General features: G+C 38.6%; 2 protein-coding genes, 2 long non-coding RNA genes and 1 pseudogene across 6 annotated transcripts in view; 2 read left to right on the top strand and 3 right to left on the bottom strand.

Annotated features, from left to right (window-relative positions):
- The window catches only part of LOC126584177 (uncharacterized), a 4,889-nt gene extending 3,433 nt beyond the window's left edge, over nt 1-1,456 (bottom strand). Inside the window, exon 1 of the mRNA XM_050248644.1 lies at nt 65-1,456. Coding sequence (XP_050104601.1) covers nt 65-1,456 — 1,392 coding nt within the window. The remainder of the gene's footprint in view (nt 1-64) is intronic.
- A 7,127-nt stretch (nt 1,457-8,583) lies between these two features.
- On the bottom strand, nt 8,584-13,518 carry LOC126585729 (uncharacterized). The gene is made up of 2 exons (XR_007610632.1): nt 13,291-13,518; nt 8,584-8,650 (listed from the first exon to the last, which is right to left on the bottom strand). It is a non-coding gene; the product is annotated as an uncharacterized LOC126585729 (long non-coding RNA).
- An 8,028-nt stretch (nt 13,519-21,546) lies between these two features.
- On the top strand, nt 21,547-43,272 carry LOC126585725 (2-oxoglutarate-dependent dioxygenase 19-like). 3 transcript variants are annotated; one of them, XM_050250219.1, is made up of 3 exons: nt 21,554-21,682; nt 41,804-42,022; nt 42,234-43,272. In XM_050250219.1, exons 1-3 carry the CDS (start codon nt 21,641-21,643, stop codon nt 43,050-43,052), a joined length of 1,080 nt encoding a protein of 359 aa, XP_050106176.1. In that variant the 5' UTR covers nt 21,554-21,640; the 3' UTR covers nt 43,053-43,272. The 3 variants fall into 3 exon arrangements, with proteins under 3 accessions (XP_050106178.1, XP_050106177.1, XP_050106176.1); XM_050250221.1 differs by lacking the exons at nt 41,804-42,022; nt 42,234-43,272 and adding an exon at nt 22,150-23,156 and having other exon boundaries at nt 21,547-21,901; XM_050250220.1 differs by lacking the exon at nt 41,804-42,022 and having other exon boundaries at nt 21,550-21,901.
- A 4,625-nt stretch (nt 43,273-47,897) lies between these two features.
- LOC126585727 (uncharacterized) lies at nt 47,898-50,200 on the bottom strand (annotated as a pseudogene).
- Nucleotides 50,201-55,939: 5,739 nt separating this feature from the next.
- LOC126585728 (uncharacterized) lies at nt 55,940-62,989 on the top strand. The gene is made up of 5 exons (XR_007610631.1): nt 55,940-56,062; nt 56,202-56,312; nt 56,571-56,655; nt 62,298-62,402; nt 62,624-62,989. It is a non-coding gene; the product is annotated as an uncharacterized LOC126585728 (long non-coding RNA).
- The last annotated feature ends 9,055 nt before the right edge of the window (nt 62,990-72,044 follow it).

Below are 72,044 nucleotides of genomic sequence, written 5' to 3'. Positions count from 1 at the left end.
GTTTTCCACTGAAATGTGCCCGAGCCCATCTATGATACCCAATTTCTTGAAGATATTTTCCTACTTTTCCATCTTTGATTGCCCAAATATCAGTCATAACACTATTAAACTCTGACACAAGGTATGTTTTTGCCGCAGTGTAATATAACTTAAACATCGTTTCATCATCACCAAATTTATTCCTCATGTTGCCAGCTACATGATACATACAAGCTCCATGATATGCCTCTGGAAACACAGTTTGTACAGCTTTACCAATACTTCCATGTCGATCAGATACAAACACCAAGTCTGCTACCTCTCCAATGGCACTTCTCAATTTTGTAAGAAACCATGTCCATGAAGCGTCATTTTCTGAGTCACCCACACCAAATGCTAAAGGATATATTTGATTTTGTCCATCATGGCATACAACAACAAATAAGGTGCCAAGATATTTACCCTTTAGAAAAGTTCCATCAACTGCTACCACAGGCCTTATAGAACCACGAAATCCCCTTATAGAGGCTCCCATTGCCATGAAAAAGTATAAAAAGTGATTATTGTCATCCGTTTCTATATGTGTTATTGTCCCAGGGTTTTTACTTTCTAACATGGCACAATAGGTAGGAAGTGCGGCAAAAGATTCCTCTGGCGACCCTCGGATCATGTCAAATGCGTGCTCTCTTGCTCTCCAAGCTTTCTCGTAGCTCATATTAACCCCAACTTGTGCTCGCATATCCTCAATGATGTCTTTAGGTCTATATACATGTGATGCCCCCTCATACTTTGACTTTATAAATTGGCCAACAACAGAACTACTTGCTTGCCGATGATCACGCTGAACAACATCTAATGAACAAGAATGATTAGTTTCAAATTTTCTTACTTCAAAAAATTCTGACACTTGTAACTTGGTTGCACGAAGTCGCGACTTGCAATTATCATCCACACATCTAATTTCCAAACGATCCTTAGTTGATCTTTCCACTTTAAATTCATAATTCTTCCTCATTGCAATCATAGCTAATTGTTTTTGCAACTCTTTCTTACTCGAGTACAATTGTCCGACCATAATATCTCCATCTATATTCAAGTCTGCAATATTATCATAGTCTTGTATGCTCTTACGCTTGTTACGACGAGACGACGATAGATTGAAATTGACATCGTTCGACTGCACATTATCGAAATGGGTACTGTCATGATAGTCATCAGTAAACTCAAAACTCACATCTATTGAAGCCTCACTAATCTGGGCATTGTCTTGAAGAACTTGACTTGGTTGTTCATCACCCAAAATGTCATCATTCTCTTGAATTCCCACTGTTGGTGATGGGGAACTGCATGCAATTGGGTGTTCATCTTCAGGTTCATTTAGAGGATATGTTGTAACATATAACGGAATCTTGTTCGGTTTTGCAGAAAGACTTTCACATACCCAACTAGTCACATCGTCGTTGTCTACAATCTCCATCATAGTTTGTATCCCTAAGTTGCTAATGCATTGATAATGTACTGAGATTCTAAATTCACTTGGACTAACATGAAGACGTTTATATATACCTTGTATAAGATCTGGATGAGTAACTTCGGTTGACACTACCATTGCTTTCGCTTGACCATCTGTGTATTGGCTATCAACCCTCCTCCATCCGTAATGGACCACGGTCACAAATTGAGTCATTTTCTGAAGGAAAAAAAAAATTAATTAGCGCATCTAACTAACCTGTAAATATATCAAAATTAGGAAAAAGTTATAGAAAAAATTAATTAGCACATATTAACTAACCTGGGTTTTGGGTTTAGGGTTTTGGTGGTGAAAAATGGACACCTCCTTGCAGCAAACCCCAAAACCTTAAAATTCAACGCCAAGCAAAAGCTCCTGATTTTCCAATGCTTTACCAAAGCTTTACCGATGCTTCCATGGACACCTCTCTTCTCGTGATTTTCTTCCTGTTTTTCTGTCGCTGTTTTTTTTTTTTTTTTTTTGTCAAAATCTCTTCCTGTTTTTCATTCTTGGTTGACTGATGTTGATTAGGTTTTGTTTTTGTTGTGAAAAACCCTAATATTAAGGGTATATTAGTACTTTTACATCAAGTTTTGGTTAGAATTATCATAAAATTAAAATGGTGGCTATAATTCTATATGAGGTCTAAAATATGGTTACTATTCCAAATTTCCCTATATTATTTGGTACTCACATTGTCAATTTGTTTTATAGATTTAAATGACTAAACGATCTCTGATTCAGATGATTTTTTATAAGAATGATCTTCAAATGAAGATTCAAAAAGTGAATGATTCAAATTATGAAATTTATATGTCGAATATACGTTATTTGAAAGAAGTAGGATATGTGCATTCCCCATGGGGAACGCAAGTCTTATCCCATCCACGTTTACTAGGAAAAAAAAAAGTATTGGTAGACCACATTTAGCACATCATATTTGTACACATTTTTGAAAAAGATAGAAAGGAAAATACCTAACGAACTTTTTTTTGAATTACAAGGCAATATCGTGATTAAGTTAAAGTTTGTGTGCGGTAGTAGTATCGTAATTCAGTTGAATATTGGTGGTACTGACAACTATTTCTTCATATGCGAAAATTTATAAAGAAACAATTGTCAATGCACCGGAATAGAATCCTCTTTGTGGGGATTCGGATGATCAATTAATTGTGTCTATTCATTATACATCATGCAGTTAGAAATCACTTTAAACTTTTAATTTAAAATTGAATATAAATAATACCTAACGAAAACTAATCACACAATGTACGATGAACAAACAAGATTGATTGATCCCTAGATTTCCGCAAAAATCATTGTCCAGTGCCACCAAACTTCAACTTAGTTATGATACTACCATCACTTTTTTGTTTTTGTCCTTATTATTAATAAAGTCCATTTATATATTAAAAAAAATTAATGAAAAGAGTTTCACAAAACAAATGTTAATGAAAACACTTAATTATTTCTAAATATTCATTCAAGGGTTAAAAAGGAAATTTCAAAATTTGTTAGTTGGGGAATAGATATCCGTTGGGTATTTACCCAAAAATGAAGCAACACCACCATCAGATATTTTACATAAATTAAAATAAAACCACTAAAATATATGGTACCCTAATCAGTCTGTCCTTTGCTTTTGGATCTACATTGGGATGTCCTTTAGTTATGGACCTTATGGTGTTATGTACTAGAGAAGTCACCTCGAGTCTTCCTCCAGCGCCCTTATTACCCTAGAAAAAAGGGGGGAAAAAATCTGTGGGTGGTAAAGCAGATTAGAAGACTAATTAAGTTTGCAGATAAATGTTTAATAATTGTTTAAATATTAACTAATTTTTAAGCAATTAGCCACATGGTCAAGGCCATTCCGGGCAAATGACCTAGTGATGGAAGTTTGACACATTCATCGGTCAGACAGTATTGCTTTCCGATCTTCTGTTTATATATATATATATATATTATTTATCATAACTTATCATATCAAATGGTATACTATTATAAAAATCTCTGACTAGGCACTGCCTAGGCACTAGGCGGCTGACCACTACTCGAATAATCTTTAGGCATTGAATATTAAGAAATGACGCATAGATCTGCTTTGGCATCTGCCTAGGCACCGGGCTAGATCACGACTCTCACCTAGACAGAAAATAGATAACTTTCAATTTTTATTTTATTTTTATTTTTCAATAAATTGTAAGAGACTTATTGAATACTTGGATAAACATTCATCATATGCTTGTTCTCCATGTTTTCAATATGTTCTAATACTTTATAATTTATGTTATTTTATTTTGTAATTTATTTATCACAATACAATTATGTATTTTTTTAAGTATAAATAGACACTTGTGTATACGAGCTATAATAAATTTACTTAATCCGTCTAGTTCGCCTAAGCCCCCACCTAAGTGCCTAGGCACCAGGTCTTAGTCCATCGCTGACTAGCATCTAGCGTCTCTTAAAATCTTGATAAATATGTGCTCTCTAGTATTTTTCTAGTTGTATAGGTCATTTGTCATATTTCCTAATGTCATATAAATACATACTATTTCTTGTTCGTGACATAGCATAGCTTATTGTTATGGTTACGGAAGAGAATTTAGTTGTTAATTGGAGCCAAGAAATGAAGAATATACATTGAGATGGAGTAGAAAAAGGAAAAGTTCTTAAACTCATTAAAAATGTTAATTTATCTTTTAAAATATATCAAATACAAATCACATGACTTAAATTAACGAAAAAATAAATAGAATAATTTGAATCAATAATAAAAATGAATTTGATAATTTTTAATGAATTTAAAAACTGAATTTTCACGTGTAAGAATTCATGGACCAAATTAGCAAATCTCTATATTTTTTTTTGCAATATATGGTGGCCTTTTCAGCAGTCAATGATAGGGTGCGGTTGCGCTACGCTGGCTAACAAAAAGTTCTAATTCCAATGACAGCTTCAATGCATGGAGTTAGGGAAACATTCGTTTTTTTTTTCTTCTTTTTTTTGGTTTTTATACTACCATACTCAAGCATTTGTTACATGTGGAGAGTGGCAGAAATTTGACCCAACATGATTGAGAAGCTGTATATTGTTGACTTGTTCACAGTAGCATGCTACACCGTTTCAACTTCTTCCTCGTTACTTACATGTGTCATTATTACACTGGAATACAAAAGTCATCTCTAACCGAGAGCTGGCCAGAGGGCTTCGTTTTAACCTTTTAACCCTGTAAGATATTAATATTTTAATGAATAGTACAAGGTCATATTTGCATTTGTCTCCAACCGAGAGCCAAATGGCCATATGGCTCGTTTTAGCCATGTCACAAAAAACAGTCTCCAACCGAGGGCTAAAGAGTCATAGAGCCAAACATAATTTATTATTTAAATTTAAAAACTACAACAACTTAAATTCAAATCCAACAACAACTTAAATTTAAAAACTACAACTTATATTTAAAAACTACAAAGGTAACTGGCCCAAAAAACCAAAAAAATTAGAACTTAAATTTAATGAATGGTTTAGGTATTTATAGGAAAAAAAATAGAATTTTTCCGTGGGGCCCACGATCCCTCTAGCCTAACCCTCAATTGGAGATGGTTTTCGGGCTATTTTCGGCCTTCTGACCTTCTGGACCCTTTGGTTGGAGATGGCCTAATATTAAAAAGTTCCTAGAACTAGAAACCTGACGCCATCATGAGTAATTCTACTGTTATTAAATATTCGTACCATCATCTTTCCTTAATATTTTGCCAGACTAAACTTTTTACAACAAAATTAAAAAGACTCTCTCTCGAAAACCCTAGTCGCCTACCACTTCCCCCCCCTCGCCGCCGGTCTCTGGCTATGGCTGGAGGCCGGTGGCAGGCCATCTTTTCCTCTTCCTAGCTCTCCCTTCCCCGCTCTTCCCCATCCTAACCTTCCCTCTTCGCCTTTTTTTTCGAAATTTTTCCACATTTCTCTCCACCCTCTTCCCTTGTTTCCCCCTTCCCCAATGTCTTAACCTCTCACCTTACCCCGTGCGTCCTTTCCCCCGACCCCTTTCCCTTTCCGGTTTATCCTTTCCTTTCCCTGCGCCAACCCCGCTGCCCATTTTTTCTTCATTCCCTGTTTTCTCCTCCACCTTTTGCACGCCTGTCCCGTGATTTCGGGTCTCCTTCCCAAATTTGGGTTACCCTTCTCAAGGTTCTCTTGATTTGGGTATGATGGGGTTTCCAGATCTGGTTGTGGCTCCCTTCGGCTTATGCGGTTTGGTTTTCAGTGTGTGGATGCCGGCATCCCACTGGCCGGATGCATCAGATGTTGGTCCCTTCTCGATTTATTTCCCTTCGGTTCTCCTTGGGTGAGGTTTATGTAATTTTAGTTTTATTTAGTTTTCATAGATTAGTCCTGGTCTTCCTAGGAAAATTGCTCTCTAGGGTTCGAAGGTCTCCTTAGGTTCTCCAAAAGAGCGCCTAGCCGAAGATTGATTATGGCGTTTAGCGTCGAGTTTCCTCCAATTTGTTGGAGACATTTCAGTTGGTGGTTCAGGCTGGTTTTGCAGCGTGTGGAAAGGACTATAGAAGCCATGGTCGCATGCTTTGCCGCACGATTGACGCTCACAGCACAACAATGGTTATGCGCTACATGTTTGGTGGGTGGAAGATTCCCCTGATTTGCTCAGGATATCTTGTAATTTGATTATGCATTGACATTTGGGGATAGGTCTTTTCGTAGTGCGGGACGCTCTTTTTCCTTAGACCAGATTGAAAGCTCCAACAAAGTTTTATCGAGGCTCAATATGCACACTATTCTCAGTTTGTTGTCGGTTTGTACTTGTATTGCTTTGTTTGCAATGAATATCAAATATTGTATTTCTCTCCAAAAAAAATATTCGTACCATCATTGGTACCATTTCACTAATAAAATTAGGCCTCACTGTCATATATAGGTCTCATCTCTGTTAGAGAGATGATACAAATAATGGTGCAAATATATGGTTAAAGTCGACGTCATTAATATAGTATATCAAAATTCCAATAGTATGACGGTTTCACACTCGAAGAAATACAATGAAACATCTTATTGACCTTAAGACCAAATTTTTATTTTGTCAACGACAAATTTTGTTAGGTTAGATGTTAAATTAGCCACCGACAAAGTTCGAATCTACACCGTCATGCAAGAGTTCAACTCTTTTCCACTACTATGGTAAATCAAATTATTTTTATTATTATAAAGACGTTGTACTTAATAGAGATGTAATTACTTAAATTATTTATTGACTTAGTCACTTTTAATGGAAAATCTTTGGATAAAAAATAGGGAGTTTTAACGAAAAGCCCACGATACTGTTCACTTTAACGAAAAACCACATTTTTACACTAAAAAGGCAAACCTGGTACTATTCACTTTACCATTTATTTTGTCCTTATCATTAAAACTCAAAGTTTTTAAGCCATTTTCATTAGTTTTCCTTAAAAAATATTACATCAATAGTGGAGCATATTAGTTTTTTTTTTTAATTAATACTATTAAGGCGAGGTGAAGAATAAAAATTTGTGTGGAGCTTAACTTGCCTCTGCTGATTGGCAGTGCCAGACATATCATAGCTTGCCATGCGTTAGCTTTAAATATAATTTTTATATTTAAAGCTTTATAAGTAAAACCAAAAACAAAAATAAATAAAATCAAAAAAGGAAATTTTTGAACAGTGAAACTTAATTTATAAAAAAAAAAGGGATTGCCTCAAGGCTAAAACTCCCAAATCAAAATGTAACCTGAACCAATATATTATAATTTGGATTGCCTAAATTGCAATGCATGAATGTCCAGCTCCATGAAAATATTTTTACGAATCTGCTGTCACTAAAGATCATCTTTTTATCAGCAAAACAATTTATTAGAAATCTAAAGGATCATGCCCCAGCAGAGAGAACAGTCAAAACACCCGGATAGAAGAAGCTCTAAACTAGCTAACATAATATCTTCTAAAACATTACTACATAAATCATTGTTATTCTTATCTAGAGTGTCGCAGAGAGATTTAGTACATATTCTAACAAAGAATGATGCAAAGAGATTACGTTTGATAGACTACATTTGTGCCACCTTTCTAATAAAAGGAACACACACTAATATAAGTAGGTCGAGTGATGTTAGAACATGTCCACATGTCCATCTATTTTAGGAGGTCAAGGGCAAGCGCAGTGAAATTACCCTTACTGTTCTCTTTAAGCAATAATTACATTACTGTTCTCTCTAAACAATAATTACATTTGTGCAAGTGCACTCGTTTGAGAAGAGGAAGGGCAAGGGTGATTACTATTCATAAATATATTTTCATTTTGTATGCCTTGTAAGTGTGTACTTAGCAAGTTTGTTTTTTGTTTTTTAAAATAAAACTCCATGTTTAACTCCGATAATTTAATTTTAAATACAAAGCAAAACATAGCATTACAAACAAGCATAATAATTAGAGATAAAAAGTGAAGGAAAAAGGTGTTTGAACTTTGTGAGTTTGCTTAAATGTGTTGTTAAACAAAATTTTGTGTTTTTGTTTTGGAATTTTTTGGAATTCGTTGGATTGTTTTACCTTTAGATTAATCATGGTTGTTGATTTGCAAGACATGGCACAGCCTATAATTTTCAATTTTTTTAATGTTGGAAATCCAACGGTCTAGACAAGAAGACTGTTGGAAATCTAACGGCTAAAGGCAAGGCTTTTGCCTCATTGGGTTGCGCGTGGTGGATCTATGCTGACATTAGCTTCAATTGCCTGTAGGCGCGTTCATGCTTGAACAGGTAGGGCAGCCCAATGGGCTGTCGTAGACTTGTAAACGGGTCGAGTTTTTAAGCTAATAGGTCATCCGAACCCAACCCGTTAAGCCTAATAAGTCACTCATTTCATCCGTTAACAATTTTTTTTTGCTTTTTTTTTGTTTTTGCTTTTTTTTTTTACATTTTGCATTCCAATACAAATTACACATCATTTACCCAAAATTACAAACATTAACTAACAGTCTAACATATATATATATATATATATATATATATATCTTTATACCATATTTAGGGCCTCGTATTTAGATCTCGTACAAATACTCGGGAGACTTAAATGTAATTATGTGATAAAGGAAGGGGCAAATATGTAATAAGTGAGGAGTCCTTACCCCTCACCTTCACAATTAGGGGATGCCATTTCTGAGGCCAATTCCTAGGCCCTCTCACTCTCAGAGCTCTCTCTCCCTCAGATAAATACATAATCAGTGTGGACGTAGCCCAAACCTTGGGGTGAATCACGATACATCTTGTGTTATTTACCTTTCATGCAGATTCACAGTTGGATTTAAGTTGTTTCAAGACCTCCGGTTTTGTGCATCAACATTTGGCGTCGTCTATGAGAATCGACACAAAAAGCTATGTCGGTTTTCTTTCATTTTTTTCATCCCCACCATGAATCTGCAGAAACCAAGAACCCAAATCTTTTCCAGTAAAAGCTTCACAGACTCTGCAGTTAAAAAAAAAACCTTCCAAAAACCCATTTTTTCTTTCTCTCGAATCTTCCGCAATCTTCCTCTCCATTATACATTTGAGATCATTTCCATAGCCTATGCTGACTTAGTGACTCGTGGGCCAACAAAAAACCCACATTGACGGTATACGTGAATCTGCAAGAATGGGGCTTCTTTCAAGTGATCAACCATGGTGTGCCAGAGAGCCTGATGAAACAAATGATCGATGCGTGCCAAAGATTTTTTGAGCTACCAGAGAAGGAGAAGGAGTTCCATACAAAGAACCTGTTGGACCCAATCAAGTGCGGCACCAACTTCAACATCGCAATTGAAAAAGTTCGTCTTTGGAGGGATTATCTCAAGGTCATCTCACACCCCAAATTCAACTCACTCTACAAACCTGCTAGGTACAGTGAAGTTTCATTAGAGTTCAGCAAAAGAACCCGTGCAGGGCCCAGCAAAAGTCCCCTGACTTTCAAAGGGAACCCAGCAGCGGTTTACTTGCTGGAGGAAGAGAGAGACGACCAGTGGTTACAGGCCGGGGCCGCCGAGTTCAATCTCTCCGAGACATGTTACTTAACTCGGCTCACCGAGTCTGACTCAACTCCTCAGTTCGGTCGGAGATGATTCACTCATTCCAATGAGATAAGCAGCAACCGTATAAGCAAAAGCTAGAGGAGCAACAGCAGGGGAAGCACACCATCTCCCATGATTTTCTGGGCATGAAGCCTGGAGATTCTCCTATGGTTTTAGCTATTAAAACCTCCACCAATTATAGGTTCTGTAAGCCTTCTCCCTCCAACGAACAGATCACATATGGAATCTGGATTCAGGGTTAGCTCCCACGAGGTGAACTTTGCTTTGGGGGTAAAAGCTTTGGGAGTAAAGGCTATACTGTTAGAGGAACCTTGAGAAACCCTGATGACTCAAAGAATGCTCATTTGGGAGAGCTTGAAGGAGCTGCAGAGAGACTTTGTGCAGAGCTGATCTCCTTGATTATGAGAGCCTCAAAGAAGCCATTAACGGCTATGATGGAGTTTTTCACACATCACCTATCACGGATGATCTAGAAAAAAGCGTTGGAGCATCTGGAACTAGTGCGCTAACTATGAGATTCGAAATAAAAAAAATTAAAAAAAAGAGCCAGTGTGTCGATATCGAGATACAAAGACATGTGTTTCACTCAATAGCTGCATTTCTCGATTCTGTTGCTGGGGTTACGCGGCATCGTCCACTTGTGAAGGTTCAAAATGGCTTCAATCAGGACCAGAATCACGTTCTTCAGCTGTCTCCGACGCACATCGTTATTACTTTGTCAGTCTGGCGCACGATAAGATTCTTTCTTTTTCTTTATTATTTTTGCCTCACCATTATTACTTCCCTAGCCAGCTGAGAAAGTAAAAGCCATTAGCAATCTAAGGGCTGGTTTGGTATTGCTGTGCTTTGAAAAAAAGCTGCTGTGAGAATAAGCGGCTGTGAAATAAAGCAGCAAAGTGTTTGGTAAACTTTTTTGTAAAAGTGCTTTTGGAAAAAAAAGCAGTCTGATAGTGGGTCTTTTCATTAAAGGAGCACTGTAGCTCCGTGTGCTTTGAAAAAAAGCCAGTTTTCCAAAGCTGCAAATAGCAGCTTCAGCTTTTTCCTTTGATTTCAACTTATTCTCACAGCAGCTTCCAAAATAAGCCCTTTTTTTTCAATTTACCAAACACCTAAAACCCTTACAGCTTTTTTTCATGGGTGCTTTTTTTTTAAGCACCTCACTCCCAAACCAGGTCTAAGTCTCCACTGATGTTGTCGGCAAAAGCAGAAAGGAAAAAGAGACACTTCACATGATTTCCTTATCTGCCATCTGTAAAAGGGAAAAGAGAAAGTAAAAGCAAAAGCAAAGCAGAAAAAACAAAAGCAAAAACAGAAAGCAAACGGGAGGCACATGGGGACACTGCAAAAGCAAGGAATAAACACCCCACCAGAATGATGTGATTTACTTTTCTGGTTTTTGTATGAAGTAATTTATTTTTCTGATCTTTCGGAGACATCTGTATAAACCCCATCAAAGGGTAATTAAAAAAAACAAAAACGGCAAAGCCTAAAATAAATGGGCTGCAATATTATGTGGAGGGCGAAAGCCCATATGCCCAAAAGAGCCAGGCCCTCTATTATCACCAACCAGGTGATCAAAAGTACGCCCTGTACTCCAAAATTATTCGGCAACCTGCTGTTATTACCACCAACCAGGTGATGAAATGTACAACTCGTACTCTAATATCATTTGGCAACTAGCCATTCATGCCACCAACTAGGTGATGAAATGTACAACCTGTACTCTAATATCATCTGGCAACTAGCCATTCATGCCATCAAAAGTACGCCCAGTACTCCAAATTATACATGAGCATTACTCATGTCATTCATACATAAACATTCATGAGCATCACTCATGACAATCATACATAAACATTCATGAGCATCACTCATGTTAACATTCATGAGCATCACTCATGACAACATCCATGAGCATCACTCATGTCAATCAACATAAACATTCATGAGCATCACTCATGACAACATCCATGAGCATCACTCATGTCAATCAACATAAATATTCATGAGCATCACTCATGTCAATCAGCTTCAAAAGCTTCATTTACAGAGCTCTAGCTTCAAAAGCTTCATTTACATATTTCTAGCTTTAAAAGCTTCATTTACAAAAGCTCCAGCTTCGAAAGCTTCATTTACAGAGCTCTAGCTTCAAAGCTTCACTTGCAAAACTTCACCTACAAAGCTTCAGTGCAGGGTATACAAATACCACATCCGAACAACCACCACTTCGGCTCATACATGGATTCAATTTGAAGTCTCCAGCCAACAGACTCTATTGACCGAAGACTTAGGGGACTACATTATGTACCATATATTGGGCCTCAACTGGGCCTCATAAAAAAAATACTTGGGGGACTTAGCCCATCACTTATGTATTGAGGAGCAAGCCCTTATTCTATAAAAGGGACTCCCTCACCAGCATTAGAGAGCATTAACTCTAGCCCATCATTTATTTATTGAGGAGCGAGCCCTTATTTTATAAAAGGGACTCCCTCACCATCAATAAAGAGTATCGCCGCCAGCTGAGCAACCGCTTCGCCGCGTGCATCAACTCTAGCACATTATCCATGTATTGAGGAACGAGCCCTTATTCTATAAAAGAGACTCTCTCACCACCATTAGAGAGCATCAACTCTAGCCCATCATTTATGTATTGAGAAACGAGCCCTTATTTTATAAAATGGACTCCATCACCATCATTAGAGAGCATCGCCGTCAGCTGAGCAACCGCCTAGCCACGAGCATCAACTCTAGCACATTATTCATGTATTGAGGAGCGAGCCCTTATTTTATAAAAGGGACTCCCTCACCATCATTAGAGAGCATCGCCGCCAGCTGAGCAACCGCTTCGCCGCATGCATCAACTCTAGCACATTATCCATGTATTGAGGAGTGAGCCTTTATTCTATAAAAGGGACTCCCTCACCACCATTAAAGAGCATCAACTCTAGCCCATCATTTATGTATTGAGAAACGAGCCCTTATTTTATAAAAGGGACTCCCTCACCATCATTAAAGAGCATCACCGCCTGCTGAGCAAACGCCTAGCCGCGAGCATCAACTCTAGCACATTATTCATGTATTAAGGAGCGAGCCCTTATTTTATAAAAGGGACTCCCTCACCATCATTAGAGAGCATCGCCGCCAGCTGAGTTACCGCATCGTCGCGAGCATCAACTCTAGCACATTATTCATGTATTGAGGAGCGAGCCATTATTTTATAAAAGGGACTCCCTCACCATCATTAAAGAGCATCGCCGCCAGCTGAGCAACCGCCTCGCCGTGAGCATCAACTCTTAGCTCATCACTTATATATTGAGAAACGAGCCTTTATTCTATAAAAGGGACTCCTTCACCTTCAACGCCACAAGTCGAGCCAACCAAAGCAACATAAGCCACAAGCCGAGCAGCCGAGCAGCATGTGTTACTTCTAGTTGAGCATCATTTCAGATTGAGCACCGCCTCATATCGAGCATCAGTTCAATACAACATCTAGTTACTTCGGCCCACACATGGACTGAATTTCAAGTCTCTAACCAAAAGACTCTCTTGACTGAAGACTTGGAGGACTACTGTTTATACCATATTTAGGGCCTCATATTTAGATCTCGTACAAATACTCGGGGGACTTAAATGTAATTATGTGATAAAGGAAGGGGCAAATATTTAATAAGTGAGGAGTCCTTATTCTATAAAAGGACCCCTCACCCTCACAATTAGGGGAGGCCATTTCTGAGGCCAATTCCTAGGCCCTCTCACCCCCTCTCAAAGCTCTCACTCTCAGAGCTCTCTCTCCTTCAGATAAATACATAATCAGTGTGGACGTAGCCCAAACCTTAGGGTGAACCACAATACATCTTGTGTTATTTACATTTCATGCAGATTCACGGTCAGATTTACGTTGTTCCAAGACCTTCGGTTTTGTGCATCAACAATATATATATATATATCTGAAGAGGCGGCTTCTTCGTCGAAAGGCTTGGCCGCCGCCTGCTTCTCCTCCTCAATCGCCATCGAGCCCATAGTAGAACTAGAAACAGATAGATGGAAGAATATCGTATGTATGTGTGTGTGTGTGTGTATGAATCGAGTGTGTGCGGGATGGAGAAGTGGGAAGATCTCTCTCTATCTAACTTGCAAAGAAAGAGAATAAAAACACAATCACACACAGAAAGCACCATTTGCACAACAAAAACACAATCGCAATTGAAATCATCAAACACAAATTAACTAATTCCAAATTAATTCGAAGCTCAAGCAAAAACTGAGAAAAATAGATGAAAAATATAATCTGTAGAAACAAAAAGTAATCGCCATGGAAGAAGAGGTGTAAGGGAATTGGAACTTACCGGAGAAAGGGTGGCAGAACTCAGTGAAACCTTCATTTTTTAGGAAGAAGATGAGGGAGAGAACATCAGCCCCGGAGAGGAACATACAATCTGGTTTTGAATGTGAGAAAACAGACAGAGAGCTAGGTTTTCTATTACAACTATAAAATTACACAAAAGTCCTCCCTAATGGGTGTTAACAGGTTGACCCAAAATGACCCGTTATTTAACGGGTGACTAACGGGTTGACCTGTTAACAACCCAACCCATTAAGCACCCATCCAAATACTAGTTTTGACCGGTCGAGTCGGGTTAACGGGTTAGGTTCAAAATGCCAGCCCTAGGCTGCTGCTTTTGCTCCAATTGTCTGTACGCATAAGGTCAAGCTTGAACAAGCTGGGCTGCTACACTTGCTTTAATTGTCTCAATGGTTTTGAACCAGTGGAGATCAAGGGCGAACCGACTTAGGGGCAAAGGAGGTTAGCTGATCCTCCAAACTCCATTGAATTTTCATGGATGACTTGGGTGCTGTCATTTTGAAGGTTGGAGTTGCCCTTCATATATTTCTTCTAACTACTTGATAAAATGCCTTAAAGAGGAGATTGGACTACTCGGCTGCAGGGCATGCTTAGATTTAGGCATAGCACATGGGGTGTTTTGCGCGTAGCAGTTGTGCTATTTGCCACACCTTTCAACTCCTATTATTAGTATTTTATACTTCTTTATAATTATAGTTGGTCAAAAGTTTTGGTTTATAGTCTAGTCCTAATATTGTTTACCTCTGACTTGTTTGTTGGTTGTGATTACAATTGTGGGATGAAAATAAGAATGAAGTAAAAGACTATCAAAAAATACAAAGTAAATGAAATGGTAATCTCAAAGAATGAACAAAGCATCTCATTCTTGAACAAACATATTAACGAGATGCAATGATATCAATCAATTTGTTAATGTGTTCAAGATAAGTGTGTTCCTTAATTAAGCATTCATATGAGAGCAGCCTTGGAACATGTTGTCACCCATGCAATTGAGGCCTTAACAGGTGTGCAATATGCCTCTGCAAATGACTTCAAGTCTTCTAAGACTTGATGAAATGGTAATTTGCATGCTATTTTTGTCTAAAAAATTTTGTGCGCTGCGTGCTCTCTTTTTACTAACCCCTTCTCTTGATCCCCCACCCCATCCCGCTTCCCCTCCCCCTCCCTCCTCCCACTAGATTTGCCACTAGTGAAGATGATTTTTTTTGAGTTGGAGGCAAGTCAACCACACACGTGACTGGAATTTAATGTACAAGTGGAGTACCATTCCATATTCCGGTTATACTGAAAAAATCTCTTTGTGAAGTTGCTTTTTCTATGGGCGTATTTGCGGTCATTTTGTCTGATTCGCGCCTTTTCAGTCAACCCACATAAAGACTTAAAGCAGAAGTTAAAAGTTAATGTTGGAATAATTAGGTCTAATTGCTATATTAAATCACATAATTATATATCAAAATTAATGCATGCACATGAGTAACCAATGCTAAATGAACATGACATAATGAATTAGAAAAACCTAGAAAATACGGTCGAGGCAAGTGTTGGACATTTTATCCTTAAGACAAGTTTACGCCCCACTACAGTGCTCATGGTTGATCGGCACATGTCTCCTAAGATACAACGACCACGTCCTTGTAATAGTAGCACTCCAAATCACAAGGCTCCATGAACCACGATTGTGTTGAAAACTCTCATATGGACTCAATGAAACTCTCTAATATTTAGTGCACTCTATGTATGATTATGGAAACAATGAAAAGTTATTTTGTGACTATAGGGGGCTTCCCTATTTATAGAATGTGAGATACCTCTTTGGAAAATATGTGACTATTCATGAAGAGTCAAAAGTTGCAACTATTCATTTGAGTAGACACATATTTCTACCAAAAGGTTCCACTTCTAATTTCCATTCAATTAATAAATTTAATATTAAATTTTCCAACCGTTAAAAGGTCGGATGACGTTGCTACTTAGAGAAATGGGTGCAAATGATGTCACTTTGACTTGTGTGGGTTACATTCTGGAAGGGATAATTCCTTTGAACGAAAGGTAAAAGTCAGATTTCCGTTTCTTTTTTTTTTTTTTTTTTTGGGTGAACAAGTCAAAGTCAAATTTACGTTTAATTTATACAAATTTTTAGTATTTTCATGTGTTTATCAAACCATGAAAGCCTACTCTCCAAAATATTATTTTAAGATATTGTGGAAAATGAAATTTCAAGAATCTAGTTGATTTACGTACACATTAACATTCAAAAGGTTTTAGGCATATACATGGTTCACCAAACAAAAGAGAGGTTTCATATAGATATGGATTGCATCATTCTCATTCTAAGTTTAATGTTCGAGAAAGAAAAATATGTAAAAGCTCTTGTGCCATGACAAATGATGTGTACATGCTAAATCAATATATGATTATCTCTGCCACATGAGATGATATGCTAAATGCAATATAAAAGTATAATCTTCTTAGCATTACTCAAAATAAAAACAAAATGGAGAATCACAGCATAGTTGGAATTTGGATATATGTCACATTCTTGAAAACCAAGCCCACCAACATGTATTAATGATTGACTATTGAATATCAAAGTTGATTGGATGTTGTTATTAGCATCTCGAAAAATTTGTTGTCCAATCTAAACTTTTATTTATTTAGAAAAAATATATATACTTACGAGCAGTGGCGAAGCCAGGAATTTTCAAGGGGAGGGGCCAAATTTAAAAGCGTTAGTAGATTCTGAAGAAAAAAAATAGACAATGAAATTCTTTTAGATAGTAAACAATAGTAATGTTGTTCATAATTTATCGATACAAACAAGTTGTAATTGTTATCGGCAAGGTTTCATGTCATGATGTCACATAATAAGCTCATTATCAATAAATGCAAGATCATCTTTCAATATAAACAACCAAACTCTTACACAATTGTTGTACATCTCTCTCTATGTAAACATTTCTTTCAATAAAAACAAAAACATTTCTCACATAAAATGAACACTAATACCTTTCCCCACAAAACTTTTTGTATATATGAAACAAGTTCTGAAGTCATTATTTCTCAAGAATTAAAAGAAAATAAGATAAAATAATTTTAAATACTAGAAATAATAACAAGAATTAAAAAAGAACAATAACAAACATCAATCTTTTGTTTTTTTTTTTTTGAGTACATCGATATTTTTACAGTAAAGGGAATGAGAGTTCTGCTAAGCCACACGATGAACAACCTAATGGAGGGGGAGTTCGGCTAAGCCTCATGATGGATAATCTAATTTGGTATCGAATTCTCCATGTACAAGATTCGAATATAAAACTTTTCACTTTCAAGTGAAAATGAATATCACCAGACCGTAGTACCGAGTGACAACCTTTTGTTTTTCTTAAGTCTAAAAGTTTAAACAAATGAGAGAGAGGGAAGATAATTTTAATTATGCAAAGGTACTGCAGTTGGAAAAGAAACCACATCAATAGAATTAAAAAGTAAAAATGAAAATAAAGGAGCCAAACTGCACCGTTTCATTAAAGGAATATTGAGTTTTATAACCAAAGCATATAATAATGTAAACGACGCCGTTGGGTTCTAAACAAAATAGGATCGTCGTCTTCCCTTGATATCAAAGCCCAGAAGCGCAGCTCGGTGCATCAGGTTCAAAAAATTGGTCAGAATTCTCACTCTCAGTGGCGATTTTCGACGACGTCGTTTTGGCCTGGGTGTTTTGAAAAGAAAAATTGAATGCAGCTCTGCTGCGCGCAGAGCAGATGCAGACAGAGACAACATCGGAGGAGATGAAGAGCAGCAGTAAGAGGGGAGGGGCTGGCCAGCGCTCCAGCCTTGTTTTTCCGGCGAGGGGAGTGGCAGCCGCCACTCCTCGCCCTCACATGGCTTCGCCACTGCTTACGAGTAGTGGATTGCCTTTTATAGCATCCAAATGAAGGGCTCTATATAGGGCCGGAAACATGGTGCATATAGCCCAATTTAGCACTCCAACGAATATTTGGGGCTCTAAAAAAGAATTTCTCCCAATGAGGGACTATATACCTTTCGGGTTCTATATGGAGCTATATATTTATTTATGTAGTAATTTGATTACGCGGTAAATTTATTTTTGTCTTAACTTTTCTTAAGTTGATTTGATTTTTGGAGTGTTGTCTTTAATTTTTATTTATGAACTTTTCAACCTAAAAAAAAAATATTTTTTTGATAAAGTTAGATTTCATCACTTATGCACCGTTGCAGGTTTTCTTATCTCAATCTCATCCGTTAGTTTATTTCTCTGATTGGAACATTCTTCAAAATCAAACAAGACAAGATTTTATTTCATAACAACCATTGGTTGGATTATCTTATCACACTTTAGTTATCTTATTCGTTTATGTTTTCGGTTTAGGTCTCTAAACTACCGATGTTAAATTTCATCACTTTTTTTTTAAAATTTTTTATGAACCATTGATTGGATTATCTTATCACAAAGCTGACAAGATCCTCTCCAGATCTTTTTTGTGAGGATCTCGAGGATCTGTGAATCATGTCCGTTCATCGTAGATCGTGTGGTCAATTTTGGTTAGGTATTGTTTGTGTTCAATTTTAAATAAAAAAAATTAAAATGATTTCTAACTGCATGATGAACAAACATGATTCACGAATTCCCAGAATCATCACAAAGAGGATCCGGATTCATCACAAAGCACAACATTTTTTTTAATCAATAACACATACAAAAATAGCCATTGTTTGTTTATGTTTTTCAATCAAACAAACAGTTGAAAAATATACCCTTAATTATAAAGGGTTGAAAAATAAACCTTTAAAATGGTGTTTTGGAATAAAAAAATGGAGCCTACCAATTTCTAAACTAAAAAAAAAATTAAAAAAAAAATAAACAAACCAAGACTACGCCCTCAATTTGATGTGGGTCTCCCTGCTTTTTGAAACTAGATGCAGTATAATTTTTTGTTGTTCAAGGAAGATATTAGTCCATGTGGTAGATGTAGACCCATTTTCCTGATCATTGGGATGAAATTTCTTACTAATGCTAAATTTATAGTAGCCCTAAAAGAAAAGGAGAATAAAGCCTTCATTAGAGATGCTCTTAATAGTTAGGTCTTCCTCCTCAACCAATTTCATCCAAAGTTTAAACTTTTCCCTTTAATATGAATATTGTAAAATATTATTTGTAACAAAAAAACCTTATAAAAAGTACACAACAATTTTTAAAGTGTTAATAATTGCACCCAATTAACGAGGTTTAATAAAACGAAATTCCAATGTTAGGCTTGGCACATAAAGAATCTGTTACCTACTGGTGGGTAATTTAGATTTGGAATTGTAGATGCGTCCAGATGACGATGCGCGATTGTGTTTGCTAGTGTGTTTGTTAGTTTGAACCATATTTCGTTTCATATTCTTTTACTTGGCTGTGGTGACCGGCTTGTTGTGAGACGAATTATTCACGTCGTCGGGGGAACACATTGGTTGGTTAATGGGTGGGGCACATGAAGATGTAGTGCTACCTTCAGTGGCTTATCTGACGTAGCCAAAGTCTCAAACTGGACGCGACACTGGATTTCCTTAAACCCCATGCCAAATGCTTTCCTACATTTTTCTAATTTTCTCATCAACTATACATTCATGCATCCACTCTTCCCATCTCTCCTTCATCTTTAGGAATATAAAACAAAATGAAGCATATTTTCACTATTTTATTAGTTTAACTACTTACAACATGTAAATTTACTTAGTATGTTCACTATTTAACGGTCAAATTTTGTAGTAGTATTATATAACATATCCATAGGCAGTTCCCTATTGTCAAATTTTGGTTTTCCTATGTTCTAGTGGGACTCTGATTATTGCATAGAAATATGCTGGGGAGCTAATATTTTGGAGACCACATTTATATCATCCTTATAATAGAAGTGCAGCCTACTACATATGGTGGACTCTACTTCTATTACAAAGAGGGTGATGCTAAGAAGACCACAATTTGTAGATTGAGTAATGCTAAAGAGACCATATATATAAAAAGGGTAAATTGTCGGTTTACCCCCTGAACTTTCACCTCACTTTCGATTTCCCCCCTGAACTTTTCTATTGGAAAATTAAGGACTCAAACTAATTTTTTTTAGCCAATTTGCCCCCTACCGTTAGTTTTTCATATATTCCATCCATATTTCCGTTAAGTGAGACCATGTGCATAACATGTGAGGATAGTTAAGTCATTTCAATTTAAAAATGATTAAAAACTGAAAATAAATAATAATAATAATTTTCCCTCTATTTTTTCCCGCTAATTCCTATCCTCAATTTTAATTTTCCCTCTCATTCCTATGCATGTAAAATAACATATGGTGTTATTGTCTTCATAAGTAGCTAAGTTAATCTTTTTTTTGAAGCATGTACTACCATTTTTATTTTCTCTAACAAATTAATAATTTGACAAATGCTCATGGTGTTATTGTCTCCAAAGCAGTGCATTAATATAAGAAACATGTCCATAAAAAAGACTAGGGTTTCTTATATTAATGCACTGCTTTGGAGACAATAGCACCATTAGCATTTGTCAAATTATTAATTTGTTAGAGAAAATAAAAATGGTAGACAATAACACCATATGTCATTTCTCATGCATAGGAATGAGAGGGAAAAATAAAATCGAGGATAGGAATTAGCGGGAAAAAAATAGAGGGAAAGTTTTGCTTTTTTTATTATTTTCAGATTTTTAATCATTTTAAGAGTGAAATAACTTAACTACCCTCACATGTTGTGCACATAGTCTCACTTAACAGAAATATGGATGGAATATATGAAAAACTAACGGTAGGGGGCAAATTGGCTAAAAAAATTAGTTTGAGTCCTTAATTTTCCAATGGAAAAGTTCAGGGGGGAAATCGAAAGTGAGGTGAAAGTTCAGGGGGTAAACCGACAGTTTACTCTATATAAAAATGATGTGCTTGTCAATGTCAATGATTATTCTAGGGGTTTGCTATCCACACACCCTTGTTAATTTCTATCCGTTGATTTTCTTCAATTCATCCGATCCGACGGCCGAAAATTAAAAGGGTGTATGAGAAGTAAAATGGGGTGTGTGATATCACACCCCTTATTCTATTACTTTAGTGTTTGATTAATGAACTTATTTTTATTGTTGACATATCATATCATTTACAAATATGGTCTAAAATATCCCTATGACATTTTTCTTTGTAGACCACAATAAACCATCTCTTGAATAGATATAAGGTCCTTAATACAAGTGTGTCTCATCTCTATTAGAGAAATAATTTAAATGTAGTTACATGGTCTTTAAAGAATTAATATTTCGCATATACATGGAGGTTAACAACAAACTAATATATATTTTATTGTTGCAGGACAACAAATCGCATATACATGGAGGTTAACAACAAACTAATATATATTTTATTGTTGCAGGACAACAAATTTGAAACTTAGGTCATCGTTGGCCAACTTATTCAAAAACCTCCACCTTATGGGGGTAAGACAGTAGGAGTACTTGCGTTGTGAATACTTCTCACGAGTAGAGTCGGTCATATATTATCCTGCCATCCTTCTCTATAAATACCAACTCCCTTTTCCATATTTCTCCACACCACTCAAACAATTAACTTTCCTTCTGGACATACAAATTAAAGACCAGAATTTTCAGCTTCTTTCAGTCTCCCTCCACCAATGGCAGCTACAGTGACTTCAGTGAATGCATCTGAACCCAAGGTAGCAAGCATCAAAACCTTAGCCGACTCAGATGCTCTCACTTCTGTACCTTCCGAGTACGCCTACATCATGGATCCCAACGATAAGGGAGATGCAAACGACCCTGAACACTCAATCCCCATCATTGACTTTGCTCTTCTCACCTCTGCCTCCCCAGATGAACGGGCACAAATGATCCAGAAGCTAGGAAAAGCTTGCCAAGAATGGGGCTTCTTTCAGGTATATTCATACTTACTATTAATATGTATGCTTGAACACGTGTAAAATTAACTAATAAAATAGTAGTTTCATAACTATTTCGTATCAACTTTTTATTTAAAAAATATATATAAATTGGAAATTGAAATAGTTACAAGCTTTCAGATTTTAACTTAAAAAATGAAAATTGAAAAGCAAACAAACGAAATGGTTATTGCTAATAATAATGAAACATGGATTAATATTTTCATGTGCTTGATGTCTTTTAGGTGATGAACCATGGTGTACCAGAGAGCCTGATGAAACAAATGATCGACGCGTGCCAAAGATTTTTTGAGCTACCGGAGGAGGAGAAGAAGGAGTTCCATACAAAGAACCTGTTGGACCCAATCAAGTGCGGCACCAGCTTCAACGTCGCAATTGACAAAGTTCGTCTCTGGAGGGATTATCTCAAGGTCATCGCACACCCCAAATTCAACTCACTCTACAAACCTGCTGGGTACAGTGAAGTTTCATTGGAGTTCAGTAAAAGAACCCGTGCAGTGGCAACCGAAATATTGAATGGAATATCGGAGAGTTTGGGACTGGAGGCCGATTACATTACCAAGGCCATGAACTGGGATCGGGGCTGCCAAATTCTTGCAGCGAACTACTACCCGGCTTGCCCACAGCCCGACCTGGCAATCGGTATTCCTCCTCATACAGATCATGGACTGGTGACGCTCCTGATTCAAAATGATATGTGTGGCCTTGAAGTCAAGCACAATGATCAGTGGGTCTTGGTGAATGCCGCCCCGGGTGCTTTTATTGTTAACATTGGTGATCAAATGCAAATTCTAACAAACGACAAGTACAAGAGCATATGGCATCGAGCAACTGTGAACAACACAGCTACTAGGATATCGATCGCCGTACCACATGGACCGGCACTCGACACGCCCGCTGTACCGATCCCGGAGTTGCTAGAAAAGGAAGGTGAAAAAGCGAAGTACATTGGAATGACGTATGAGAAATTCATGGAACTTCAGGCAAGCCCCGCTGCCTACATGATGCCTTGCTTGGATCACCTGCGGGTCAAGGACAATTGAAGAAAATGCATGGCGGCCGGCTTACCAGCGTTTATCTGTTTTCTTTCTGTAGAATAAAATAATATATCCTCATGTAAGAGCTTTGATTCTCTATCAGAGCAGCTTGTAGAGTTGTTGTCCAACGTTTCTTTGCACACATATCATCACAGTAATATTAATGTGTAAAACAGTGGTGCCTTCTCATCACACATCGAACTCGTTGAGAGAGAATGAGACTAAGGAGAGAGACTCGATGACAAAAAATGAGAGAAAGTGGGAGACAAAAAGCAAAGTCAAAACTAGAGAGGGGGATGACTGAAGTGAGACAGAAATGAGAGGGGAATAAGATATAAAAGTGGGACGTGGGTCCCAAGTGTAACACGCAACAAGACAAAATAAAACAAAACAAAAATTACTATCTATTTATAACATTTCTCGAGGCCTAGCAATTTTTGACATGATACGAAATCAACAAGTTTTCAAGTTGACACGATAACGAATCGAGTCGTTATCAGGTAACCCGATAAACATCTGTTAAAATAACGAGTCGGTACATACGTGGGTAACCCGTTACATAATAGGAAAAATATTAATTTAAAAATTTTATACCACTAGAAAGAAATATTATGCTTAACAAAAAGAGGATTTAATCCTAAACTGAATTGAAAGTTAATATATATATATATATATATATATATATATATATATATTGAGTTTGAACGAAACACTCTCGGCATTGTTCACTTTAACGAAAAATGACAATTTTACTCTAAAAAGTCACCCATGGTACTACTCACTTACAGCACCTTTTTGTCCTTTTGATAAAAATTCAAAGTTTTCAAACCATTTTCATTAGTTTTCCTATATATATATATATTTAAAAAATTAAATTTAGAAAATTGATGACCCTTGAATCGGCTGAGATTAAATCTCAACTATCCAATGTTTTTCTCAGCCCTAAATCAGACTCCTTTCTTATTCTCGAATGCTGGAATTGAAGCAGCGACTCTCTCTTTTTCGAACTAAACTCTCGAATCTTAGTCTCAAACCTCAACTCCACCTAGCTACGAGTCCACAACCATCCTCTCTAGTCTCCCTCCACTACACCACTCTCACCACTTACGACCTAGTAACCCACCACTAGTTGATCTACTACTTTTGTCTCTGATTCTCTCTCTGGATCGAGCAAAACTCGAGCCCTAATCGAGGTAATTGTTGATTATTTCAAATTACTTTCAAAAGATAGGGTTTTTGTAATACCTCGTATTTAAAAAAAATGGTTATATATATGTGTGTGTGTGTGGATAATTATTTTTACGTAAGGATTTTATTATATTTATTTTATGAAAGAACCTACTTTCGATATGTAAAATAGTTTCAATGTAAAATCCTTTTTGCTACAAATTATTTCAAAAACTAGCTAGTATTATTTCATGTTCATATGTAATTAGAGATAGTTTTAGTTTGAATTGGAGAAGGGAATTATGATGAGTTTGGCTTAATATTTTTACCAAATAAGAGGGAGTTGGCAAGTTTGTAATCATTAGGAATCTAAGAGTTAAATGTTTGGTGATGATTCATCCCCTCCAAAATTGGAGAGGTGGGATTCATAATCCTTAGACTTTGAACGTGGCTTTTGAGTATTTGTCCACATGCATGGGAATGATTGCTTCCAATTACAAGATGTCCAAGTGTTGCAAAACAAAGTGAAACGTGTCCTTAAGGCTTAATGGAGGATTCCATTTCTTCATCCATAAAAGCAGAGGGAGGAGAGAAACGGGGGGAGAACAACACATGTCATCATCAACAACACACGGGGAAAAAGAAACGAAACCTCATCTTCTTCATAGACCACTCTTCCCACCATCCTTTTCTTTTACCTTATGTAAAGGCTATAGGCCATTTTCATTGTAATTTGCAAATCTTTCTTACATAGTGAAAACACAAATTCATAAGCAACAATGGACGTAGCCAAATTGGTGAACCACTTTGTGCATTCACAAAATCAGTGAGGACTTTGGTACAACAGAAAGTGTTAAGTTTGTGACTTTCGCTAGATTGCTTCGGTCACTAGTGTGGATAAGTATGTAAATGGATAGGGATAGGGAAGCAAACATAAGATGTACGTGGTTCACCTAGATTGGCTACGTCCAAGAATAGAGGAGTTCTCATTAATTGTGAAGGGTTTACACAAGTACATAGGCTTAAGCTCTCCTTTAGTGAGTACTAGTGAATGATTTATTACAAATGACATTAGACAATATTGTGGGAGAATGATCTCCTTTTATAGAAGAAAGTTTCTAGCTTTGTTCTAACATTGACACGTGTCGTGTTGTGATTGGCTTCCGATGTTAACACGTGTCGCGCTATAATTGGCTTCTGATGTGGTGTCGCGTTGTGATTGGCCTTCTGGTTGGAGGGAAACCCTTCTGGGTCCTTGACGGTATAACGTTGACCGGTGCTCGGTAGTTTCAGGATTGGTCAAGTATGGTACAAACAATGCTCCCCTAAGTTCCCGAGTGAGGGAAGCTCCTCGGTTGGGGACTTGCAAGATCCAAGCCGCTGAGTAATCACGAAACTTCTAAATACCGAAGTGTGGTATCGTCTTCACTTGCCTTATCTGTCTCATAGGTAGATGTGGCATCTTCTCTGGAAGTACTCTTCCTTCATCCAGGGTTGGTATCTTTAACCGATGGAGATGCATAAGGTAATGTATCAATTTCACTTGAAGCTTACTTGTAGTTTCAGGCTTGGTCAAGCACAATACAAACCATGTAGTAGGAGTCCCCCAAGTCGTCGAGCTAGGAGATCTGCCAAAAGAGGTGACAGACAAGGTAAGCAATCAGAGCTCCAAGCAATCAGTCACAGATCAGAAGTTTGATTTCGAGTTCCGATTGATTGTTCTCATTCTCCCTATCTTGCAGGCAGCATGAAGGATAAAGAGAAGAAAAAGGAGAAGAGATGATATGAGATACTTTTGTTTTTTGAAGAAGTAACTTTCCACAAGTTTATTCTTGAACTGGGCTAAAGGGTTTTCTAGTTTCCTCCAAAGTATAAGGCCGACTCAAAACAAGTCCATCAAATCAAGAGTTCGTTTGACCTTGATGATATGGGATACTTTTGTTGTTGACAAAGTAGTGGATGTGGTATGGCGAGGCTTTGCTCTTTGGCGACGTTGCTAGCAAAAGGTTGTTGAAGTTTCATGAGCTCTTCAGATAGGGCAGCGATGCCGAGCTTGGATCTTTTACATCGCGGAAGTGGTGCGCAACCTTTGCATTTGAATGGTCCTTCAGAACACTACTTCTCAGTGACTCATTCATGTTTGGCAGCTTCAGTGTAAGGAGCCAATATCGTATCAACCGTTCTGAAGTATTTACCAAAAGGATTCGTGACCTTGACAATAGTGGAGGATGAGTACTCAAGAGCAATACCAGGTGAGCAACCAGGTAAAGGTTCCGGGCAATCAGTTCCAGATCGGAAGTTTGATTTCAGTTTCCGACTGATTACTTTCTTTCTCCTTGTCTTACAGGTAAGAGCAAGGGCAAAGGAAAAGACAAGGAAAAAGCATGATATGGGATACTCTTGCTTTTAACCTTGATGATATGAGATACTCTTGCTCTGATGTGGCTTGTTTGCAGAGGTATTATCAGGAGAAATGAAGCTGAGTATTTTGAGAGGCTTCGTTGGGAGTGCCCTATCAGATATGAGGAATGGTTGAGCATTTTTGCAGGTCTGCCTGTCTGTGGAGGGTGGAGGTAGACATATATAGAAGTTTCCCCAACAACAAGTAGTAATGTTATTCCTTTACCCTTCTTGGTCATAGCAATGTAGTAGGAGCTGTAAGCTTCACGTGTTTTAACTTTGTTAGAGCACTTTGAAAAAGTGGTCTGTGCTATCTAGAAAGCTAATGTTGCGTCTGAAGATTGCAGACAAATTTTATCCAAGGAAATCTGGCCCTCGAAGTTTGGAGAGCGGCGCCTCTTCGACTTTCGAACAAGCAATCCTATTGGGGATCTGGCTCTGGAGATTCAGAGAGCGTTGCCTTTTCGCTTTTTGAACAAGCAATCCTATTGGGGATCTCGCTCTCGAGATTTAGAAAGTGGTGCCCCTTCGATTTTAAGAAAGCGATCCTGGTAAGGGTCTGGCTTTCTAGATTCGGATAGCGGTGCCTCTTTGATTTTTGAGAAAGTAATCTTGGTGGTAAGAGCTGATGTTGCGTGTGGGGATTGTCGACATATTTTACTCATGAAAATCTGCTTCTCGAAATCTGAAGAGTGGTGCCTCTTCGATTTTTGAACAAACGACCATGCTGCCCTTTCTTTTATAGGGGCACAAATTGTGTGCAAGAAGTATGTTCAGAGAGTTATTGCTTGTAAGAATTTTCCCCTTATTTTCGTACTTCAGAGATTTATTGGACCTCATTTCTCCTTCATCATTTCTGAAAATGTCTGGCCCATCCGATCATTGTTTTGACTTGAACTTTGGTGTAGAGGCAACCATGCCTCCTCAAGACAACATATGGCGCCCATCATTCTTATCCCCTATTGGTCATCTTACTGTTGGGGACTCTGTGATGAAGAATGATATGACCGCTGCAGTGGTGGCCAGTAACCTTCTCACTTCCAAAGATAACAGACTACTTTCCAAACGGTCTAATGAGTTGGCTGTTAAGGATTATCTGACTCTTAGTGTTCAGTGTGCAGGTTCTGTGTCTAATATGGCCCAACGCCTATTTGCTCAAACCTGCCAAGTTGAATCATTGGCGACTGAAGTGATAAGTCTCAAATAGGAGATTATAAGGCTCAAGCATGAGAATAAACAGTTGCACAGGCTCGCACATGACTATGCTACAAACATGAAGAGGAAGCTTGACCAGATGCAGGAATCTGATGGTCAGATTTTACTTGATCGTCAGAGGTTTGTGGGTTTTTTCTAAAGGCATTTATTGCTTTCGTCTTCTGGGGCTGTATTGCGTAATGAAGCTTCAAATGATCAACCTCTGATGCCTTCTCCTTCTGGGGTTCTGTCCTGTACGGAGGCTCCGAATGATCACCCTTTGGTGCCTTCTTTTTCTAGGGCTCTGCTGACTGCTGAGACTTCTCCTGAGCAACCTTTGTGAATGCTCCCTCTTATTTGTTTATTTTGACTCATGTATATGTACATATGTGTAACTTATCGGAGATATCAATAAATAAGTTTTGCTTCATTTCAACGTATTGTGTTAAAAACACCATAGTCTTCTTCACTAAGTTTTTTGAATTTTTTCTTTTGTTGAAGCTTGTATATTGAAGCTTTGTGAGTGAAACATGTATGTTGAGGTAGTGCTCCCTTAATTTCCCGAGTGAGGAAAACTTCTTGGTTGGAGACTTGAAAAATCCAAGTCATTGAGTGGTCGTGAGACTTCCGAGTATCAAGGTGCAGTAGCATCTGGTAGGAGTCCCCCAAGTCTTCGGTCGAGGGAGTTGATGAATGAGGCATTTCCTTTCTAAGTGGTAGCCCAAAACTCCTCCTTCATATATATCTGTTATGAAAGTTGTTAGGCCCAAAGAAAATGAGGCCTAGGCATTTTTTATTTTTTTTTTGAAATTTTCAAATTTTCGTATTTTTGAATTTTCAAATTTTCGAATTTCCGAATTTTTCGAATTTCTGAAAAAAAAAAATATATATATATATATATATATATATTTAAGCTTTGTTGGATACTATGAATTGATTTTGCTTCACACTATCTTGATCAAGAGTGTGAAGCTTTTATAGGTGAAGCTTTTGTGTTGAAGCTTTGTAGGTGAAGCTTTTGTGGGTGAAGCTTTTATGGGTGAAGCTTTTGTAGGTGAAGCTTTTGTAGGTGAAGCTTTGTGTTGAAGCTTTTGTAGGTGAAGCTTTGTGTTGAAGCTTTTGTAGGTGAAGCTTTGGAGTTGAACCTTTATAGGTGAAGCTTTAGAGTTGAAGCTTTTGTAGGTGAAGCTTTGGAGTTGAAGCTTTTGTTGGGTACCATGAATTGATCTTGCTTCACACTATCTTGATCAAGATAGTGTGAAGCTTTTGAGAATTTGTAGTTGCCCCCCATTTGTTGAAGCTTTTGTTGGTGAAGCTTTTGTGTTGAAGCTTTGTAGGTGAAGCTTTGTTGGGTACCATGAATTGATTTTGCTTCACACTATCTTGATCAAGATAGTGTGAAGCTTTTGAGAATTTTTAGTTGTCCTCCATTGATGAAGCTTTGTTGAATTTCCCAATTTTTTTTTTTTTTTGGGAAAACTAGAAATTTGTTGAATTTCCTAATTTCTTTTTTTTTGGGGGGGGGGGAACTAGAAATTTGAAAATGTGGGAGAGATAACATATACAAATTTTGCTTCCGCACTGTTGAGTAAGAGATTGTGATGCAAGCCACACCTTATAGTAGTCGAAGGTTTGGATGAACCATATAAATTGAATTTGCTTCGAACAGTCTTGATCAAGAGTGTGTGAAGCTTTCTACGAGTTGTAGTTGCCCTTCATTGATGAAGTTTTTGTTGACACCATAAATTGGTTTTGCTTCACACTGTCTTGATCAAGAGTGTGTGAAGCTTTTGAGAATTGTGGTTGAACTCCTTTGATGAAGCTCTTGTTGGCACCATAAATTGGTTTTGCTTCACATTGTCTTGATCAAGAGTGTGTGAAGCTTTCTACGAGTTGTAGTGTTTGCATTGTTACAGAGGAGAAATGTCTGAAGCAGATGCAAGAGGGTTGAATAGCTTGATCTTTGTATGCCATGCACTGAAGTTGTTGTTGGCTTGCAATAAGACTTTGTTGGTGACTATAACTCTTGTTGGGCATAAGTGCTCCCCTATTTGAGTTGTCAAGCTTGAGGGTTTTTGATTATTTGTGAATGCTAGGAGTTCACATGTACAAGTTGTACCACTCGTCTTTTGGTAGGTGGAATGAATGGTGAGTTGCTTTCATCACTTGGTTGGTGGTATGAAGGTGAGTTCTTTCATCACCTTTCATCACATTTCATCACCTGGTTGGTGGCACGAAGATGAGTTCCTTCTTCACCTGGTTGGTGGCATGAATGGCAAGTTGCCAAATGATATTAGAGTACGGGTTGTACATTTCATCACTTGGTTGGTGGCATGAAGATGAGTTCTTTCTTCACCTGGTTGGTGGCATGAGTGGCAAGTTGCCAAATGATATTAGAGTATGGGTTGTACATTTCATCACTTGGTTAGTGGCATGAAGGAAAGTACGGGTTGTACATTTCATCACCTGGTTGGTGGCATGAAGGAGAGTACGGGTTGTACATTACATCACTTGGTTGGTGGCATGAAGATGAGTTCATTATTCACATTTCATCACCTGGTTGGTGAGAATAAGGGCAAGGTGTCGAGGCACATTGTAGCAAGTGTCAAATGACATAAAGTATGTTGAACCCTTTCGAAGCACAGTTGGCTTATGTATGAATGTGTTGAAATGTATGATTGAATGAATATATTGTGAAGCTATTCGTTTATTTATATAGTCTTGTTGACATATATTTAGACTTTGTTTCATGTTGGAAGCATTCATGTTGAAGCTTTGAACCCGAGTGTTTCATTGCTAGGAATGTAAGAGGATTAAGACCGAGTTGTCTAAATCACCTCTTTATTGAATTCATGCCAAATAGTCTTCATTACATAGAATGTCGAACGGTTGAAGCTTAACACTTGTACAATGTGAGTTTACTTGTAATAGTACTTCAAGTGATCAGTGTTCCATGGATGGCCAAGGGTCTTGCCATCGGAGCTTCTAAACTTGTAGGAGCCAGGGCGACTGATGCCAACAACTTCAAACGGTCCATCCCAGTTTGGACTAAGTGTTCCTTCACTTGGGACTCTGTCACAGAATAATCTTTTCTTCAATACCCAATCCCCCACTTTGAAAGAGCAAAGTTTAACCCTTGAGTCATAGTAGTTGGAGATGCACTGCTTGTAGGCGACATTCCTCAAGTGAGCCTGGTTTCTGTGTTCCTCGACTAGATCTAAGTTGAGGGTAAGTTGTTTGTCATTTTCACTGTGCACGTAGTTTTGAACTCGAAACATTGCATGTTCAAGCTCAACTAGAACAACTGCCTCTGTACCAAAGACAAGTGAGAATGGGGTTTCTCTTGCTGATGTCCGATACGAAGTGCGGTATGACCAAAGAACTTGGGGTACAAATTCTGGCCAACAACCTTTAGCCTTATCTAAGCTGGTTTTCAAAGTTCGCTTGATTATTTTGTTGATAACTTCGACTTGTCCATTAGACTAGGGATGAGCTGGGGAGGCAAAACATAAGTTGATGTTGAACTTAGAGCAGAACATCCTGAACATATTGTTGTTGAACTGTCGCCCATTGTCAGTGACTATCGCATTGGGAATGCCGAATCTGCAAAGGATGTTCTTCCATACAAAGTCTTCTATTTTTACCTCAATAATGATTGCCAAGGGTTCGCTGATCATAGGAGTGAGCGGCTCGAGAGGGGAGTGAGGAATAATTGTGTAGCGTTGACACTTATCACATGAGCGAGATATTCTGATGGCATCTTGGTGGAATGTTGGCCAATAATGTCCTTGGCGAAAAGCCTTGTGTGCTAGGGATCGAGAACCAGCATGATCTCCGCAGACTCCTTCATGTATTTCCCGAAGTACAATTTCCGCCTCTGCGGGCATAAGGCATCTTAGGTATGGTAGGTTAAAACCCCATTTGTAGAGTTTGTCATTAATGATCAAGTAACGGGTAGCCTTGTATCGAATCTGCCTAGCTTGGACTTTATCGTTTGGGAGGGTACCATGCAAGGAATTTATAAATCGGGGTAATCCAACTATCCCCCTGTTGTAAGTTGCACACTTCCGCGGCCATGATGCTTGGTGCTGCCAACAATTTGACCTGAATTTTTCTCCCAATTTTGTCTTCCACTGCTGAAGCGAGGCGAGCCAAAACGTCTGCATGACTGTTTGCCACTTGAGGAATTTGGGTGATCTGGTAGTGGAAGTGTTTGAGCAACAATTGTGTTTGAGCAACAATTGTGTTTGTGCCAGATATGCTGCCATGGAGCTATCCTTAGCGTCAAAGTTATTGGTGACCTGTTTAACCACCAATTGGGAGTCACTGAAGATATCAATTCATTTAACCCCAAGGTGTTTGACCAAAGGTAAGCCTGCTAGAAGGGCTTCATATTTGGCCTCATTATTCGATGCCTTGAATTTGAAACGAAGAGCATACTCCATTGCCACTTTGTCAAGGGTCATAAGGACTAGTCCTGTTTCACAACCTTGCTGGTTAGACGAGCCATTAACGTATAGACTCCATGCTGGGGCTGTTGGTTCTATTTTCTAAGCTTCCGAGGGTAATGAAACCACTTCTTTAGGCGTAGAAACAATGTCAACAGGATATGTGAAGTCGGCGATGAAGTCTGCCATTGTTTGGTCATTCTCAGCTGGCTTTAGTTGGTAAGAGATGTCAAACTCACCCAATGTTATTGCCCATTTGATCATTCTCCCTGAAGTGTCAGGACTTTGGAGTATCTGTTGAAGATGATGATTGGTAAGCACGATGATGGAGTGTACTTGGAAGTAAGAGCGAAGTTTGCGAGCAGACATGACCAATGCTAGAGCCAATTTCTCAATGTTAGAGTATCGTGTCTCCGCATCTTGTAAGGCCTTGTTAGCGTAGTAGACAGGCTGTTCGACATTACCATAATTTAGAATGAAAACAGAACTTACTGCTGAAACCGATACCGATAGATAGATAATGAGAGTGTCACCAACCTCAGGTTTGGAGAGCAGAGGGGCTTTACTCATGTAGTCCTGGAGGTTCTTGAATGCCTCGGCATATTCATCAGTCCATGTAATGTACTTCTTACTTCCCTTAAGTGATTTGAAGAAAGGAGTATATCTGTCTGTGGCCTTAGAGATGAACCTAGTTAAGGCTGCCACATTGCCAATAAGGCTCTGGATGTCTTTTGAAGTTACTGGTTCCTCCATGTCGAGGATTGCTTTGATCTTCTCGGGATTAGCCTCAATGCCTCATTGGCTTATCATGAAGCCTAAGAATTTGCCAGAGCTTACGCCGAAGGCACATTTGTTGGGGTTCAACCTCATTCGATACCTCTTCAGAATGGTGAAAGTTTGGTGATGTGTTGGTCAGCATGTTTGCTCTTGAATAGCATATCATTAACATAAACTTCCATGTTCTTCCCAATATGTTCGACGAACATTGAATTGACTAGTCTCTGATAAGTCGCTCCTGCATTTGCTACCCATGTTGGGTAGTTGACTTCGCGGATGAAGCCTATGCCTTTGAGTTTTTCAACTTCTGCCTTCATTGCTTCGTATTGTTCAGCGTCATAAGATCTTCGCTTCTATCTCACCGGCTTGGTCTTGGGGTCAATACTCAAGCGATGACATATGATATCGGAAGAGATGCCTGGCATGTCCTCATATGACCAGGTGAAGACCTTAGTGTTCTCTTGCAAAAAAGATATCAATGCCAACCAAATGGGTGGTGACAAAGTGGTGTCAATCTTCACCATGCGATCTGGATAATCTTTTGAGATAAAAACCTTCTCCAACTCTTCAGCAGGTTGTGCTTGCTGAGTGAAAGAGTCGTCTCGAGCATCGTCGGGTTGACTGTTGTCATTGTGAAGATCCAAGTTGGCTTCGTCCGGGCTGGTCTTTGTGACTTAGTCATGTATAAAAAGGGTTTCCTTGGGCACAGAAAAGTGTTGTTGCTTGACCGAAATGTTATAACATGATCGTGCACTAAGTTGATCTCCTCTGATGTAACCATTGCCATACGTGGTTGGAAATTTCATCAACATATATGTGGATACCATGGCCTTGAGATCATTGATACATGTGTGTCCAAAGATGACATTGTATGCCGTTGGGCAATCAACCACCAGGAAGTTAGTGGTATGGTAGCTGTGTAAGGGCCTGTACCAATGGTGAAAGGTAAGTGTATGCTCCCTAAAGGTTGCACGATATCACCGGAGAAGCTTATCAGAGGAGAAATCGAGCGATCAAGCAAGTGTTCAGCTACATTAAGTGCCCTGAAAGCTTCAGCAAACATGATATTAACCGAAGCCCCTATGTCTACCAGGATTTGTTATACTTCAAAGTTGGCTATGTGAGCTTCCACGATCAGTGGGTCGTTGTGAGGGTAGATGATACCTCTTTCTTCTTCAGGGTAGAAACATATTAGATCCCAATTAGGCTTTTGATACTAGCCTCCCCTAATGTCTTCCACATGAAACACTTGGTGGCCAGACCTTAAAGCTCGTTCGCTATTTTTCATAGCACTGTTGGAAGATTTAGATATGGGTGTGTCGCCACTTATGGAATATATCACATTCACCTAGCGTTGGTTACGGTTACCCCTTGGAGGATGAAGGTGGAATTGATTAATTTTTCCTTCACGTGTCAAAGCTTCAATATGATCACGAAAGGCTAGGCTTAGGTTGGTTCCAATTAGGTATCTCAGCTTGTCGTTCGGCTTTCAACTTGTTTACTTCCTTAAGGAGTTATAGGACAAGAGGGTCCTGAGTGGAGTCATGTACCACTGGAACTTTCTTTCGTAAATCTCCATCTCCTCGTTGAAGTAGGAATGTTCGATCAAGAGCATGTGACTTTTCCCTTGACTCGCCGTACTGACTTCCAAGGTATGTCTGTCGAAACATCTCTGAGTCCTCTATACCTTCGTGTTTCTCTAAGACTTGTTGCCCCTTCCCCAAATTGGTAGTCGGCCTAGGACATGGGAAGGGACCGAGTCTTTCAGAAACCCTTGGGTCATTGATCTTTGAGCTTACATGGATGGGATTGTCTCGACGTTGCTTTATGAAGTATCGACAGTCGCGAAAGACAACTTTCGATCCTTCCACTCCTCCTGCTTCAGGGTCGAAGCAGCTGGGTTGAGAGAAGTCTCATGTTGGTCACCATTTCGATGAGCCTCAACAGGAATACCTATGTTGAGGGCAAATGACCTTCTGTGTTGGGGGGCACCCAGTTGATGGTTGACTTCCACAAGGGTGAAGAGCTCGTGTGTTTTAGTATATCTAGCCTCATTGAGCAACTCGAAAACCTTCTCATACTGCTCTTGGAGGATCTCATTCTTCATCGTTATCTTGTTGTTCTGAGCCCCCAGCTCATCAACTTTAGCCTGAAAAGCAAACTTCTTTTGTTCATTCTTTCATTGCTTCGCACCAGGTGCAAGAGGGGTGTCATTCTGTGTGCTGTGACTTCCTTCGCTCCCCATGTTGGAAAGGGATGCCTAGTCAAAAGAAAGTGTACGAATGGTGGAAACCAGCTTAACAAAGCTGAAGAGAGTGAGAATAAGTGTCATTCCCACAGACGGCGCCAAATGTTGATGCACAAAATCAGTAAGGACTTTGGTACAACAAAAAGTGTTAAGTTTGTGACCTTCACTACATTACTCCGATTACTAGTGAGGATCAGTATGTAAATGGATAAGGATAGGGAAGCAAACACAAGATTACGTGGTTCACCCAGATTGGCTACGTCCACAGAGTAGAGAAGTTCTCATTAATTGTGAAGGGTTTACACAAGTACATAGGTTCAAGCTCTCCTTTAGTGAGTACTAGTGAATGAATTAATACAAATGACATTAGGCAATATTGTGGGATAATGATCTCCTTTTATAGAAGAGAGTTTCTAGTTTTGTTCTAACATTGACACGTGTCGTGTTGTGATTGGCTTCCGATGTTGACACGTGTCACGCTATGATTGGCTTCTGATGTCAACACGTGTCGTGCTGTGATTGGCTTCCTGGTTGGAGGAAAACTCTTCTGGGTCCTTGACGGTATAACGTTGACCGGTGCTCGGTAGTTTCGGGATTGGTTAAGTATGGTACAAACACACTTAAATCTTCGTGTTCCTTTGTCTAATTGCAATAAATTTGAGTTGAACAAACCATTTAAACATTGAGTTATTAAATAGACACATAATGGAAAAGGAGGATCGACAAAATGAGGAAATGGTAACATATTGCTTATCATTTATATTAAAGATTATTGTTTTGTTATTAATATTATGATTATACTACTCTTGTTACTAATCACTTTGATTTATGTTGAAGCTTACAGACTTGTTAGATAAAATGTGAGTATTGATATCTATGTGCACATGACATATACATATGCATTGCAAAGCAAGAAAATGAGTTATGTTGTGTCAAGTGCTCACTTGTGTAAAATGTTTGAGTTGTGAGGATATTCAAGGGCTGAAGTTTGCCTTGAATATAAAATAATGAACTTGTATATGTCAGGCGTAGGGTGCAGGGCTTGAGTATACAAATTGGTTGATTATAAAATAATGAAATCTTGTATATGTCAGGCGTCAGGGGAAGTGCTTGTTTAATAAAGTGGAAACCGAGAATTTAATTAGAAAAAATTGGGTTTAAGGGATGAACATGAGTTAACTCATATTCTAAGGTATTTGGAGCCAAGTGGTATAAGCATGGTATGGGACGTGCATGCTTGGATGTCTTAGGTATGTGTTGACGTAATTAGAAGGGAGTGAGTACATTCATGCATCTCACTTGCATATATTTTATGCATTTGAAAGAATTGTTACAATTTAATTATTATTTGGTTGGTACTTTTTATTGTGAATTAAATGGTGCAATATAGTTATTCCGTTGCGTATTCAATAAATTTAAGTAGTAAACTCAAGCATTTAGTATGCAAAAGTTGTTAACTAGTGTTATAGGATGTATTGTGTAATCAACTCCAAATAATTTTATTTTAATTTTCCCACCATATCTTGGTTGTAGAATTTATTTCTATAGCTAAGATATGGCTCACACCCTAGCTAGTGAATAGTCTTTATTCGCGGGTCGGGGCATGACAGTTTTGCTGTGAATTAATTTTCAAATTAGATTGGTTTAGTTTCTTCAATTTGGGGTTTTTCGTTTCGAATTAGTTTTCGAAGTAATATTTTATGTGGCAATGTGGTATGTCAAATTTAGAAGAAAAAAAAAATCTTAACAGGTCATAACGGGTCGAGTCATTTTACTTGCTAGGTAAAATGACCCGACTTGTTAAGAACCTATTAAGATAATGGGTGTGATACGACACGACTCGACCTGATCCGTTAAGATAACAGGTGTTACATGAAAATGCCACGAACACGGTAAACATGACCCGTTTGCCAATACCTACATTTCTCTGATAGATGTTGGGTCCGCCAACACATGTGGATCCTATCTATATTACTAATCACAAATGTATTTTTTTATATTTTGTATGCCATGTGAGTATGTACTTAACAAATTCGTTCTTTAAAAGTAAAATTCCCTATTTAACTTAGATAATTTAGTTTTAAATACAAAGTAAAGCATAACATTACAAACAAGCATAATTAATTAAGGGTAAATTAAAATTTACCATCTCAAGTTTGAGGTCTATTGCAATCTCATACAACATCTTAAAAAAAATTCACTTTCATACCTCATGTACTATTTTATTTCAATATTATATATCCGTTACATTTTCCATCCATTGGTCCGTTAAGAGTTGAAGTGGCTGCCACATTTACGCCACGTGGCTGCCACATTTGTGCTACATGGCTAAACAATTAATAAAAAAATTAATTAAAGAAAAGTAAAAAAACAAAAACCCCCCTTTGTCTTCCCCGAGCACCCCCTTCTCCCATCCCCCAACACCCACCCCTTGCCAACCCATCACCCATCCCTTGCCCACTCGAGCCATCCCTTCTCCAATCCACTCCTCTCTCTCCGATCCACCCTGCAATTGCATATATTTACAATCCAAACCGAACCCCTTCTCTTTATGTTTCTCCCTCTCTCTCTTCATATGAACCTTCCTCTTTCTCTCCGATTCAGAGAATTGCGATGGCGATCAGATGTCTTCAAGAAGTTCATAAATTATAGGGTAAAAGACTGTTTACTACCCTCAAGTTTCGTGGTTTTCAACATTTAGTACATCAATTTTTTTTCATCCCAGAGTCATACCTAAAGTGTTAATTTTGGGACAGTCTCATACATCCGTTAAGTTTTCTGTTAGAACTTCTATTAACTGATGACATGGCGCCCATGTGGACAATTACTGGGCACCACGTGTCAATTTGGGCCCACTTCAATATTAAAAAAATTAAAAATACAAAAAAAAATAAAAATAAAGAACAAACATCTGTCTCCTCCCTCATCCCTCGCACCCTCTCCCTCCCTTCTCTCTTCTGCAACCCGCACCTCTTCCCTTCATTCTCTTTTCTGCACCTGCACCACCCTCCCTTCTCTCCTCTACAACCCGTATCCATCATCTCCGCACACCCAACCCAACAAAATCCCACCCAAAGAAATTCTATTTCAACAAGAATTTGGTATTTTCAAGTATGGATCTTCTCTTTGTGAACCCAAGAGAAAAACCCAGAAAAAGCCTCTCTCGCGACCCCTATTCCACGAAAGGAGAAGAAGTTAAATTAGAATCGTTCTTCAATCCGTCTTACCCACCTCTCTCTCGCTACTCAATCTCTCTACATCTATCACAATTCTCAAATAACGAAACAAGAAGTTTAATTAAAGCAAATTAAGAAACAAGTGACTTCCATCTTCAGGAAAAGCTGAAAAGTGTGGATTGAGGTTTCAATAATCTTGATGAGATCTGGGGCATAAACCATTAAATCAAATTCTTCCTCCTCTGGGCCATTTCGAATTGGACCAGAAAATGCAAACTCGAAGCGGGTGGAGGAGACCCAAATCCTCCCAATTTTCCAGAAAATTATAAAGTTAAAAGAAAAAAAATATTCAGATCAACTAATATTGGGTTTCTTTTGTGAACCCAGAAAAATTAGGGTCTCTTTCGAGATGAAAATAAAACGGAAATAGAAAAGGAAAATCAAAAGGAAAAAGGAAGAAGAAGGGAAGAAGAAGAGACGGAAGGGCAGAGAAGAGGCGGTGGGTCTAGGATATGACGTAGAGGACGAGATAACTCGTAGCAGCATCCCAAGACAGACTGCGTCATCGACCGGATCTGGTAGGACGGTTTGGTGGGTTCGTGCAGAGGAGAGAAGGGAGGGAGAAGAAATGAGGGACTGAGGGACGGACAGACAGGCTGCGTCATCGACTAGATCTGGTAGGACGGTTTGAATTCTGATTTCAGAAAATCCGGCTGGTTGTACTCGTCCCACCATGCTTTCGACCTGTCCTTGACCCACAGCCGCCAATGGTGACTCGATTCGACTCCCGGCTTACCTATTTCAACTCCATCAGCTACCGCCGACATCACCGCACAGGCGGCGCTTCTCGATTTTCTCCGCTTCATCGTTTCAGATTCTTCCACCTCTGAGTAGCACTCCTGCAAATTAGAGTAGTAATCGAAAATGGCATCGTTCCTCTCCTTATACGTCCCTTCTATTAACGATGCGTCGTCATTCGGTGCCATGTCGTGGTCGAGCTCATCCTGCTTCACTTGCTCTTCGAGCAACGACAAGGAGGCGATGTCTTCAGCTGCTGGAGGAAGATGTAGATGGTGATTTGCAGACAACAACCATAACAAGGAAATTGAGGAAGCAGGGATAGAGGGTGTCAGGTGGGGAAGATAATGGGGTTCTGGGGATGGAGGGATGTCGGGTGGGGGTGAGGAAGACGAAGGGGTTCTGGGTTTTTTTTTGTTTGTTTGTTTTTGTTTATTTGAATTTTTTTTAATAATTAATTTTTAATTTCCACGTGGATCCCTTAATGACACGTGGCACCCAGTCATTGTCCACATAGGCGCCATGTCATCAATTAACGGCATACTTAACAGTTTGACTAACGGATGTATGAGACTGTCCCAAAATTAACACTTTAGGTATGACTCTGGAACGAAAAAAACTTGATGTACTAAATGTTGAAAACCACGAAACATGAGGGTAGTAAATAGTCTTTTACCCTAAATTATAATATATATTTATAATATTCTAGAAGTTCAATGCCTCCTCCAAAAGCTTCGACATCTTAAACTTGAAGAATTGATCAATGAATTTTACCTTGTGAAGTTTAGTTTCGATTTTCATTTAGTTTGAAAATTTAACTTCTATTTGGATTGTTAACTTCTATTTGTTTTGGTTTGTAACTTCTATTTGGATTGTAAGCTTAATTTTCATTATGAATCTTGATGCATCATTTGAATTATTGTATGTGTGAATTGTGAATTGTGAATGATGAATAATAGATTAATTTAGGCTACAATTTATAAGATATCAGCAGCTAAGGTGAGGTTTAAGTTAAAGAGGTGAGTCTTGTGGTAGTGTCATAGTGGTGCTTTATGCTTCTGTTGAATAATCAATCGGTACTGCTAAGGTGAGGAATTTAGGCTACGCATTGTCCTTGTAGACCTATAGTACTGCTTTATGTTTCCATTCTTTGTTTCAGGCTTATAATTTTCAAGTAATTCATCAACATTTCATGCGGCTGTAAATCCATTTGAATGTGGAAATCTGAAATCCATTTGGGCACTTGTTATGAGAATTTTCTTCCGTCTATGCATTTGGTTTATATATCTTTGTCTTATTACAGAGGCACAAATATGAAACATTGAACAAAGCAAAAACAGATTTTGTCTCAAAATAAAGTGGCAATTACCATTGTCATACCATGTCAACCGAACATTTGACAATACCGAAAGTTTGGTATGGTAATGGTACTAGATTTTACCAAACCAAAAATTTGGTACGGTAACTGGTACGAGGGTTTTGGTACGGTAACCGTACCGAACCCACCCCTAGTTAGGTCTTCCGCCTCAACCAATTTCGTTCAAAGTTCACTCATTTTCTTTTAATATGGATACTGTAAAATATTATTTGTAAAACAAACACTTACAAAAAGAGCATAATAAAATTTTTAAAGTGTTAATAATTGCACCCAATTAACGAGGTTTCATGAAACGGGATTGCAATATTAGGCTTGGGACATGAAGAATCTGTTACCTACTGGTGGGCATCCAAACGGCAGAAACTCCCAAAGGCCAAGGGGTAATTTAGATTTGGAATTGTAGACGCGTACGTACAGATGCCGTTGCATGATTGTGTTTGATTTTTTGTGCCATATTTCGTGTCATATTCTTTTACTTGGCTGTGGTGGGCGGCTTGTTGTGCTCCCTTCAGTGGCTTTGTCTGCCGTAGTCAAAGTCTCAAACTGGACGCGAATTTGGATTTTCCTTAATCCCCATGCCAAATGCATTCCTACATTTTTCTAATTTTCTCATCAACTATCCATTCATGCAAATACTTTTCCCATCTCTCCTCCACTTGGGAATATAAAACAAAATAAAGCATTTTTTCACTATCACTCCTCCCATCTCTCCTCCACTTGGGAACCCCTACTTGGGAATATAAAACAAAATAAAACAAATTTATTTCTATTAGTAACATATCACATGATTTAAATGTTCCTTTGACATTTTCCTTTGTAGACGATAATAAACCAACTATCGAATAGATATAGGGTCTTCAATACAAGTATATTTCATCTCTATTAGAGGAACAATTTAAATCGGATTTACATAATATGGTCTTCCAAGAATTCATCTATTGCATATACATGTAGGTTAACAACTAATTAATATATATTTTATTGTTGCAGGACAACAGATTTGAAACCTAGGTCATCGTTGGCCAAACTTATTCAAAAACCACCAGCTTGTGGGGATATAGTCATAAGTTATCTTGCTCTATAAAATAGCAACTCCTTTTTTCATATTTCTCCACAACACTCAAACAATTAACTTTCCTCTCCTCACGTCCTTCCTTCAGGATATACAAATCCAAGACCAGAATTCTCAGCTTCTTTCTCTCTCCCTCCACCAATGGCACCTACCGTGACTTCAGTGGATGCATCTGAACACAAGGTAGCTAGCATCAAAACCTTAGCCGACTCAGATGCTCTCACTTCTGTACCTTCCGAGTACGCCTACATCATGGATCCCAACGATAAGGGAGATGCAAACGACCCTGAACACTCAATCCCCATCATTGATTTTGCTCTTCTCACCTCTGCCTCCCCTGAAGAACGGGCACAAATGATCCAGAAGCTAGGAAAAGCTTGCCAAGAATGGGGCTTCTTTCAGGTATATTCACACTCGTTATTAATTATGTATGCTTGAACATGTATAAAATTAACTAATATTTTATTAGTTTGATAACTATTTCGTTTCAAATTTTTATTTAAAATATATATATATATATATAAATTGAAAATTGAAATAGTTATAAGTTTTCAAATTTTAACTTTAAAAATGAAACATGAATTAATATTTTCATGTGCTTGATGCCTTTTAGGTGATCAACCATGGTGTACCAGAGAGCCTAATGAAAGAAATGATCGATGCGTGCCGAAGATTTTTTGAACTGCCGGAAGAGGAGAAGAAGGAGTTCCATACAAAGAACCTGTTGGACCCAATCAAGTGCGGCACCAGCTTCAACGTCGCAATTGACAAAGTTCGTCTCTGGAGGGATTATCTCAAGGTCATCGCACACCCCAAATTCAACTCACTCTACAAACCTGCTGGGTACAGTGAAGTTTCATTGGAGTTCAGCAAAAGAACCCGTGCAGTGGCAACCGAAATATTGAATGGAATATCGGAGAGTTTGGGACTGGAGACCGATTACATTACCAAGGCCATGAACTGGGATCGGGGCTGCCAAATTCTTGCAGCGAACTACTACCCGGCTTGCCCACAGCCCGACCTGGCAATCGGTATTCCTCCTCATACAGATCATGGACTGGTGACACTCCTGATTCAGAATGATATGTGTGGCCTTGAAGTCAAGCACAATGATCAGTGGGTCTTGGTAAATGTCGCTCCGGGCGCTTTTATTGTTAACGTTGGTGATCAAATGCAAATTCTAACAAACGACAAGTACAAGAGCATATGGCATCGAGCAACTGTGAACAACACAGCTACTAGGATATCGATCGCCGTACCACATGGACCGGCACTCGACACGCCCGCTGTACCGATCCCGGAGTTGCTAGAAAAGGAAGGTGAAAAAGCGAAGTACATTGGAATGACGTATGAGAAATTCATGGAACTTCAGGCAAGCCCCGCTGCCTACATGATGCCTTGCTTGGATCACCTGCGGGTCAAGGACAATTGAAGAAAATACATGCATGGCGGCCACTTGCCGGCGTTTCTCTGTTTTCTTTGAGTAGAATAATATATGCTCCTGTAAGAGCTTTGATTCCCTATCAGAGCAGCTTGCAGAGTTGTTGTCCAATGTTTCTTGCTGTTCGGGTCTTTGTCTTGTGTAAATTAGTGGGACCTTCTCATATCATCACAGTAATATTAATGCGTAAAACAGTGGGACCTTCTCATCACTTATCGGACTCGTTGAGAGAGGCTCAGAGAATGAAAATGTTAGAGAGAACAAAATTTTAAATCAAATTTGCAAACTAAATTACATGTCACTAATAAGAAACAAGCACGTCATTGGACACTTCATCAATAATCCAATCATCCACAACCACATCATTTGGTTTACAAATTTGATTTAAAAAATTTGGTCTCCCTAACATTACATTTGAGAAAAAGAAGAGAGACTCAATGACAGAGAATGAGAGAAAGTGGGTAGGGGTGAGCATGGTGTTATTCAGTGTGGTTCCATCCTCAAAACGGAACCGGAACCAAGAAATATCAACGATTTGATTCAGTGTGGTTCCACTTAAATTTGTTACTAAAATCATATGGTTCGATCCACACCGATTTCGGTTCGGTCCATGTCTGTTTACGGTGCCCAATACTAAAGTCATTTGAATACCAAATCAAAATGGTATTCAAAGTTTACTTTTTTTTATTCTCTTGTTTTTTGCATGCTTGCATTCAAATACCACTTCTAAAATGGTTAAACAAAGTTACAAACAAAACATATCATTTTCAAATACACAATCAAAATGCAAATATTTCTGACACTAAGCAAACAAAAAAAGAAACACAGTTCAAATGTCATATAACATTCATAATACAAATGTACATCCACACATACAAATCATCCACTATGCAGTAAAAATGTTAGTATGAATACAATATTTAAGCCCAAGAGAGACTTATCAAGAGATTAAAAAAAAGTCCTAGGAAAAGGGAAAGAAACAAATAGGATGTAACTGAACACCTTAAGATCACTCTATCAAAATAAAAAAAAATAAAAAATGAAATCGAAACCTGAATGTTAAATTTGGGAATCTAGGAGAGAAAACGACCTCCTTTTTTCAAATAAGTGCATTATCTCAATAGGTGAACCGTGCAAGTGAAAGACCTATTTGAGATATGATCCCATGCAGTCCTATTAGGTAAAACCAGTTTGGTTTTCACCACTCATTTAGTAACACCCGTATACAACTATTAAATTTAATTAATTATTTATATTCATGGCCCGGTTTGGTTCTAAGCAATTCTACCAACATGAAAATTGAAATCGGTATGAATGGTTCGGTCCGGTTTTTGAACCTACGTTGACTTTTTTTTGTGATTGTATGGAAAAGGGGAGAATAATAATAACAATAATAATAATAATAATAAAGAAAAGGGGAAAATCTTCTACATGGGAGGGCGGGTGGAAAAATGAGGAGGCCTGAATAAGGATAAATTTTTAGGTGTTCCCGTCACCCCACATCACCATCACACTTGGTGTACCCATCCAATCAGGGGATGCCACGTTTCCCATTAAAGTGTTTGTTTAATTGATTTTCTTAAAAAATAAATCAGAAAGATTCTTTAATGGAAAACGTGGCATCCCTTGATTGGATGGGTAAACCAAGTGTCCATGGTGATGTGGGATGACGGGAACACCTAAAAATTTCTCCTGAATAAGGAGGGGAAGAGAACAGGGAAAAGAAAAAGAAAGAAAAAGAGGTAGAAGAAGGATAACGAGGAGAGAAAATTATATCCGATTTTTTAGAGAGGTCAAAGGAAGTATAGAAGACTACGTTTGAAGCAGCAAAGAGAATCATAACAAAAGGATGGTTCCTTTTGTCGACCTGCAACAAGGGTAAAAATTCTCAGCTTTCTTCATTATTTCCATAGCTTCTTTGTATCAATATTTCTTATTACTTTTAATTTTATACATCGGGTGTGTTGATAAAAAAAATCATGTTTTAGGGTTTGGCTTAAAAAGTCAATTTTTGTTAATTGTGAGTATGATTGAAATCAAAGTTATAGACATGATTTTGGGATTGTATGTAAGTATTCTGAAGTTATAATTAGAAGAGTTTGGGTTCTAAGTTGCAGGGAACTTATGTTTTCTGCGAAGAAAAACTATGTTTCAAGTAGCCTACTTTGGCTCTCGATTTCTATGTCCTTATGGATTCCTTTTGATCCATTATCATGTGTTTTGAAACTAGACATGTCCATGATCAAAGCCCATTTGATTTCACATAATTCCGTTGAGTTTTGATATATCAAAACCATGTACAAACTTGAGTCATGAAGCTGCCAGACAGCAGCAAATACTGGGTTTCCGGTTTCGAGGCTCTATTTTGTATCTTGCATAACTTTCAACTTAGAACCCCGTTTCTTACAAATTGTAGATGCTTTTAATGTACTCAAAACAGCTTCGAATCTCATGTTTGTTTGCATCATTTGGTATGGTTATGGGTGTTCAAAATCAGGCTTAATCTTGGTTGGCTAAAACTGTTTTTCTGCAGCTTTTGTGGAGATGAGGCTGTTGCTTTTGCAATATTCATTCTTCTCACAATTTTATTTCTAATTTACTTATCTATATTAAGTTTGTGCTTAAACCACTTAACCTACACAAAAATTACCCATTTGTCTAAAGTCATGAATTGATGTATCTTTCCATTCCACCAACATCACGAATTGTTGTATCTTTCTCTCTATCTCCCAACTATTTTAACCATGACCTCTTGTAAGTTTCAATTCTAATTGTGTTATTAACTTATATCTTTTCAGTTGGCAGTAGAGAGAACTATAATGTCTAGTTGGAAAGCATTGAGAAACTGTATACCATCTACTTTATCTCCTCTTAGGTAAGTTGCTTGACTTTTAATTTTATTATTTTAACCTCTCATGCTGTTTAAGTTGTAAAATTTATGTCGATCATTGGTAATTAAAATCATAAACATGATATAGGACCTATCTGATAGGTATTAAAGACAATAGGACCTCATCCTCCTTCTAGTCTCCAGCCCTAGCTATGGCTAAGGTTGGTGGCAGTCATCTTCTCCTCATTTTTCTTCTTTTGTTTTCTTTGCTTCTCCCACAGCTTTTGTTTTCCCTTGCCTTTTGGTTCGATCATTCTTTTCCCCAATCCCTTCTGCATATGATTTCATTGTGCCCAGTCCCTTTTTTCATCCCCCCCCTTCCTTCCACCTACCTGATTTCCACTAATCCACTCCACATCATTTCCAATCAACTCCATTATTCATTGATCCAACATTTCGGTTTGTCACCCGTTTTTTCTCATTGCAATTCTTGCAATTTCAACGCGATCTTGCTGATCTCTCGGAAGGTGTGTAGAGCTCCGGCTCGGGTGTTTACACCACCTCCTTCCTTTAGGGTGTCTTTGATGGCACCAATGCTAGTGGGTTTCTTTCGTTGCGTGGTGGCAAACGATGATGTGCACTCTGATGGATTTTGGAGTCTTCTTTTCATCCATGTTTGGGGCTGTGTATGGCTGTTGTTCAGAGGTTTGCATGGGATGTTGGTTTCTGTTGGGTGGAAAGCGGCATGCCAATGGCGGCGTTGGTTGGAAGCTGTTGGGTGTTTCGGTGTTTTGTTTGGGCTCAAAAGTCTTCTTTGGTGGTCCATGTTTTGAATGTGTGTATATTGTAGTTTGGACCTCCTTTATTGTAATTATGTGGTGTTGGTAATGGATTTACCTTTCTTCCAAAAAAAAAAAAAAAAAAGTAAAATAAGAAAAGCAATATTTCAGAAACTGAACACTAATTATCTCTAAAACTAAATACGGGCAATACTTTTGAAACTGAACACAGGTTGGCGTGCACTGACTATATCTTAAACCAAATATGGTATCTCTCCAGAAAGTCTAACAACCATTCTTTTATGTACTCTTCCTGAATTTTCTCGGCACTTTGTCACCTTTCAAACATCTTTTCTTCTAATTGTCTTCAATTCTCATCAAATTTTCTCCGAATCTCTTCAATTTTTAGCTTTCTATACCAAACGGAGTTCCACATGCAGGACACTTTCGATGACGGATCTCTAGATTTTTCTGAACACAAGAAGATGATAGCACTTCAGAATTACCACTGCCAATCAAATAACTAAAACCAACATCCATCAGTTCATCAGAAAATTTAGGAAATGATAACAAATATGTATATCAACACTGCTTAGACTCGGCAATTATCTTCCTTACCTCCTTTGACCTATTAGTACAAACATTGCGCTGCAAAATATTCTTGCATAATTTAATTTGTGTTTGGAGTTTCTGTATTGCAGTCTCTCCAGTTTCGGTTTTTTTTTTATCTTGCACGCGCTTTCAGTTGGCTATTTTTTTCCTTTTTTATTTTTTTTATTTTTAGTTCTTATCATTAAATAAAGTTATTTTTTTAATAATCATTAAATGAAGTTATTAGGTGGCTTTTAGTTAAGATTCAAAGTTTTGAAGTTTTTACATTAGTTTTCCTTATGTTCACTACAAAAAAAAAGAGCACTGCGCACAATAAATTATATGTGCCCTTTGAGACCAAAAAGCACAAACAATTGTGCCCATAGACCAATAGCAACAGTGTAGCTACTATCTTTGTGTATGTGCCCTCTATGGGCATCACCATTGCTCAGAGGGCACAATACTGAGTTATGTGCTCATGATGTCAGCACAAATAAAGGGTGTTTTGTGCCTACGTTCTAACAAAGTTGTCAGACTACCATTTCCAGTCATGTTGGCACTAAAAATGTAATTGTGCCTGCATGAATTAAATATTAAAAAAAATCATAATTTGAAAAATTGAAACTGAAATTGAGGTTTTTTTTTTCATAAAATGTAGAAAGCCTACAATACATTCTCAATCTCACAAACATATATTGTAATGTTACATATTTCATCTCTAATGCAAAAAGAACTTGAAAGCAGACATTTTTGGACTGATGCATCTTCCCCAGCAAGCCTTGCACCTCATCGAATCTCTGCTGCTCCATAAACGAATTAATGAAGATGATCATCAAGAGAAGATCTTCCATTTCTGTTTAAGTATTCCTTCAAATAGTTTTTCCCTATCCTCCTACACAACAACATTAGTAAACTCAATAATTTAATGATTATAGTAATGTAAAACAAGATAATCTTAATACATAAGAATAGAACCTCCAACAATATGCAATTGAAATATAAGTTTTTCCACTATAAGAACATCACCGTACATTGAAATTCTGGACATCATCAGTAAGTGGATAAGCAAGACAAAAGTTGATACTTTTTGTAGTAAGTTGCTACTTACAACAACAAAAGTTGATAATTATCCTAAATAATGTCATTTTGGCCTACAAGAGATCGCAGACCAAGTCACATTTTCACCAAGGATGGGAAGTTCATGAGTTGGAGGGCAAACATATTTCATAGTGGTCAGAGAAAGTAAACTTTAGAAAGAAAAAGAAATGTGCAAGGTTTTGAGAGGATAGATGTACATACGTCTCACCTGGCTTGCAACAAGGAGAATTGCATTGACATTTTCTTTCTTGTAATTTATCTAAATGTGTTTTTGTCACCATTGCAACCCGATCAATGTATGGCTCGGTATATTTCTTAGCTTCCTGCCATAACACATAAATGCCATAAGAAAGAATTCCATCCACCAAATCCATATATTTAAAAAGTTCTCTTGAGGGGCTCACCTGAATGTAAGGATCTGCCATATTTTGTGCCTTGAAAACAACTGGTCATATAGAACTCTTTGATGAACGATATACATCAACAGTTTTTGCAGTGACTAATCGGATGTTTGGTTCAAGATAGGCTTTAAATTCCAAAGACTGTTTCTTCAACCTTGGGATCCAGTTCTTCAAATTAAAAGAGGAAGAATTAGAAAGGTTGCCAACTTGGTTCAATATCTCAAATAGAAAAGTTAACTGTACACTAATTGTTCAGAAAAGAGGAAGATGTCAAACACCAAAGCTGAGTCTAATGACTTCATAATTTATTAGTAAGATAGGCTTTTGCTGCTTTATGCTCCTCTTCAGAACTCGAGTTTTGAAACTCAAATTTTGCCACTTAATCCCATAAAACGCAACTCATGTCTCACTTTGTATTTTGTATTATATGAAGAAGAGTTGGGGATAACATACTGTCCTGATTCTTTCGACGATGATCCCAGCCCAACCCTCACCACGAGCTTTCATTTTTAAGGCCTGAGGACAAACAAATAAATGAATACTTGGCTATTCCAGTTTATTCACCTGGCAAGTGAACATCTTTATTGGAGAAGTTTAACGAATAAAGTTTGGAATATCACAGACACACCTTTTCAATTTCCAAATTGAAGGCTGGTCTTCCAAGCGCATTCCAGTAAGTCACAATGTACGTCTGCACATAAATACTTTGTCATGAAATTAGACTGACATTGTTATCCAACTAATCTACGAGGATTTACCTGAAAAATAGTCTACATGAACTCCAAATGTATGTGGAAGCCATCCTCTATGGACCTGATCATGGGTCACAACAGGATTTAACTATTGGTGGTATGGTGAACTTAATTTTAAAGTACTTGTAAATGGTAACAAGAACATGATACGCTTCACTGTTATTCAAGCTTAAAAGTTTGCATATGATTAATAAGAGACGGGGCAAAACAAAATCCACCTTTAGGCAATTGATAAATTTACTAATTGACTAGTCTCACTAAAAGAGGAAAAAACACAAGAATTAAACCTAAAGTGATAACAACAACAGCAGGCATTAGAAAATTATAGCATTACCATTTCCTTACCCCAGTCAAATCATCAGATATCGAAGAAATCCCAAACTTCTCTTCACCATTTCTTCCTGAGATATCAAAAAAATTAATACCATATAGCAATTGATAGTTTCAAGTAGCAAATAAACGGACAACAAACCTCTGCAACTTGAAGATCATGTTCAGTTTTCCGAATTCCAGTCTTCTATTCATCATTTACTTTTCGAAGCTGAAAAAGAATAGAAAGAGAGATTAAATTGGCCAATTAAATTACACTAAAGTCTGCTTTTACAAAGAAATTTTGCACCCATGGAAAATTAAACTTGATTACAGATTGTCTAGTTGTATACACCATGTAGGACCTCGATCACAGAACTCCACAAATGAAGGGATATCTGATCTACAACACCACAGATATTTAAAAGCTTTCAAAACTAACCAAAACAATTCAAAATAACATCAAATCCTAAGAGAAAACAGCTTCTCTTAAAAACACGCGATTACTAAAAGAAATAATATTGTATATCCATGGCACCTGAACAACCAACACACGTTTACAAGCATACAATCATACTTTAAAAGTGAAAGGAGATAAAGATGAAAGCACTAATCATCCTCTTCCTCTTCTCTTACCTCTCCTTTTTTCCCTCCTCCCTCCAAGTTGTCGACTCCCAATTCAAAGGCTACGACGACGAAATAAATGAGGACAACGATGACTACTCCTCACTCTCTCTTTCGACTTGCACCCACCTTTTCCTCACCACCACCTCCCAACTCGACTCACCTTCTAATCTCTCTCTACTAGACCCGATTCCCGATTCGGACTCACCATGCATCCATCTTCCCAAACCTTCCTTCACCAGCTTCGTGTATTGGGATGAAGATGAGTTCGAATGCCTCCCACTCCAACCCTAGAAACGGCCCCTCAATGACCCTGCAGTTACCAAAACTACGATTACCTCCTCCGATTCCGATTCCAAACTCTCCGTCGATCCCAACCCCCCCCCCCCGGCGCTCCGAGATCCTTTCTTGTGGAGATTGTATGCGGAGGGTTCCTACCAAGGTTTTCTAGCGATGATGGAACTTAAGAGCCTCCAGGATTTGATCTGGGGAAGGTAGTGAGAGAAAAAGGGTTGGAGAGAGACGGGTGAGAATGCATCTGAGGGAGGAAAGTTTGAATAGGCTGAGTGAGTGTGGGTGAGGCTGCTTTTGAAACCGAGTGGGTTATGGGATCGATAAAAACTAATACTTAAATATGACTGTCCAGACTTTAAAGGAAGACACGAACATTGTGTCTTTAAGATTAAATGATTTAAATAATCCTAAATCAAAGAGCATGAAAATTATTTTCGTGTGTTTGTAAATTAATAAAAAAATATGATTACTGATATATATAACTAGTGACACGATTTTTTGTGCTAAAAAAAATATGATTACTGATATTTATAAATATGATTCGTTGTGGAATTTGCTGTTGTAATGTTTGAAGCAATAGACGAATGTGATGTTGGAGATTCGGTTCCAATTCTAACTCCGCTACGTCGCATGTCCCTCATTCTCAATGATGTAGAACTTGATCATATTCAAAATAAACACAAGTGTATGAAGTAACCTTCTATTTTCCATAGACAAATTAGTAAAGGAGTGTGGACGTTTTATGCTAGAATACAGGCACAAATCCATAATTGTGCCAACATATTGTTTTGCTATAGAGTGATTTATTATTTATTAATATTTACTGGACACAATTTATAACATCAGTGTCATCAAAAGGATTTTATAATTATTAAAATATATTGTCTATCTGAAGACCCAATGAAAAGTAGACTGATTTATTATTTATTAATATTTAGTAGACATAATTTCTATCATTAGTGTCATAAAAAGGAATCTACACTTATTTGTCTATTTGAAGATCAACTTGCTTTTGCACGGAGACCGACCCTAAGGGCACAATTGTTGGTTATGTGTCATTGCATGAAGGACTTTTAATGCAGTAAAAAAATAAACATTTACTATAAAACCAAAAACCATATCACCAAGCGTAAAAAACAAACTTGCAGGAAGATACCAATCTAAAATGCAATTCAAAAAGATACGAATCTAACAAACATTTATTGTAGTTGGAAATGATCCATTGTAAATCTAAAACACGCCACTTAGTACTACAGTGTAGTGGTATTCTTCTTTACTTGTAAGTGAGAGATATGAGGTTCGGCTCTCGCGAAAAACGAATTTGAACAACATTATTGCTAACTTATTTTGAGGCTAAAACATTGCACAATAATAAATAGCTTCATACCATTATTTACCACAATTTTATAAATTTTAATTATTGGTGTGCTAGAGGAGGTAAAGACAAACGAGGGAGAACATATAGTGCCTCTGACAAATAATTTTTATAGACACAAAATGTTTTTTGTGCCGATCTTCAGTAAAAAAAAATGTCATCTGACCCCACTCGGCACGGAAACCGTGCCCATTACTATTTTGTGTCTTCCTTTTTTAACATTGGGCACAATAGATGGTGTCCTCTATGAAATGGGAACTGTTTAAGCTTTTTGGTGGTCAAACAGACACAAAATTCTCAATTGTGCCCTTTGTTTTGTACCTGAAACTCATTTTTCTTGTAGTGGTTATTTGGTACTCACATTGTCGATTTGTTTCATAGATTTAGATGACTAAAATATCTCTGATTTATATGATTTTTTATAAGAATGATCTTCAAATGAAGATTAAAAAAGTGAATGGTTCAAATTATGAAATTTATATGTCGAATATAATTTATTTGAAAGAAGTAGGATATGTGTATTCCCCATGGGGAACGCAAGTCTTATCCCATCCACATTTACTAGGAAAAGAAAAATAATTGGTAGACCATATTTAGCCGATCATATTTGTACACCTTTTTTATAAAGATAAAAAGGAAAACACCTAACGAACATTTTTCAATTGGTTCAAAAAAAAAAAAAAACGAACATTTTTCAATTACAAGGCAATATCGTGATTAAGTTAAAGTTGGTGTGCGGTAGTAGTATCGTAATTAAGTTGAATATTGGTGGTACCAACAACTATTTCTTCATATGCGAAAATTTATAAAGAAACAATTATCAGTGCCACTGGAATAGGATCCTCTCTGGATCCTCTTTGTGGGGATATCTGGAGAATCAATCAATTATGTTTGTTCATCATACATCGTGCGGTTAGAAATCATTTTAAACTTTTACTTCAAAATTGAATATAAATAGTACATAACGAAAACTGGACACACGATATATGATAAACTGACACGATTAGATATTTTATCTAAATTAAAATAAGGGAATTGTTATTAGCACTCCAAAAATCTCATTCTACACTCCAAACTTTCTATATTAGGAAAGAAAAATACATTTGTGAGGAGTGTAGAATGAGATTTTTAAAGTGTCAATAACACTTCTCTAAAATAAAACCACTAAAATATATGGTACACTAATCAGTCTGTCCTTTGCTTTTGAATCTATATTGGGATGTCCTTTAGTTATGGTGCTATATAGGGGTGGTTCGGTATGGGATACCATACCGAAACTAGTATCCCGAATCCCAAACCAAAATTTTTCGGGACGGGAATTTGAAGACCAATCACAAACCAAATTTTTGGGAATCCTGAAATTTTTTCGGGATTTTGGGACAAATCGGGAATCCCAAATTGAAATATGAAATTATGAATTGTTCTTCAAATATATAATTTAAGAACACATTCATGAACTAGGAATGTCATTTCATTCACACTACCATTTAATCGAACATTGGCATGCTTGACTGTTTTTATCAGAGTCAAAATTCAAATTAATTAAACCCTTTTTGCAATCTGTTGAGAGACAAAAGAATCAAGCCTTCTGAAATCATCAGCCATGGCAATTGCAATAATAAAATCCAAATGAATATCAAACAAAACATGAATGATATGCAAGGTGTAGGGCATTCCAGGTTGCAAAGCATGAATTAGAAACTACTAGCATCAATTATAAAAGAATAATATATGTATAAATATATATAATAATTAATATTATATATTTTCGGATCGGTATGGAATTCCCGAAATATCAAGAAGCCAACCCCGAATCCCGTACCGAAATTTTGGGAAATTCGGTTTGAGAAATTTTTGGTTTGGGATCGGGATTTTTTCGGTTTGGTTCGGGATTTTCGGGAATTTTTTCCACCCCTAGTGCTATATACTAGATCAGTCTCTCTCTTTCTCTCTCTCTCTCTGTCTCTCTCTCTGTCTCTCTCTCTCTCTCTCTCTCTCTCTTTCTCTCTCTCTCTCTCTCTCTCTCTCTCTCTATATATATATATATATATATATATATATTTATCATAACTTATCATATCAAATGGTATACTATTCTAAAAATTTCCGACTAGGCCCCGCATAGGTGCTAAGCGGCTGATCACAGCTCGAGTAATCTCTAGGCATTGAATATTAAGAAATGGCGCATAAATCTGCTTAGGCGCCCACCTAAGTCCGCCTAGACACCCGGCTAGATCACGACTCTCACCTAGACAAAAAATAGATAACTATCAATTTGTATTTTATTTTTATTTTTCAATAAATTGTAAGACACTTATTGAATACTTGGATAAACATTTATCATATGCTTGTTCCCCATATTTTCAATATGTTCTAATACTTTATAATTTATGTCATTTTATTTTATAATTTATGTATCACAATACAATTATGTATTTTTTTAAGTATAAACATACATTTATTTATACGAGCTATAATAAATTTACTTAATCCACCTAGTCTGCCTAAGCTCCCGCCTAGCCGCCTAGGTACTAGGTCTTAGTCCGTCACTGACTAGCATCTAGTGTCTCTTAAAATCTTGATAAATATGTGCTCTCTAGTATTTTTTGGTTGTATAGGTCATTTGTCAAATTTCCTAACGTCATATAAATTATATATACTAAAACTCAGTTTCGGTTACTGTTCATTAATAGTGATTTGACGAATTTGCCCTTTATTTTTTTCTTCCTCTTCGTTTTAATGCTGAGTTTCTACAGTAATATGATTGTTTTGTCCTTTTGGTTCTACATGTCTTTCATCCTTTTTGCTTTGGCTTTGATTGTTCTAGATGTCTTTCATCATTACGTGTCTTTCATTGCTGTTTTACCCTTTTGTTTCCATTTTCTCTCATAACTTCCCCTCGCATGCTTCCCTACATCCCGGTCACGATCTCGCCTTCGATTCCAACAAGTGTGATCAATCTCGCCCCTCAATTCCCTTCATAATCATCATTTTCCACACCTATGCGTTCTTTCACAATCGTCGTTTCTCTCTCACTCACTAACCGCTTCATCCTCAACAAATCTCAACCATAGCCACACTACAAACCCATTTGGACAGAAAACCCATGAAGAAATCTTGGTCGTCGGCTGACAACCAGACTGCAACAACATCTTGACTCACCCTAGCATCAGCAAATTCCAGCTTCAAACCATCTCCGACCCTTTTACCCAAAAGCTCTCTCACCTATTTGTCTTTAGGTAAGATAGTGAGTTATTTGGCATTTGATTGAAGTTTTCTTTGCATAAAATAAGAAAACAAACTCAAACCCTCAAACTAACATATAAAATTCTACAAATTCTCTCACACTTAATTGAATCGATCTTATGTGTTAAGGTTTTAGGGCTTTGGTCTTCAAATTTCGACGACTTGTTTCTGTCTAAACACCGGTGACAAAATATGTTGTTTGGTTGTCGAGAAAATATGTAAAAATGTATATTCTTCTCAACATATTTAGATCATTTCGTAGGAGAAATTCGTCCATGCACCTTAAATTTTATGTTTGATTGGTATATGTTTTCATAATTAGATCATATCAAGCTCCATTCATGTCCACTTCTATTCCTAAGAGCTCGTCTTCTGTCAATGGCAACAATGGAGGCTAGGCCTGAAGCCAAACCAGAACCAAAAGAAATTGAAGAGAGTTCTGAACCTCTTCTCAAATACAAGGTAATTAAAATTAAAATATCTTTTTTATGAACACCAATCAGCATCTTTGCCCGCTATGTCCATTGTTATTCATTTCGCATGTCTTTATAGAGATTTAATACTCAGTTTATCACACTGATGGGAAGTAAGGAAGCTGTTGGTGATGGAGAAGGTGAAGGTTGCTCCACCTAAGGCCATGGAAATGAGGGTAAAGGTCAAATATACCTCAGTTTATCACACTGAACTCTACTTCTGCCGAAGGTCAGCAATAATATCTACTATATACATAATATATATATATATATATATATATATATATATATATATATATATATATATGATTTTATATGATTAAGCTTTGAGAATTGCATATTTGTAAACTACGAGTAGAGTTTTCCAGGCACATTTACTTTAAGTGAATACATTGTTGTTCATTCTAGCCGTCTTTCCAAAATCAAGCCCCTTGCTTAGTTGGACAAAGTTTGCATCCTTAGTTGTGCCATACCAACAAGTTTGGTGTCATACTCAATGCTTTAAAGCCTTGAATTATGCATCCTCAACTGATACTACATATTGAATCGTTTGCATTATACTGAATATTTTGTTTTTTTAATATTAGGTTTGGGTTCCCCTCTCAATGTAGCGAAATGAAAAATTGTCCTCAGTTGCTGTTTATTGGCCTCCAAACTTTGTTGATCCCAAATTCTTTGTTCTAATAAATTGCATTTATTTTCTTTTCCGTATTTATATTGATACATGCATGATCTAGGCTACTAAAGGTGGAAGAATTTCTGCGGCGCCACAGAGTATTGGGGTGGAGTCGGTGGACTTGAAGCCCAAGAGGTTTGACGAAGGTATTTATTTCTTATTTTTGACGTTTGGATTTGGTTTTGTTGATGCACAAAATCAGTGAGGACTTTGGTACAACAGAAATTGTTAAGTTTGTGACCTTCGCTAGATTGCTCCGGTCACTAGTATGGATAAGTATGTAAATGGATAAAGACAGGGAAGCAAACACAAGATGTACGTGGTTCACCCAGATTGGCTACGTCAACGGAGTATAGGAGTTCTCATTAATTGTGAAGGGTTTACACAAGTCATAGGTTCAAGCCCTCATTTAGTGAGTACTAGTAAATGATTTAGTACAAATGACATTAGGCAATATTGTGGGAGAATGATCTCCTTTTATAGACGAGAGTTTCTAGCTTTGCTCTGACATTGACACGTGTCGTGTTGTGATTGGCTTCCGATGTTGACACGTGTTGCGTTATGATTGGCTACTGATATCGACACGTGTCGCGCTGTGATTGGCCTCCTGGTTGGAGGGAAACTCTTCTGGGTCCTTGATGGTATAATGTTGTTGGTGCTCTGTAGTTTCAGGATTGGTCAAGTATGGTACAAACAATGCTCCCCTAAGTTCCCAAGTGAGGGAAGTTCCTCGGTTAAGGACTTGCAAGATCCAAGCCGCTGAGTAATCACGAAACTTCTAAGTACCGAAGTGTGGTATCGTCTTCACTTGCCTTATCTGTCGCATAGGTAGATGTGGCATCTTCTCTGGAAGTACTCTTCCTTCATCCAGGGGTGGTATTTTTAACCGGTGGAGATGCACAAGGTAATGTATCAATTTCACTTGAACCTTACTTGTAGTTTCAGGCTTGGTCAAGTGCGATACAAACCATTTAGTAGGAGTCCCCCAAGTCGCCGAGCTAGAAGATCTGCCGAAAGAGGTGACAGACAAGGTAAGCAATCAGAGCTCCAAGCAATCAGTCCCAAATCAAAAGTTTGATTTCAAGTTCCGGCTGATTGTTCTCATTCTCCCTATCTTGCAAGCAGCATAAAGGATAAAGAGAAGAAAAATGAGAAGATATGATATGAGAAACTTTTGATTTTGAAGAAATAACTTTCCACAAACTTATTCTTGAACTGGGTTGGAGGGTTTTCTAGTTTCCTCCAGAGTATAAGGCTGACTCATGAATTTGAAGGTCAAAACAAGTCCATCAAATCAAGAGTTCGTTCGACCTTGATGAAATGGGATAGTTTTGTTGTTGACAAGGTAGTGGATGTGGTATGGCGAGGCTTTGCTCTTTGGCGACGTTGCTAGCGAAAGGTTGTTGAAGTTTCTTGAGCTCTTCAGATAAGGCAGCCATGCCGAGCTTGGATTTGACTTAGACTCATCCGTTTGGATTATGCGGTTCTGCAGGTAGGGCATCGTGCTATAGTGATATGTTCTAGCTCATCATTGAACCTTCTGCTTCAATCTTTTGCATCGCAGAAGTGGTGCACAACCTTTGCATTTGAATGGTCCTTCAGAGCACTACTTCTTAGCGACTCATCCATGCTTGGCAGCTTCAGTGTAAAGAGCCAATATCGTATCAACTGTTCTGAAGTATTTGTCGAAATGATTCGTGACCTTGACAACAGTTGAGGATGAGTACTTGAGAGCAATGCTAGATTAGCACCCAGGCAAAGGTTCCGGGCAATCAGTTCTAGATCGGAAGTTTGATTTCAGATGCCGACTGATTGCTTTCTTTCTCCTTGTCTTGCAGGTAAAAGCAAGGGCAAAGGAAAAGATAGGGAAAAAGCATGATATGGGATACTTTTACTTTGAACCTTGATGATATAACATACTCTTGCTCTGGTGTGGCTTGTTTGCAGAGGTATTATCGGGGGAAAGGAAGCTCAGTATTTCGAGAGGCTTCATTGGGAGTGCCCTATCAGATATGAGGAATGGTTAAACATTTTTGCAGGTCTGCCTGTCCGTGGAGGGTGACGGTAGAGATATATAGGAGTTCCCTCAACAACAAGTAGTAATGTTATTCATTTACCCTTCTTGGTCATAGCAGTGTAGTGGGAGCTGCAAGCTTCACGTGTTTTAACTTTGTTAGAGCACTTTGAAAAAATGGTCTGTGGTATTTGGAAAGCTGATGTTGCGTGTAAAGATTGTAGACAAATTTTATCCAAGGAAATCTGGCTCTCAAAGTTTGGAGAACGGTGCCTTTTCAGTTTTCGAACAAGCAATCCTATTGGGGATCTGGCTCTCCAGATTTAAAGAGCGGTGCCTCTTTAATTTTTGAGAAATTAATCCTGGTGGGAGTCTGGCTCTCGAGATTCAGATAGCGGTGCCTCTTCAAATTTTGAGAAAGTAATCCTGGTGGGAGTCTGGCTCTCGAGATTCGAGGGGCGGTGCCTCTTCGATTTTTGAGAAAGTAATCCTGTTGGGCATTTTTTCAAGTTTGCCATGCCAATGAGCACAGAGGTTGGGCATTTTTGCAAGTTTGCCATGCCAATGAGCACAGAGGTTGACACACATAAGGACTTTCCAGTTATCAAGCAGTGGTGCTGTTCTATTACCCTTATGGGTAATGGTAGGGTAGTTGGACCTTCAAAATTTATGTGTCTAAACTTTGTCAGAGATCTTTGGCAAAGTTATCTGTGGTACCCGAGGAGCTGATGTTGCATGTGGGGATTGTCGACATATTTTACTTAGGAAAATCTGCTTCTCGAAATCCGGAGAGTGGTGCATCTTCGATTTTTGAACAAACGGCCCGCTGCCCTTACTTTTATATGGGCACCAATTGTGTGCAAGAAGTACGTTCAGATAGTTATTGCTTGTAGGAATTTTCCCCTTATTTTCGTACTTCAGAGATTTATTGGACCTCATTTCTCCTTCATCATTTCTGAAAATGTCTGGCCCATCTGACCATCATTTTGACTTGAACTTTGGTGAAGAGGCAGCCATGCCTCCTTAAGACAACATATGGCACCCATCCTTCTTATCCCCTACTGGTCCTCTTACCGTTGGGGACTCTATGATGAAGAATGATATGACCGCTGCGATGGTGGTCAAGAACTTTCTCACTCCCAAAGATAACAGACTACTTTCCAAACGATCTGATGAGTTGGCTGTTAAGGATTATCTGACTTTCAGTGTTTAGTGTGCAGGTTATGTGTCTAATATGGCCCAACGCCTATTTGCTCGAACCCGTCAAGTTGAATCATTGGCGGCTGAAGTGATAAGTCTCAAACAAGAGATCAGAGGGCTCAAGCATGAGAATAAACAATTAAACAAGCTCACACATGACTATGCTACAAACATGAAGAGGAAGCTTGACCAGCTGCAGGAATCTGATGGTCAGATTTTACTTAATCATCAGAGGTTTATGGGTTTGTTCCAAAGGCATTTATTGCCTTCGTCTTCTGGGGTTGTACCGCGTAATGAAGCTCCAAATGATCAACCTCCAGTGCCTCCTCCTTCTAGGGTTCTGGCCAGTACTGAGGCTCCGAATGATCACCTTCTGGTTCATTCTCTTTCTAGGGCTCTGCCGACTGCTAAGACTTCTCCTGAGCAACCTTTGTGAAGGCTTCCTCTTGTTTGTTTATTTTGATTCATATATATGTACATATTTATAACTTATCGGAGATATCAATAAATAAGCTTTGCTTCATTTCAACGTATTGTGTTAAATACACCAAAGCATTCTTCACTAATTTCTTTGAATTTTTTCTTTTGTTAAAGCTTGTATGTTGAAGCTTTGTGAGTGAAGCATGTAGGTTGAGGTAGTGCTCCCTTAATTTCCCGAGTGAGGAAAACTTCTCGGTTGGAGACTTGAAAAATCCAAGTCACTGAGTGGTCGTGAGACTTCCGAGTATCAAAGTGCAGTATCATATGGTAGGAGTCCCCCAAGTCTCCGGTCGAGGGATTTGACGAATGAGGTGTCTTGCTACTAGCCAAGTTTCCAAAGTAACAAAACTTCACCATTTTCCTTTCTAAGTGGTAGCCCAAAACTCCTCCTTCATATATATTTGTTATGAAAGTTGTTAGGCCTAAAGTAAAGTGCCTCCTTTTCTTTTCTTTTTTTTTCAAATTTCCGATTTTTTTTTTTTTTTTTTTTGAATTTCCGAATTTTTGAATTTCCGAATTTTTGAATTTCTGAATTTTTGAATTTTCGAATTTCTGAAGAAATATATATATAATTTTTTTTAAGCTTTGCAGGTGAAGCTTTGGTGTTGAAGCTTTGTACGTGAAACTTTGAGGTTGAAGCTTTGTTGGGTACCATGAATTGATTTTGCTTCACACTATCTTGATCAAGAGTGTGTGAAGCTTTTGTAGGTGAAGCTTTTATGTTGAAGCTTTTGTGTGGAAGCTTTTGTGTGGAAGCTTTTGTGTGGAAGCTTTTGTAGGTGAAGCTTTTGTAGGTGAGGCTTTTGTGTTGAAGCTTTTGTAGGTGTAGCTTTTGTGTTGAAACTTTGTAGGTGAAGCTTAGGTGTTGAAGCTTTGTAGGTGAAACTTTGGAGTTGAAGCTTTTGTAGGTGAAGCTTTGGAGTTGAAGCTTTGTAGGCGAAGTTTTGGAGTTGAAGCTTTGTAGGTGAAGTTTTTGTAGGTGAAACTTTTGTGTTGAAGCTTTGTAGATGAAATTTTTGTGTTGAAGCTTTAGAGTTGAAGCTTTTGTAGGTGCAGCTTTGGAGTTGAAGCTTTTGTAGGTGAAGCTTTGGAGTTAAAGCTTTGTAGGTGAAGCTTTGGAGTTAAAGCTTTGTAGGTGAAGTTTTTGTGCTGAAGCTTTGTAGGTGAAGCTTTGGAGTTGAAACTTTGTTGGGTACCATGAATTGATTTTGCTTCACATTATCTTGATCAAGAGTGTGTGAAGCTTTTGGCATTTGTAGTTGTCCTCCATTGATGAAGCTTTTGTTGGCACCATAAATTGGTTTTGCTTCACACTGTCTTGATCAAGAGTGTGTGAAGAGTTTGAGAATTGTAGTTGCCCTCCGTTGATGAAACTCTTGTTGGCACCATAAATTGGTTTTGCTTCACATTGTCTTGATCAAGAGTGTGTGATGCAAAACCAATTTATGGTGACAACAAAAGCTTCATCAATGGAAGGCAACCACAATTCTCAAAAGCTTCACACATTCTTAATCAAGACAGTGTGAAGCAAAACCAATTTATGGTGCCAATAAGAGCTTCATCAATGGAGGGCAACCACAATTCTCAAAAGCTTCACACACTCTTGATCAAAACAGTGTGAAGCAAAACCAATTTATGGTGCCAACAAAAGCTTTGTTCTGACATTGACACGTGTCGTGTTATGATTGGCTTCCGATGTTGAGCTATGATTGGCTTCTGATGTCGACACGTGTCGCGCCGTGATTGGCCTCTTGGTTGGAGGGAAACTCTTCCGAGTCCTTAACGGTATAACATTGATCAGTGCTCGGTAGTTTCGGGATTGGTCAAGTATGGTACAAACAGGTTTAACAGGTAGTTTGGTGGGAAAACATATAAACATATTTTTGCTTAAACATTCTTTCCTTGGCCATAACTATGAAATTTGGAGTAAATGAATTTGTGAATTTGAGTGACAATGACAAACTAGTGCACGAGATGAAAAATGATTCGCTATTCTTATTATTCTTAGTATGTGTTGGACATGAATCAACATAGATAGTTAAGTTGTAACTTTAACTTATATTTTTATTTTCTTCTGCTTCTCATCTACCCAAGTCTACAATGTACATACAGCTAAGTAAAAGACCGAGACATCAACCAGTGTAGAAGCTCCTGATAAGACTAATTGCAGATAGCACTACAATTTTAAGCTTGATGTTGGTATGTGATTTCCACTCCATCTCATCTCTTTTTTCTTTTTTTTTAATGTTAGTTTAATTTTCAAATCTTTTGTACGTATCAAGTAATTCTCCATATAATTGAATAATGGCCCTTTTTTTTGTTTCTCTCTTTCGCTCCTCCATCAATTCAGTGGTTAAATAGATTGAAAAATTTTAGTTTTTTATTTTGAATTCTTATTGATTCTAATTCTTAATATATAGCAAGAGAAAAATTTTGGACAAAGCAAAAAATAACAAGATGATCAAGAAAAAGATGGTCATTCCCAAACAAGCAAGACCAGAAGATTGACCAGGAAAAATCATAAACACTGAGTAGATGTGCGGTGCCAAGCTTCTGATATGAACGTGTTTATTTTTCGTATTTGAACAATTTTGATACTATGAACTTCTGTACATGAATATAGCTTTCATAGCATCTCTATCTTTATAACAGTGAGGAATTGCACACTGCCAATCTCTATCTTAGGTATATAAATCTAACTTCAATAAATTCTATTTTCTGTATGTACATATTATCAAAATATTTTAAACACCCGCAGCAGCGCGCAGGCATTTTTGCTAGTACATACTATTTCTCATTCATGACATAGCATAGCCTATTGTTATGGTTAAGGAAAAGGAAAAGTTCTTAAACTCATTAAAAATATTAATCTACCTTTTAAAATGTATCAAATACAAGTCATATGATTTAAATTAGCGAAAAATTGAATATTGTTTGGGATAAAATCTGAACTTTGGGCCAGAGAGAAAGTCGGCCCAAACCCAAGGCCCAGAGGAAAACTTAGGAGGCAGGAAAGAGGCTTTCGGTTGGGCACAAGTTACAAAGGCCACCTGCTTACCTGCTCAAAGACCACAGGGGGTAGGTTATTCAGTCACTACACAGCCCAATAAAGTACTTTATTGGTGGCATTCATGTAAAAAAGCTAGTGAGTCATCACCAAACTGCATTCGGGCACCGCTATTGCTACAGGAACCCAAGCTGAAGTCGTCTATAAAAGGAGGAAGAGAAGACAGAATTAGAGACACTCAAACAAACAAACAAAAGCCAAAACTCTGCTCAAGCCAGATTTGCCTTCAACGAAGCTGTAGTCAGCACAAGCCTTCATCCCATTCGGGATAAACCTTCCCAAACCCCTGTAATAGCTCTGCTACCTTGTTCATGGTGGTATCGATTCATTTTGTATCCTCTTCTCCCCCGTCAACCCCTCTAAAAGCTTTCAGACCTCTGACAGAGCCACAAAGATAGATTTTGTAAGAAGTTCAGCCTTGGCCGATAAGGTTCAAACTTACCCGACTATCTTTGCTCTGTCTTTGTCTTTTCTTTCTTTTAAAAGCACAATAACATGTTATATATTCCCAGTTATATACAAGTTATTTCTAGCAAAGTCATAATGAAAATGAGTCTTCAGCACTTGAATCCGATCTGAATCGCGTCAGAGTTCAAATTAGATCTAAGTCTTAAGCCCGGCGGGCATGTAATTTAAAGATCAGTTTAAAAGTCCTTGGCCTCAAGGCATAAAAAAGAACTCTATGTGGACTCAACCCATCCACGACAATCCTTGATAAGCGAGAAGTCCGAAGTTACTTGGGGCGCAAGTAATCAATCTATTTCTCCGTTTTGTTGCTATTATATCTTGATTCGTAGAAAAGGCTTAAGCATGGAGTGAATTCTGATAGAAAGCCTCAAGGCCTACACCTAAGGCCCCACGAAGGCATCTATTTAGCTTCATTTCATGTTGCGGTCTAGTTGGTCCGAGTATAAGGATTAACTCTGATGGGAAGCCTCAAAGCCTATACCTAAGGCCCTACAAAGGCACTCATTTGGGTTCGTCCTACCTCTTGGATTCAGATAATTAAAGGTATAATAGTGATAAAACTCTGGCAACCATAAAAGACCAAATATGATACATCCAAGCGCTGGTTTAGTTTGACAGGAAGCCTCAAGGCCTATACCTAAGGCCCCACAAAGGCACCTGTTATATCTAACTTGGTTTCTCGGGCGTATACATATTCAATCAAAGCTTAACACCCATTCAACATCTGCCATACTGAAGATGGCAGTGGCATGCCTGAGCACGACAAAGTTAATCTTGATTGTGAGCCTTAAGGCCTACACCTAAGGCCCCACAAAGGCACCCTTTCAAATTAACTCTGTCCTTCTCTTTCAGAACTGCCCGACGAGCCTTGCCCGAAGTGTGTCTTGCCCGACCAAGATCTGCCCGACAAAGGCTTGCCCGAGCGAGCCCGAGAAGAAAGCAGAAGTACGACAGATACCCTCAACCGACGCCATTCTCCCAGGGGAGCTGTGTGCTCGTCCGCCAGGCGATTCCTGCGACGAACATAGTTTTGGCACGCCCGGTGGGACCCTCTGATCTGAAGATAAAGATAAACATGCCAGAAGATTTACAGAATACATTGTTTCAAATGCTACAGAGACTGAATGAAGCCTCCCTAGGCTCTAGAAATGAGACAGGTTTGGCTCCTCCCAAAGGAGAAAGACACAGGACTACCCAACCAGATGAGGTAGTCATAGTCAACCCTGTGTTGCCCTTTTCTGAAGCCCCGGTAAACATGCTCAACATGACCTGGGCAGAGAAAGGAAAAGGGAAAATTATAAGGGAAGAAGAAGAAGGGAAACTAGCCAAACGACCTACGGAAGGGATAGGCAAACCATCCGAGTACCCAAAGGCTGCCATAATCAAAGGGCTGGTTATGTGTAGTAAATGCCAGTGTGAATGTGAACTCGAGATTCCCCCAGCTGGAGTCCTTATTGATCACGAGTTAATTAAAAGAGAAGCCCGCGAAAGGCTTAAGCAGGCAACAAGAAAAAATACTTCCCGAAGCGTTTTTCAACGTTTAGGAGGTGATTCCCAACCCAAGGCGTTGTCAGAAGTATTTCGAAACTATGAAGTTTCTGACGAGTTTCGAAACTATGAAGTTTCTGACGAGGCAGAGGACATGGAAGCCAAACTCCAAAGAAGTACAGAGCAGCTTCAAAATGGCCAAAAGGGGAAGGAAGTCAGAAGAACTGATGGGATAGCTAATCCTGTTAAGAAAGCAACTCCTGCATATCGTGGGCGGAAATGGTATGTAGTTGGAAAAGATGGGCAGCCCACCAGACCAATGGGAGCATCCATGGTCAGAAGGGTTCAAAGGCAGCACAAAGCCTACATGAATTCCCTGATGACCCCCATCACCTCTGAAGCCTCAAAAAATCAAAAGCCAGAGAGGGCAACATCTGGAAGTAGTAGTCAGCTTCGTTGGCGAAGTAAGAAGGAAGTAGAAAGGGCCAACGGCAAGACGGAGGGTATGGGGAATCATGTGCCACAAAGCCAACATCCTGGCAAGTATAGGATCTTAAGAAGGGCTCAGGAAGATCTGACTATGATGCCAACACCTGGTTGGAGGCCAGGGCCCACCCATGAGGAAACTGTTGCATCTGAGAGGAGACCAACCTTTTTGCCTTTGGATCCGTTTGGTGAAGTTCCAAAGCAAGCGCTGTACGGAGACATGAATCAACCACAACAGGAAGGGATACCAGAGCCCTTACTACCAGCCGATGCAATGGCCTGGTTAGACGAGTTCATGGATCACATTGGGAGCAAGAAGGAGGACTTGCTCGAACCCAGCAACTTCCACATCAACATGACGTATGTATTATCCGCCATGTTTGGCGCCAGGCCTGACCAGCCCGCTACCATGGAAGGTGATTATTTAACAACTAAGCCGATGATGGCTCACGTCAATGTGGAGGTAGTTACAGAGGAAGACTCAGGCAAGGTTGAATCCTCAAAAGTACCTAAAGGTGGTCCCCTACGGATTTACACAGATAAAATGGTGTTCAGCCGCCCAAGTATTTCGTTGGCCAACCACCTGAAGCCTATATACGTTTCAGCTCATCTGGAAGGTGTACCTTTCAAAAGAATTTTGATTGATGAAGGAGCGGCTGTTAACATATTGCCAGCCAAGCAGATGAAGAGGATGGGGAGAAGCACTGAAGATCTTATTCCCACAAACCTTACAGTCTCGAGCTTTTCAGGTGCCATCACCAGGACTCATGGGATATTACCTTTGGAGGTAGATCTGGGGTCCAAGAAAATAATGTTGGCGTTCTTTGTAGTAGACTGCACTTCCACTTACGGGGCCCTACTTGGAAGAGATTGGATTCATCAAAGTTTAGCCATACCTTCTACTCTTCATCAACAAGTGGCTGTATACCACGAGGCAAGTACTGAAGGATCAAGCTTTTGGGAGTTGGTAGAGGCCGAATCACGGCCGTTCCTCCCCTCAGCTAATGTTGCAGAAGAAAATTTCTACAATCCCAACGTGGGAATTTTGAAATGTTTAGGAGCTGATGAGAACGGCCGCCCTACCAAGGTGACGGCCCGAAAGCTTCTAGAACAAGGGATGCTCCTTACCAAGGAGGAGTGGGAGAGACCCTGTCTTATACCAAACTCTCTATACCATCAATGATCGAACAAAAGAAGAAAGATCAGGTCATGGCAGTCAGATCCCTGATTAAAAGACTGTTGGTGTATGGAAAGGGAAGAAGACAGGAAGAAAAGCTCTTGGATAAAGAAGAGCAGGAGTGGCAGGGGAAAGTTTCTACCAGCCAGCAGGAAAATGAGGAAGAATCTTGCACAGAGGAGTTAGATAAGGCCATTCAAATGGCCGAATGCGTCTACGATATAGACGAGCCAAACGGTCTGCCCGAGAACCCGGAGTTAGTTGAATTTTTGTGTGCAGAACCTGATAAGCCACCTCCAGAAGTCCAGGATCCATTGGAAGTTATTGATCTAGGCACAGAAGAGGATCCGAGACCAATTCAAATCAGCGGTTTATTAAGGATTGAGGATCGGGCCAAGATTATCTCTCTTTTGCAAGAATTCAAAGATTGTTTTGCTTGGCATTACACCGAGATGCCAGGATTAGACCCAGCCTTGGTGGAACATAGAATGCCCATCAGGGAAGGATATAAACCTGTCAAGCAGGCACCACGAAGGATGTCAAAGGAGATAGAAGAAAAAGTCAAAGAAGAAATTGAAAGGCTGGTGAAAGCTGGCTTTATTAGACCAGCCAAATATGTAGAGTGGCTAGCCAACATTGTACCCGTTTTAAAAGCTATAACAAAAGCAGTACGGTGTTGTGTTGATTATAGGAATATTAATAGCGCCACACCAGAGGATATTCATAAGACAGCTTTTAGATGTCCTGGTCATGTGGGGGCATATGAATATCTGGTCATGCCATTCGGGCTCAAAAATGCAGGCGCCACGTATCAAAGGGCAATGAATGCCATTTTTCATGATTTAATTGGCCAAAGCATGGAGGTGTATATCGATGACATTGTGGTGAAATCTAAGACAGAAGAGCAGCATCTCGTGGACCTCAAGCAAGCATTGATGAGGATGCGGATCCACAAGTTGAAGATGAATCCAAAGAAATGCGCTTTTGGAGTAAGAGCGGGCAATTTTTTGGGATTCTTGGTGCATCAGAGAGGTGTGGAGGTGGACAAAAATAAGTCTCGAGCAATATTAGAGTCACTTCCACCTACCAACAAAGTACAGCTTCAGAGATTGCTAGGTAAAATCAACTTCTTAAGGAGATTCATTGCCAATTTGGCGGGCAAAATCCAGCCACTAACTCCGCTACTGAGATTGAAGGATAGGGAGAATTTTGAGTGGGGGCCAACCCACCAGCAGGCATTTGATAACATCAAGGCTTACTTAACTTCCCCACCAGTGCTGGTGCCACCTCAAAGGGGAAAGCCATTGAAACTATATATTTCTGCATCGGAAAGATCAATTGGGAGTCTACTAGCCCAGAATAATGAAGGAGGAAAAGAGCAGGCTGTGTATTACCTCAGCAGAATTCTGACCGAGGTAGAAACAAGATATTCTCCGGTGGAAAAACTGTGTTTGGCTCTATATTTTACTGCCAGCAAGCTAAGGCATTACATGCTACCTTGTCATGTGCACATTATCGCCAAAACAGATGTGATAAAGTATATGTTGTCAAGACCTATGCTAGTAGGGAGGATTGGGAAGTGGATTCTAGCATTATCAGAATTCAGTTTTCAGTACATACCCCAGAGGGCAGTCAAAGGCCAGGCAATTGCTGACTTCCTGACCGAACATCAGGAGTCTCAAAGCGAGGAAATCAATATCCCGGGAAGTTTAGAAGTTGCTAATGTATGGATCCCACCAAGAAGTGATGTTTCGGGCAAAGAAGATTGGATCCAGCAAGAGATAAGGAGAGTAGCAGGTCTTTGGATTACACCTTGGAAGCTATATTTCGATGGATCCTACACTCAGAAGGCAGCAGGAGCTGGAATTGTGATTATAAACCCTCAAGGGGTTTATCATTACTATTCATTCCTACTTGATTATCAAGAAAATACCAATAATCGGGCGGAGTATGAGGCATTGATTATCGGCCTGGAAATCCTGATGGACTTGGGGGCAACTGAAGTAGAGATCTTTGGTGATTCAGAGTTAGTGATAAATCAACTAAATGGCGAGTTCAAATGCAGACATATCACTATGGCAGGGTACTATATGGCAGCAACACAACTGCTGAGTTTGTGGGAGTCTGAGATATCAGTCAATCACATTCCTAGGGGATCTAACTTGGCAGCCAATGAAATGGCGCAACTAGCTTCAGGAGTGCCAATGCAAGAAAGGAAGTATGGTGTTGATGTTGAGATCCAAACAAGAAACCTTCCCTCTATCTTAGATCGGAGGTTCAGTCTGGATGTAATGGTTCTAGAGACCGAGGTGGAAGATTGGAGGACACCTATTACTCAGTATCTGAAAGATCCTTCTTCACCCACAAGTAAGAAGAACAGGCAGCAAGCAACCAAGTATGTCTTGTGGACAAAAAATCTGTTGAGAAAGACCCCAGATGGGTTGCTATTAAAATGCTTAGGCCTAGAGGAATCCATGAGAGTAATGGCCGAAGTACATGAGGGAATATGTGGAGCACATCAAGCGGGAACAAAGATGAGATGGCTACTCAGAAGGTATGGTTATTTCTGGCCCGACATGGAAAAAGATTGTAAGTCCTATGCCCGCGGATGTGAAGAATGTCAGAGACATGGACCTCTCCAGCACGTACCATCAGTACCTCTCAATCCAGTGGTCAAGCCTTGGCCGTTCCGAGGATGGGCAATGGACTTCATCGGGCAGATTTATCCGGCCTCTAGTAAGGGACATACTTTCATAATTGTGGCAACGGATTACTTTACCAAATGGGTAGAAGCATCGGCAGTAAAATCCATAACTTCAGCCGTGGTCAAGAATTTTATTGAGACCAAGATCCTGCACAGGTATGGGGTGCCTGAAACTATAGTAACGGATCGTGGGCCATCTTTTATTTCAAAGGAGGTTGAAGAGTTTGCAAGCAAGTACAAAATAAAGATGATCCAATCCAGTCCATACTACCCTCAGTCAAATGGGCAAGCAGAGGCTAGCAACAAGATCTTGGTCAACATTATTAAAAGGATGGTGATTGATAGTCCAGAAAGGTGGCATGAGATGCTAGGGAACACGTTGTGGGCATACCGGACTTCTAAAATAGCGGGGACAGGCACGACTCCTTATGCCTTGACTTTCGGGCAAGATGCAGTGCTTCCTATGGAAATCAACGTCAGTTCCGTAAGAATTCAAAACCAATTTGGGTTGCATAGTGCAGAATATATCGAAGCCATGTGTCAAGGTATTGAAGATCTGGATGCAGCCCGAATTGAAGCCTTGAACCAGATTCAAGAAGGAAAGATTGCTGTTGCCCGAGCTTATAACAAAAGGGTGAAGTTAAAGTCTTTCAAGGAAGGAGATTTAGCGTGGAAAGCGGTCCTCCCGCTAGGCGCTCAGCTGCGTGGCTTCGGGAAATGGAGCCCGACATGGGAAGGTCCTTTTATTATTAGTCGGGTTTTGAACAAAGGAGGAGATTATCTAGCAGACCTCGAAGGCAATGAGCAGAAACACCCTATTAATGCAAAATTCTTGAAGAAATATTGTCCTACATTATGGGATGTTAGGGATTGCTATATCGAAGAGGGAGCAGAGTGAGACGGACCTTAGAAATTCACATACGGTATTTTGTTCATCCAAACATTTAAAGAAGGCAGAGATGCAGAAATAGATAAAAATACTTATTTCATGTCGACAAATTGATGAGATTACAAGATACCAAATCTTATGTATTACATTTGATCCTCTCTGAAAGTGTTGGTGTCTTCAACTGGTTTCCCACTATCTTCTTGGTTGAAACCCAATCAGGTGATCGGGTTGTGCGGCCAACATGAGCTTGGTAGAGGACCCTCCCACAAGATCTTCACCATGTATGATGATGAAGCCCGACTTATCACCACAAGTTGTGGGAAGATCAGTCATCAAGAGGAGACCGCCTGACCAAGGGTGTTGGAGGTAGAGGGGTGATCGACCAAAGGTGTTGGAGGTAGCAATCATCAGGTGAAAACTTTCTTTTTTCTCACGAAAGGGGAGTTTCAGGAAACTCCACTCAAAACCTGAGGAACCCATTTCTCAGTGGGGAAACGGAAGGATTCAAGGTGGATGAAGGGTGAAGACCAAAATGAAGAAGAGGTGATGATTTGAAAAGGGTTTCCAAAGCCAGAATTTATAGAGAACCAGAAGGCAGTTTAAAGGTCGCAAGAAGCTCAAAGGGCACGCATGCTGTTATTCATTTAATGTTGGCGCTTGGGATCCCAACCTTAACATCAATTGAAGGGGGCACTGTTTGGGATAAAATCTGAACTTTAGGCCAGAGAGAAAGTCGGCCCAAACCCAAGGCCCAGAGGAAAACTTAGGAGGCAGGAAAGAGGCTTTCGGCTGGGCACAAGTTACAAAGGCCACCTGCTTACCTGCTCAAAGACCACAGGGGGTAGGTTATTCAGTCACTACACAGCCCAATAAAGTACTTTATTGGTGGCATTCATGTAAAAAAGCTAGTGAGTCATCACCAAACCGCATTCGGGCACCGCTATTGCTACAGGAACCCAAGCTGAAGTCGTCTATAAAAGGAGGAAGAGAAGACAGAATTAGAGACACTCAAACAAACAAACAAAAGCCAAAACTCTGCTCAAGCCAGATTTGCCTTCAACGAAGCTGTAGTCAGCACAAGCCTTCATCCCATTCGGGATAAACCTTCCCAAACCCCTGTAATAGCTCTGCTACCTTGTTCATGGTGGTATCGATTCATTTTGTATCCTCTTCTCCCCCGTCAACCCCTCTAAAAGCTTTCAGACCTCTAACAGAGCCACAAAGATAGATTTTGTAAGAAGTTCAGCCTTGGCCGATAAGGTTCAAACTTACCCGACTATCTTTGCTCTGTCTTTGTCTTTTCTTTCTTTTAAAAGCACAATAACATGTTATATATTCCCAGTTATATACAAGTTATTTCTAGCAAAGTCATAATGAAAATGAGTCTTCAGCACTTGAATCCGATCTGAATCGCGTCAGAGTTCAAATTAGATCTAAGTCTTAAGCCCGGCGGGCATGTAATTTAAAGATCAGTTTAAAAGTCCTTGGCCTCAAGACATAAAAAAGAACTCTATGTGGACTCAACCCATCCACGACAATCCTTGATAAGCGAGAAGTCCGAA

The sequence above is a fragment of the Malus sylvestris genome, chromosome 10 (genome assembly GCF_916048215.2).
Source record: "Malus sylvestris chromosome 10, drMalSylv7.2, whole genome shotgun sequence".
Taxonomy (NCBI): Eukaryota; Viridiplantae; Streptophyta; class Magnoliopsida; order Rosales; family Rosaceae; genus Malus; species Malus sylvestris.
This window is presented reverse-complemented; position numbering and strand designations above follow the sequence as displayed.

Coding starts and splice junctions, on each gene's coding strand:
- LOC126585725 (XM_050250220.1), top strand. CDS start 21,641: ATGGCAGCTACAGTGACTTCAGTGAATGCATCTGAACCCAAGGTAGCA. Junction 21,902..42,233: donor AAGAATGGGGCTTCTTTCAG/GTATATTCATAC, acceptor GATGCCTTTTAG/GTGATCAACCATGGTGTACC.